Source organism: Mus caroli, unplaced genomic scaffold (assembly GCF_978045245.1).
Source record: "Mus caroli unplaced genomic scaffold, Mus_caroli_1 scaffold_10, whole genome shotgun sequence".
Lineage (NCBI taxonomy): Eukaryota > Metazoa > Chordata > Mammalia > Rodentia > Muridae > Mus > Mus caroli.
This window is the reverse complement of record NW_028227265.1, coordinates 102,831,087-102,901,754: the sequence shown is the minus strand read 5'-3', so window position 1 is coordinate 102,901,754 and position 70,668 is coordinate 102,831,087. Positions and strand designations below refer to the sequence as shown.

At 46.3% G+C, this 70,668-nt stretch overlaps 2 protein-coding genes and 1 long non-coding RNA gene across 4 annotated transcripts; all 3 read right to left on the bottom strand.

Moving 5' to 3' along the window:
• Positions 1 to 17,143: 17,143 nt before the first annotated feature.
• Positions 17,144 to 22,627, bottom strand: Got1l1 (glutamic-oxaloacetic transaminase 1 like 1). The gene is made up of 9 exons (XM_021170709.2): positions 22,459 to 22,627; positions 20,517 to 20,698; positions 20,037 to 20,148; positions 19,674 to 19,783; positions 19,350 to 19,442; positions 19,107 to 19,257; positions 18,067 to 18,232; positions 17,601 to 17,743; positions 17,144 to 17,354 (listed from the first exon to the last, which is right to left on the bottom strand). Exons 1-9 carry the CDS (start codon positions 22,571 to 22,573, stop codon positions 17,212 to 17,214), a joined length of 1,215 nt encoding a protein of 404 aa, XP_021026368.1. The 5' UTR covers positions 22,574 to 22,627; the 3' UTR covers positions 17,144 to 17,211.
• A 4,602-nt stretch (positions 22,628 to 27,229) lies between these two features.
• Positions 27,230 to 47,190, bottom strand: LOC147002476 (uncharacterized). The gene is made up of 3 exons (XR_015048735.1): positions 47,078 to 47,190; positions 27,468 to 27,587; positions 27,230 to 27,352 (listed from the first exon to the last, which is right to left on the bottom strand). It is a non-coding gene; the product is annotated as an uncharacterized LOC147002476 (long non-coding RNA).
• Positions 47,191 to 50,117: 2,927 nt separating this feature from the next.
• Positions 50,118 to 51,967, bottom strand: Adrb3 (adrenoceptor beta 3). Of its 2 annotated transcripts, XM_029480871.2 has the most exons (2): positions 50,666 to 51,967; positions 50,118 to 50,191 (listed from the first exon to the last, which is right to left on the bottom strand). In XM_029480871.2, exons 1-2 carry the CDS (start codon positions 51,826 to 51,828, stop codon positions 50,155 to 50,157), a joined length of 1,200 nt encoding a protein of 399 aa, XP_029336731.1. In that variant the 5' UTR covers positions 51,829 to 51,967; the 3' UTR covers positions 50,118 to 50,154. The 2 variants fall into 2 exon arrangements, with proteins under 2 accessions (XP_029336731.1, XP_085700448.1); XM_085844322.1 differs by lacking the exon at positions 50,118 to 50,191 and having other exon boundaries at positions 50,662 to 51,967.
• Positions 51,968 to 70,668: the final 18,701 nt, after the last annotated feature.

The following is a 70,668-nucleotide window of genomic DNA, read 5'->3' as shown; positions in this document are numbered from 1 at the left end:
CTATTTTATTTATATGAGTACACTGTAGCTGTTTCCAGACACACCAGAAGAGGGCATCAGATCCCTTTACAGGTGGTTGTGAGCCACCGTGTGGTTGCTAGGAATTGAACTCAAGACCTTTGGGAGAGCAGACAGTGCTCTTAACCACGAAGCCATCTCTCCAGCCCTGAGCAAATATTCTTTACTTCTCGTTGCAAGCCTCACTTGATTTCTCTGAAGCCATTTGTGGTATAGAGGGAAGGTAAGAGGTTTTTGCTCAAGAAGCTCAAGACCTGCAAGATCCACGAGGCCCGTTGCCAAGGTTATTCAAGCAGTAACTAGTTGCTGGGGAGAGTCCCGTGTGGAGCTCCTAGGCTGCAGCTGCCCTGAGAAGAGTGGGGTTTTTTTTTTTTTTTGTGATCTAGTTGCTTTTGAATCACTCCATACTCCACTAAGTGACCCCTGACCATGCTCCCGTAAGTGACAGCAATCAACTCATTGGTTCACAAAGCTGGGTTGGGCAGAGCCTTTCTTTGGTATTCTGGGGCTTAGACATGGCTCCCCTGGGACACAACATCCCCCAGAGTTTATGTGTTAAATCTTAGTCCCAGTGACGTGACACAACCTCTGATATACATACTGAGAGGCTGGAAGGGATAAAATCTCGCCCAGAGTCCCTGGAGTGAGCTCGGCACTAGTAATGCCCCGACTTGAAACCTCTAGAACACTGGGGAGAGAATAAATTTCTATGTTTTTAAGTTATCAAGCTTAGAGTATATTTTTATAGCAGCCAAAGAATTTTGGGAATATAATGACTACACCTCCTCCTATGACTGTTTTGGTGCATATACACAGATGAATACTCACACCCAGGAATGGAATTGCTAGGTCATGGGGTAAGTATAGGTTTGTCACCAAAAGCTATTACCAAACAGTTTCCCACGGAGTCTACGCCAATTCATACTCCTACCCATGTTTGAAAGACCCAGTTTTCCACTGTTGTGTCCACCTTTACTGTTGCTGTATTTGTAAGAAGCCTTTCCCTTCTCGGGGCTGAGCAGTAATTTAAATTTGTAATTACCCAACATCCAATGATCTTTCTTTTTCTGCCACACGGGCAAGGTCTTTGTGATGCCCTCCGGCATGTCTTTATATAATTTCCCCCCACCTCTGTCTTCTTAGTAATTTTTTTTTCTATCTTAGCTGACAGGAAGCTGAGGCAGGAGGATTAAAAGTTTGAGACAACTTGTACTACATAGTAAGTTCAAGGCCAACCTCAACAATGGAAGGAGTTCCTATTTAAAAGAAAAGCAAGGCAAGGCAAGGCAACATAGCATACACATCAGGACTTTGACCTGTCCCCTTTCCACTCAGTGGCATTGCTTATTGAAAGACAGCTCCTAAGTTTAATGCAATTGGATTTATCAGTCTTTTCTCACATAGTTAGTGTGTTATGGGATGTTTGCGTACCTTTCCTTTTCCCATTTAGATTAACAAACCACCTGGATGTTTTTCCCCTCAAATCATCTTCTTTTTTTTTCCTTCAGTTTGTAAACTTACATTAATGTCTACGCACATGTATGTGAACATGTATGTACAGAGGCATGCGTGTAGAAGTCAGAGGACAAAATGCAGGAGTCATTTCCCTCCTTGAGCCATGTGGGTCCCAGGTATCAAACTCAGGTCATCAGGCTTGGCAGCAAGCATCTCTGCCTGCTCAGCCTTCTCACTGGTCCTTGGCTACACTCTGTGCAGCTGAGGATGGCCTGACTGTCAGATCTCCTGCCTCTACCTCTGAAGGGCTGGGATCACAGGCTCATGCCACCAAGTCTGATTTATGATACTAGGGCTTTCGGCACACTACCACCTGAGCTGCAGTCTAGCCCTGGAATTAATTTTTGTGTATTGCTAATAGCTAATTCTTAGAATTGAGACTGGGAGTGTGCTTCAGAGCGCATGATCAGCACAGTCAAGACCTTGGGCATGCTCTCCAGCACCATAAGAAAGCAGACCCTAGGAGTTGCCAGATGGCTCCATGGTTTTATGTATATGACTGACAAGTACACTGTAGCTGTCTTCAGACACACCAGAAGAGGGCATCGGATCCCATTACAGATGGTTGTGAGCCACCATGTGGTTGCTGGGACTTGAACTCAGGACCTTTGGAAGGGCAGTCAGTGCTCTTAACTGCTGAGCCATCTCTCCAGCCCCAGATGGCTCCAGGGTAAAGGCACTGGAGGCACTCCAAGCCTGAGGATCTGAGTTCAATTCCCAAGACCCACATGGTGAAAGGAGAGAGCTGACTCTTACATACTGTCCTCTGAGCTCTCCAAGTGTGCATGGCAGACCTAGGTACATGTACACACAGATAATAAGTAAGTGTAAAGGTATTTAAAAGGAAAAAAAAAAAAAGAAAGCAGATGCTGGCTCCTAATTTTAATGTATGTATACTTATTTGAGGTGAGCATGTGTGGAGCTGATGAGAGGTGGGGGAGGGGGCTCTGAGGGATGTGGGTAATGAAGGAAATAGAACACATGTGGTTTGGACGAGGGAGAAGCATGCTCAGGAGACAGAGTTTAATGCTGTCAGGAAGCCTGCTACCTTCTGAGTTCATTAAAAAATTAAATTAAAAAAGATAAAGATGAAATGATGACTCTCCATCAGATATAAAATGGTCACTAAAATTTTATTTAAGTTATTAATAAGAGAAACTGGTAAGATGCTGTGACCTGTTCAGAGGTGAGCCCTCAGAAACATACACATTTATAGGTCAAAGATGTTTTAACGAATGGCAGATGGAAGCAGAACTGGTTTTTCCTCGGTGGAGCAGGGGCAGTGTCACAGCTAGACAATTGGCTTTCATGAATGTTGCATTGTTAGTGGTTGTCTATAGCTTACAGTGCTGCAAAATAGCTGCTATTGACTCTAAACCGGATGCCCCAGAGTGTGCTGCAGATAATGAAAGTTTCCACGGAAGCACAAACACTGCCCTGCCATATAATGTTACAGAGTCCGGAATCACTTTTTGTCATTTTGTTTTGTTTTGTTTTAGGATTGTTTCTCTGTATAGCCCTAGCTATCCTAGAATTTGTTCCGTAGACCAGGCTGGCCTCAAACTCAGAGATCAACCTGCCTCTGCCTGCCAAGTGCTGGGATTAAAGGTGTGTGCCACCACTGCCCTGCCAAGAATCACGTTTTAATGCATGAATATGCAGGACAGCCAGAGTTGTGGATTTCAGTCTCAGCCTTTGTCCATGAGCTTTTCAACCAATACCATGTTTCAGAACACTATTCTGTCCAGTGTGTGTGTTTTGTGTGTGTGATATGTGTATGTGTGTATATGTATGCATATATGTATGTATTATGTATGTATGTATTATGTATGCACATATGTATGCCACAGCTAGTGTATAGGGGTCATATGATGACATTATGGTGTCTGCTCTCTCTTTTCTCCTTAGCATAGATATCAGGGATCAAGCCTGGCAGTGGTGGTGCACGCTTTTAATACCAGCACTTGGGAGGCAGAGGCAGGTGGATTTCTGAGTTCGAGGCCAGCCTGGTCTACAGAGTGAGGGAAAGTACAACAGAACGAGTGCCCCCGTCACACCCACACACCCACACCCCCCCACACACCCCACATCCCCACAGACCCACAAGCTCTTGTCAAGGCCAACACGCGATTTATGGGGCTGATATGGACAAAAGCTGTTCTCTGTCAATCATCTGAAAGAAAAGCAGATTTTCAGAGACAGCAGAACCAAGGGGCTTGGGAATCTTGGCAAACAAGCACCGCGTTTTCGGTCTAGCCTTGGGAGAGGTATACATGAGAATCCTAAGACAGTCTCACTGACTTGAGGAAGGCGATTGCTTAGGAGAGGGACATGTGCAATAGAAAATAAAATGAAAGAAACAAGCAAGGCATAAAGGCATACGTAGACCAGTGGTTCTGTGCTATTTTATGTGTACATTTTGCTTGTTATCTCAGCCTCTCTCTCTCTCTCTCTCTCTCTCTCTCTCTCTCTCTCTCTGTGTGTGTGTGTGTGTGTGTGTGTGTGTATACATGTGACCAAAAAACTCAGGGACTTTCCCATACTAGGCAAGCACTCTACCCCTGAACCACTTCCTAATCCTCATAGTGTTCTTTTAGAAAAGTCATTTCCAGTGTTCTGGCTTTATGAATTTACAAGCTCTCTAGTCAGGGTTTGTGGAAGTTTCACAAGTCAATAACGGCACACCCATCCAGCCGTGTCCACCCACCCACCCACCCCCTGCAATCAGGAATCTCAGCAGCCTAAGGCTCAGACCAGGGAGGCTCTGCCATCTTGCTCTGGGAGGAGGGACTTCCTCCACCGGTTCTCTCATGATCTGACCACCCAAGGATGACGGTTTCTTACGTCATCTCGTGGTTCAGCCGGCATCAGGCATCTAGTCCTTTAGAGTTTTCTTTCTATTTATTTGTTCCCTGCCCTGTTCCCCAGAAGGATTCAAGGTCGTCTCCAGCCCACATCCATAAAGCTAAGCTGTAAAAACCAGAGGGGCCAGAGAAAGGCAAAATGGAAGCAAAGGAGGCAGAGGGGAGACCAGTGTGCTTGTGACCTCTGAGGGCTTCAGTGTCCTTGCTGCTTTATCACTTACTGGGGCTGTGAGACCAGCACTGTGTTTTCACTTCCCGGAGCCCTGTCTCCAATGGAAGCAAGGCCCAGGGAGACAGATGGATGGCTGACTCCAGGGGCTTAACATTCCTCTCATTTCAAGGCTTTGACCCTCATGCAGGTACCATGAGGCCACCTACTACTTGCTCATGCCTTCCGAACCTTTCTTTTCTCTGCTGAATAACAACAACAACTTGGAAATTAAAACGTTCATCTAAGGGGCCAGGCAGATAGCTCAGTGGGTAAAGGCACTTGCTGCCATGTCTAATTACGAGTTTAACCTCTGAGACTCACATGATGGTGGAAGGAGAGACCCAACTTCCAGGGGCTGTCCCCTACCTTCCAGTGCATGCTTTGGTACACACACGCCCCGCCCCAATAAATAAACAGGCTGGAGATGTGGATCATCAGTGAAAAGCCCTTGCTGCTCTTCCAGAGCACCTGTTTCATGTCTAGCACCCACATGGTACAGTTCACAATCACCTGTAACTTTAACTCTGGTGAATGCAATATTACATCCTGGCTACGAGGCTGCATGCATGACCAGTTCTCAAGTTCAAAGTTACTACCCGTAACTTCAACTCTAGGGAATCCAAAGCGCCTGTACCCATGTGCACAAGCCTACACACATATTCAAAAACAAGTAATAACCCTTTAAAAATAAATATAATTGCCAGGCAGTGGTGGCGCACGCCTTTAATCCCAGCACTTGGGAGGCAGAGGCAGGTGGATTTCTGAGTTCGAGACCTGCCTGGTCTACAGAATGAGTTCCACGACAGCCAGGGCTACACAGAGAAACCCTGTCTCGAAAAACGAAAACAAAAAAACAAAATGAATATAATTTAATTTTAAAATATGTCGAAGGTGGGGCTGAGGAGACACCTCAGTGATGATTAAGAGGGTTTTTTTTAGAGGATCCATTTTGGTTCCCAGCACACACTACACTGGCAACTCATTTCCTTCTCTTCTGTAACTCCACATCCAGGAGATCCAATGCCTTACTCGGGCCTCTAAAGGCAGCAGACACATGTGGCACACACACACACACACACACACACACCAGTCATATGTATAAGAAATATAAGTAAATTAGGGGCTGGTGAGATACAGGACCCACAAGATCGAAAGAGTGATTTCATGGTAGACGCATGAAACTGGCTTTTATAACTTGTTCTCATGCTCCCATACTCATGTGATACCACATATGAATCACACCCCCATGAAATAAACGTGTTTTAAAAATAAGAAATAGTTTTAATAAATATAAAACTAAGATATGTTTTACTGCAGAGTTCCAGCTCCCTCTGTTTTGTTTTGTTTTGTTTTTTGACAATTTTGAGGATCAAACCTAGGTCTTCCTCTGTGTAGCCTTGACTGTCCCAGAACTCTCTCGGTAGACCAGGCTGGCCTCTAACGCAGAGATTCACCTGCCTCTGTCTCCTGAGTGCTGGGATAAAGATGGACACCATCATCACCCATCCCAAACTCAGCTTTCTGAGGAAAGGTACCAAACTTAAAACCATGAGGAGCAGGCAGAAGGTGCTGTGTGCTGAGCAGAAGAAGTATGGAGATGCCTCTGAATTTCTTCACCTCTCCAGAAAGACTTCAAGTGGCCTCCACCCAGGACTTTAGCAGAACTGCATTCCAAAGGCCTTTGAAATCCGAACACACACACACTCAGATCCCAGCTGCATTCTGTCCTGTGACCCACTGAGGAGCTCTGCAAAGCTTATCGAGGAAGAAAAGTCCTTTGTCCAGCACTGTATTTTGTGGTAGTCATAAAAGGAGGTGGTTAGCAGGCTCTAGGTGACCAATTCCCATGTTCAAAGTTCAGGTTTCTTGCTAGTGCCCAAGTTTGCTGAACATCGCCACCTGCTGTCTCAAAACTTGATAACTTGATGACCAGGAAAAGCCTCTTAGACTAAGTTTGAGAATCAAAAAAAAAAAAAAAAAAAAGGCAGAGGGAAGGAAGACTGGACAAACCTGTGGGCCATTGTAACCCCCTCCAACAAAGCCCACCAATTTTCCATAACTCTGTGGTTCCTTTTACCAGCTGGACCACAGTTGGCCTCCCACTGTCAACTTCCTGCTGATTAAATAGCTCCCAGACCAAAATGCTGCCAGTGACTCCTGTAGTGATGGATCCTAAAAGATCCGGAGGCATTATTGTCTAGAAACGCCCCCCCCCCACTTCCTCCACTCTTTGAGACATGGCCTTCCGTAGCCTAGACTGGCCTCAAAGTTTTTGGGTAGCTGAGAAACGTTTTGATCCCTGGAGTGCTGGAATTATAAGGGATGTGTCCCTCCGCCTGTGGTTTTTGTTGTTGCTGGTTTTTGTTTTGTTTTGGTGTCAGGGATGGAGCCCAGGGCTTTGTGTCTGCTAGGCAAACACTGCCGACTACATCCCAATTTTTGGCTTGGGAACTTTTTTCAAAGTTATGGTAAACTCTTCCGGTGAGGTGGCTCAGCAGGTAAAGGTGCCTGCTGCCTAGCCTGATGATCTAAGTTTGAGCTCTAGGCCCCATATAACGGAAGGGGAGAACTGACTCTGGCACATTGTCCTCTGCCCTCTGCGCATCCACAATAATGTGAATGTAGACACAGACACCAGGAAGGAGGGAAGGAAGGAGGGAGGGAGGGAAGGAAGGAAGGAAGAAAGAAAGAAAGGAGAGGAGGGAGGAGGGAGGGAAGAAGGAAGGAAGAGAGAAAGGAAGAAAGGAAAGAAGGAAGGGAGGAAGGAAGGAAGGGAGGAAGGGAGGGAGGGAGGAAGGAAGGATAGATACTTTTGAGACAGGGTCTCTCTGTGTTGCCAACATTGTGGTAAAACACAAGGCCCCACATGCACATGCCTGCATCACAAGTCCTCTGGAGGTGTAGGCAATAGGACCTTGAGTTTGAGGTCAGCCTGGACACAGTGACTTCCAGTACGGCCTAGGTTACATAGTAAGACTGTCTCAAAGGGAAGTGTTCTACGTTAAGTCTCAAACCCTGAGATATGCCTATGGAGCATATCAAAGTAGACCTGACTCCCAGATTCTCCCAGCATCCTTCAGTCCCTACCTGTTACAGTGATGTGGCTGGCATACCCCACCCTTTAACCCTGAACCCTGCAGCCCAGGAACTGGGCTCTCCTCCCCCTAGATGCTCTTCTCTATAGAATGCAGCCATTTTGGTTACCCTCCCTTTTTTTTTTTAACCTTTTGCTCTCTTAGCTGTTGCACCTGGTTCCCCTCCCTCCCCCTCTCCCCTCATTGCTCAGGGCCATGTCCATTCTGGAGAATCCCAGATGTCCCTGCCTCTGGCTGTGCACTCCCTTTTGTCTACTGTCAACACTCCCACACACACACACCTAGGAACAGCCAGACCCTTTCCTTTTGTTTCTTTTTTTCCGTTCGTCTTGGTGAGATGCACATAAATTGTGCAGCTAGTCGTCAGAGCGCTTTCCGTGATAGTCCTAGAAACACGACAGGGCTACCTTCTCACTGCCAGATTCTCCAGCCAGGCCCACATTGCTGCCAGTGCTTTCTGATGGGGAATTTACTGAAACTGTAAAGCTTCTGGAAGCTCAGAGCCTCAGGGTTCCCAGCTTTGCCACTGCCTGAGGGCTGGGTTCAAGCTGTGGTTGATTGCCAGCTGCTTCTAGCCTTTCTTCCTTCAGGCAGTGGCTATTTCCTGGTATTGGTACCTCCTCAAGTGAAGGCAGAGGGGAGGGGAGTAGAGGGTTGTCTCCCTGTTGCTATGACTCTGGGGTGTCTGTCTGGGAAGGTACTGAAGATGGTATCTGTCCTGCCAGGGTCCCACAGACTCTGAGGAAATACCAGATGGAGCTCATGACGTCTGAGAGCTTCTGACATTGCACAGACTTATGTGTATGTCAGAATATGTTTTTCTAGGGTCATGGGCTCTTTCTTACCTTAGGTCCTGTACTGGCTGGGTTTGTGTCAACTTGACACAACCTGGAGTCATCAGAGAGAACCAGATGGAGCTCATGACGTCTGAGAGCTTCTGACATTGCACAGACTTATGTGTATGTCAGAATATGTTTTTCTAGGGTCATGGGCTCTTTCTTACCTTAGGTCCTGTACTGGCTGGGTTTGTGTCAACTTGACACAACCTGGAGTCATCAGAGAGAAAGGAAAGGCCTCCGTGAGATCCAGATGTAAGGCATTTTCTCAATTAGTGATCAATAGGGAAGGGCCCAGCCCATTGTGAGGAGTACCATCTCTGGGCTGGAGGTCCTGAGTTTGGCTATTACAAGTTCTATAAGCAAGCAGGCTGAGCAAGCCATGGGAAACAAGTCAGTAAGCAGCACCCTCCACGGCCTCTGCATCAGCTCCTGCCTCCAGGCTCCTGCCCTGTTGTGAGTTCCTGTTCTGAGTTCCTTCTATGATAAACGGTGTTGTGGAAGTGTAAGCCAAAGAAACCTTTTCTTCCCCAACTTGCTTTTTATTTGGGAGAGCAGGGCTATGGCATTTAGTCTCAGCAATAGACACCCTAGCTAAGACAGGCCAGAGAGCCTACGAGCCCCTAGCCCTCCTTGGAGATACACATCTGGGGTTTCTCTTTGTTTCATGCTTCTTTCTGAAGAATCCAAGGCTATGAGTGACATGGTGTCCTACAGAAGCCCTTGCTTTATGTGTGTCATGGTTATGAACTGACCGAGGAAATCCAAGAATATGAAGGACATCACTAAGATGAAACTTGAGCCAAGATCCCAGGAAGAGCGGTGGCACACAGCCAGAGTCTTAGCACCTGGCAGGCTGAGGGAGGAAGTTTATGAGTTCAAGGCTAGCCTGACTATGTAGCAAGATCCTATTTCACAAAATAAAAACAAAAAACAAAAACTGCAGACATTTGTTGGAAGTTGGAAAATGGGGAAGGCTATTCAGATGTCTTCTATAATGCATCCTGGCCCTGGTGTCTTCTTACATTCCTTCCTGGAGACGAGTGATGCTGGAATTTTCTAGAAGACTCCTGCTAAGTCATCAAGTACTTAGTACAAATCAGACTATCTAAGTGAATCCAAATGAGCTTCCCCTTGCACAAGGATTTCCTGAGATGCTAGAGGCTATTGTTTACTGGTGATAAGAAGCCACAAGTGTTTTGGGTTTTGCTTTAAAAAGATTTATTTATTTTATGTGTATCAGCATACTGTGTTCAGGCACACCAGAAGAGGGCATCGGATCCCATTACAGATGGTTGTGAGCCACCATGTGGTTGATGGGACTTGAACTCAGGACCTCTGGAAGAGCAGTCAGTGTTCTTAACCGCTGAGCCAGCCGGAAACCATAAGTTTTTACTCCCCTAAATAAGTCTGTTTGACTCGACTGTGCTATGCCTGATCAGGTGTAGGCAGGAGGTATGTAGGTAGAAAATACATCAGGATGTATACACTTGGTGCCTGATTGAATGTAGGCAGGAGGTACACAGGTAGGAAGTACAACGGGATATTTGCTTTGCCCTGTTTGGAACTGATGGGAAATATGGTGGCCTTATAGTTTTGCCCTTTTAGGACTCTGAAAAATGTCACTTGTCTTCATTTCTTAGGAATATACCTTGAGATTTTCCTGGCCAGAGTCCATCACCCTCATTAGTATTTTATTAAAGCTTGCTTAAATTGGGCTCAAAAATTGTGTAACTGGTCTTTCTCTTGGGCATCTCAAGTAACAATGCTTCAGTCATTCTAACCTGGTGCTAAAGGCCTGGAAAATCCCTGGAGAGCCACTGGTCTTCAGTTCTCTTTGGAAAGCCAAAGAAGCTGGATTTCCTTGTCAGTGAAGAGTGGGGGCAGCAGCTGCAGCAGCAAGGTAGACATAGTCACCGGCAAGGAGAACAGCCAGCAGGCAAAAATAACATTCTTTCCCCTTCAAACAATATTATGGCTGGGCTTCCACAAGAAGGTGCTTGTCTTAGTTAAGGTTTTACTGCCATGAACAGATACCATGACCAAGACAACTCTTATAAGGAGAGAATTTAATTGGTGCTGGCTTACAGATTCAGAGGTTCAGTCCATTATCATCAAGGCAGGAACATGGCAACATCCAGGCAGGCATGGTGCAGGAGGAGCTAAGAGTTCTACAGCTTCATCTGAAGGCTGCTAGCAGAATACTGACTTCCAGGCAGTTAGGACAAGGGTCTTAAAGCCACACCCACAGTGATGCACCTACTCCAACAAGGCCACACTTCCAAATAGTGCCACTCCCTGGGCCAAGCATATACAATCCATCACAGTTCTGCTCACCTAACCCTTGTGCAAAATATCTTTAAAGGACAGATCCAGTCAACTATAGGACTGCGGGGGCCTTCAGGAGGCTTGAGAGCTTATAAATAATCCAGGAGGGGAGGAAATTGCTACAATCTTAGCCATCTAGGGACACTGGGGGAAAGGACAGTGGGCATCATAAGGGTTACTAAGTATGCTGTGAGGAGTAAATTGACTTCTCTGTGGCCTGGGTCAGATTTGAAGGGACTCAGGGATGTGCTGCCTTGTCTGGCAGAGAAGACCTGACAGAACCCAGGTTGCTTACAGAGGGCCCACCACCCACCCCTCATTTTTTGGCATCTACTTGTCTCCTTAGGGCCAAAACCTGGGAATGGGCCGGGCGTGGTGGCGCACACCTTTAATCCCAGCACTCAGGAGGCAGAGGCAGAGGCAGGCGGATTTCTGAGTTTGAGGCCAGCCTGGTCTATAAAGTGAGTTCCAGGACAGCCAGGGCTACACAGAGAAACCCTGTCTCGAAAAAACAAAAAAACAAAAAACAAAACAAAACAACCTGGGAATGGTGGTAAACAGGTGTTGCTGGGCAGAAGTAAAGTGAGGGCTAAAATTATAAGTGGGGAAGGGGGATTAGAAAGGCTAAAGTTAAATTTAAATTGCTGTGCCTCTAACTTGTAAGCCCTCCTTGCCCAAGTACTGATAGCTTTCTAAAATGCTGTTGTTCATGTCAGGAAACAAGCTTCATGCATTCACTTCTGTAAACAGGTTTGGTTGCCCTAACTGCACAGGATGCGTTTGATTGCAGGTAGGTGAGAGGCACATAAGCAGGAAGTACATCAGGGTGTGTGCTGCCCCCTACTGGACAAAGGCAGGAAGTATGTAGCCTCATGGGATTTGCCTTTCTAAGCCTCTGCCTAATGTAATTTTGCCATTCTCCAGGAATCCTGGGTATGGACCTGGTCGGTGCCCATCGTCCTGGCCAATATTTTTTAAAAGCTGCCTCAAAAATGGCTCAAAAATGGTGGAAGTGATCTTATTGTCACCCTGTGGGATTAATAGTAGCTCACTTAGGATCTGAAGGGACTGGTGAGAGACTGTAGTCTGGGCAAAGGCAGCCCTTGAGAGCTGAGAGAGGTTCGCCTACACGATGACAGGCTCTGCAGGACACCTAGGTGTCCATCCCCATCTATCTCAGCGTGACCCTAGGGTGACAGCCTCAGGACAGATGGGTCCTTTCAGATCATATTCATCTGAAGACCAACATCTAGCTGGCCATGGGGGCAACACACACCTGCAATCTGAGGACTTTGGAGGTTAGGGTGACATGATCAGGATGCCAGCCTGGGTTGCATGACAAGACCATTATTCGCAATGGAATGAAGAGGAGGAGGGAGGGCTGGTGGCTGGCATCCAGGCATTGCTGCATCTTTGACTACTTCTTTCTCAGTGGTCCACTTACTCTTACCCTAAGGCCATCCTGGAGAGCATAGACATCCGTCAGTGTCCCTTGGACGTATGGTTGTCACCAGGAAAGCAGAGACAAGTTGAAACCACCTCCAGCTCAGGCCATTGAATTTGACATTTCTGTAACCACTGGGCATGACTGTCTCCTAAGTTCAGGTGGCAGGCAAGCCATTTTGCATAGGTTTCGGTTCTGTGGAATGTTGCGGCGTCCATTCCCATTCTGCTATGTTCACATTCTGTTAACCCTGATAGGTAGGATGCAGCTCATCGCCAGTTAGGTGTCTACAAGGCAGTAGGGATAGCTGGCTCAGAGCATGGAGTCCCTGAGAGCTGTGGGGTGCCTGCTTGAACTCCTGCAAGAACCCAGAGGTTGAATATGAGAGGGTAATGATGTGGGAAGTAACTGGGTTGGTGTATTAGTTAGGGTTCTCTAAAAGAACAGAAATGATATATACGATATATTTAATATATTAAATGGTATACAATATCATATATTATTTATTAAAAATAAATGCAATTATATATATATATATATATATATATATATTTCTGTTCCTTTAGAATTAGAGTCCTGCATTTTTCATTGTATGGATGTAAAGTGTGGGACCCTGATCGAGCAGGATGTTAAGATGACAATAATAACAGTAAGAATTCATCACAGTGAGTTATTAGAGCATTAAATGAAATGGACTCAAACCTCTTAGAACAGTGCAGCTCTACAGCACAGTAACTTCTACAGCACAGTAAGCACTAGTGATTGCTACGTCCTTCGGGGATTTATTGACAATCTATGACACTTAAGGCTGTCTGTCTCTAGTGTCTTATGCTGGGCTGCTCCTGAAGACTGTCAATTATTCTCAGAAGTGAAAAATGTTTCCTTTCCCATTTTAGCAGTTGAAACAGTAACATTGCTCACTTGCAGACATTTCTAGCAAGTCGCTTACTTTGAGTCCTTTCATGTCATCTGGGACTTATGTGCATGCACTTTGACATTATCATTATTGTATTGTTATTTTTGAGACAAGGTGTGATGGTTAATCTCAAATGTCAACTTGGTGAGACCTAGAATTACGTGGGAAATGGGCCTCTGGGCATTCAAGGAGGGATTAGGAGGGATTAGGTTAACTGAATTAGGAAATTTCACTAGCTGTGGGTGGTTCCAATTCCATGGGCTGGGATTCTGTATAAAAAGGAGGAAATGATCTAAGAATAAGAATTGTTATGGGGGCTGAAGAGATGGCTCAGTGGTTAAGAGCACTGACTGCTCTTCCGAAAGTCCTGAGTTCAAATACCAGCAACCACATGGTGGCTCACAACCATCTGTAAAGGGGATCCGATGCCTTCTTCTGGTGTGTCTGAAGACAGTGACAGTGTACTCATATAAATAAAATAAATAAATCTCTTTAAAAAAAAAAAAACAATTGTTACCACTGTCTATTCCTTGGCCTGGGAAACAATGTGTCCAGTAGGAAAATCATCTTTGAAACATGCAGCTACAGTAGGACCTGTGTTTAAGGAGTGAACCAATAGCCCCACCTTAACATATTTCTCCCTCCCCTCCACCTAGTCACCAACCCACACGCCTATAGGCTAGTCATTAGCCTTATGGATGAATGCTCCACCCGAAGTGTTTATCTCACAGCTGACAGCCTTCACCTCCTGTGGCTTTAACAGGATCTGTACCACTGGCCTCTTACCTGTCCACTCTATCATCCTTTTATGTAAGTTCATATAAACAGGTTTTATTATGTATATATGGACACCTTTTCATAAATATATGTATATTCTCTTGCAAAAGGGTCATGTGTACTTTCTGTAAATGAATCATGTAGCTTTTGAAAATAAACTTTTAAAAGTAGCAGTATTTCTCTATTCCCAGCTAACTCTCACATAAATGAGACAAATCTCTCTCTCTCTCTCTCTCTCTCTCTCTCTCTCTCTCTCTCTCTCTCTCTCTCTCTCTCTCTCTCTCTGTGCGTGTGTGTGTATTTTATTTAATGTGTGTAAGTACACTGTCACTATCTTCAGACACACCAGAAGAGGGCATCAGATCCTATTGCAGGTGGTTGTGAGTCATCATGTGGTTTGCTGGGAATTGAACTCAAACTAAGGACCTCTGAAAGTGCTCTTAACCACTGAGCCATCTCTTCAGCCTGAAATTACTGTATTTATTTAAGCAAGCTTCACCTGGGCTTCACAATCACGATACCTGGGCAGTTATTGATCTATTCTAATCCTCTAAGCTAGTCTGGCTCCTTCCCAGCCACAATCTCCGAGATACTTGCATTTTAGTGTTAGTCTGGCTCTCTGAGCCTCAGGTGTGTTTTCTCATGACATCTCCAGGACCCCTTCCTTTTGGCAAATCAACATTCTTTCCCTTGGCTGGTGGAAGCCTAGCCCTTTTCTCTCTTCTGCCTAGCCATTGGCTGATAAATTTTTATTGACAAGTCAGAGGACAAATGGGGAGCGACAGTTACACAAACTTGAAACAAGAGATACTTGGTATAAGCATTACAGAGCCATATCTGGATTGCAGCTAGATATGGGAACAGAGAAATCAACATTTGAATAATCCAAGGGTAATCTTTGCACAGTGCATAAAAACATTGTGCCCGCTAGCTAGCTTTGAACTTGCAATCTTCCTCCCTCAGCCTTCCAAGTGCTAGGATTACAGAGATACACCATCATACTTGACACAAGCTGAGGTAAAGTTTGACAAGCAATAACCTGCCCATGTTTAAAGCCTGAGATTGGATGAGTTTTGATGTATGTGTGCATCTGTGGGGCATTTACCACCACCCAGTTAGTGAACATTTTCTGTCCCTTCTCTCCAAAGCTTCCTTGTGTCTACTGGTGATCTCTTCCTGTTCCCTGCACCAACCCCCCCCCCCACCATCCAAGAAAACCAATCTTTGGCTCATTTAAAAGTGCAATATTATACAGGGTGTGGTGGCGCACGCCTTTAATCCCAGCACTCGGGAGGCAGAGGCAGGTGGATTTCTGAGTTCGAGGCCAGCCTGGTCTACAAAGTGAGTTCCAGGACAGCCAGAGCTATACAGAGAAACCCTGTCTCGAAAAACCAAAAACAAACAAACAAAAAAAAAAACCCAACAAACAAACAAACAAAAAGTGCAATATTATACTGGGTGTGGTGGTGCATGCTTTTAATCCTAGCACTTGGGAGACAAAGATAGGATGATCTCTGAGAGTTTGAGGCCAGCCTGGTCTACATAGCAGTTCCGTGCCAGCCAATGCTACAGAACAAACAAACAAAGAAACAAAATGCATTTTTGGAAAAAAAAAAGTCATGTTCATTTTGTTATTGCTGAGTTCAGTTATTAACATATTCTGAAGCTGGGCGTGGTGGCACTTGCCTTTAATCCTAGATTTTGGGAGGCTAAGGTAGGTGGATTTCTGAGTTCAAGGCCAGCCTTGTCTACAAAGTGAGATCCAAGACAGCCAGGGCTACACAGAAAAACCCTGTCTCGAAAACAAAACAAAACAAACAAAAAAAAGATAACATATTCTGAATACAAGGCCATTATCAAGTATCTAATTTGCAAATATTCCTTGTATTCTTTGGCTTTTCCTTTCTTTTAATAATGACTTCAAAAAAACAATAAACAATAAACAAAACAAAAACAAAAACCCCAACCCTCTGGGATCCAAAGAGCTGACTCAGCAGTCCAAAGAGCTGACTCAGCAGTTATTCTCATGTGCTGCTCTTGCAGAGGGCCCCAGCTGAGTTCCCAGCACCCACTTTGTGTGGCGTATGATCATGTGTAACTGTAGCTCCAGGGAGCCTCTCTCTGCTACATCCCCATTCCATTTGCAAGAGTCCTCTTTAGCTCTTTGCCTTCCCTTGATCCCTTCAAATCTGATTTTTGTAGCATAATCCGTTGTATTGTTCCTGTATCTATGTAAGAAGTCTGTTATTCATAAACTGAAATGATTATTTTTGGACACTGTTCTGTTTCATTGTTTTTCACAAGACGTTGATTATTGTCACTTATAGCACTTGGAGTTAGGTAGCATTGGCCATTGTGATTTGCATTGGGATCTGAGTGAGAATATCTCCCAGAGTTAATGATTTGGTTCTCAGTTGGTGGACTATTTAGGAAGGATCAGAGCAGATGGTCTTGTTGGAGGTGTGTCACTGGGCATGGGCTTTGCCATGCCAGCCCCTCTTTCTCTGTCTTTTTCTCTTGTCTGTGGATCAGGATGTAAGCTCTCAGCTACTGCTCCAGCCCCATGCCTGCCTGCCTGCCTGCTGCCGTGCTCCCCTCCATGATGGCCATGGGCTCAGCCTCTGAAACTGTAAGCAGGCCCCCAATTAAATGCTTTCTTTTATAAGTTGCCTTGGTCCTGGTGTCTCTTCACAGCCATAGAGCAGTAACTAAGACAGCACTTTAACTTTGATCTCTTTCTAATTTATTCTGGCAAAGTAATTTTAGGTGTGTTTACACATGAATTTTAGGCCAACTTTTTGATCTCTCAAGCATGACTGACATATTAGGGAACGACTCCAGCACAACGTAGCTCCTGTTTTTAGAAGAAACAGCAGATGAATGTTTCAACTGCACACACACGCACCACTAAATATCTACCAACTTCTGTTTGCTTAGTTACTAGCCACTTGGCTAGGAACTAAACCATGTCCTGTGAAGGTAATTGTTCTTACGCTCCCCTCCATCGAACCCCAATCTCCTGGGGTTGGAATTTAGGGCTCTATGTATGCTCAGCATGAGTTGCACTGAAGTCCCCTGACCTACTGAGGCCAGCACATTGCACAGAAAAGGAGAACATAGCAATGAATAGTTCCTCCAGGATTTTTATTTTCAAAGACAACGTAAAGCTTTCGTTCCAGTCAGGAGCAGTTTTGAGAAGACACCCTCTCAGCCCTCTGTTAGCATCACGGCCTCATGGATGCTCTGAGTGATGTAGTCTATATTCCTGGCATTGATGCAGGTGAAGTTGATCCGGCTAGTCTTGGGCAAGTAGATATGTTTCTTCTTGACCAGAAACTCCACCTGTTGATCTGTGACAGTCACAGAACTCAGAATTCCTCTCAAGACCATGGGGGAAGAAATACATAGGATAAGAAATGTCAGCATATGGGGGGAGGGATCCTATAAAGGTCTCTGAAAGCGGCCCCACTTCTACAAGGATGTCAAGAGGAAATCCTGCAGCAAAGCTGGGGGCTGCTCAACTACTCCATGCAGCTCAGTGTGAAGACACAGAGCTGAGGTCAGGAAGGGGAGAGTCTCCCCGTTCTGAAACTTACAGTTGAGTCCCAGATAACCATGGGTCCCGCTCTGTCGGGTGATGTGATCCCACGACCCAGGGGTCCCTAGGAGCCGGAGCTTCTCCTTCACTTTCTCCTTGATCAGCATCATGTTCTCCACCACACCCTTGAGACTCTGCTTCCTACCAAGGAAAGAGCAGGAAACTGGACTGCAAAGGCCTACTTGCCTTCCAGCTTGTCTCCCCCGCCTTCCCATCTTTCCACAACAGGACCCGTGTCAGGAAACACAGGGCCGGAACCTGGTTTCTGTGGTGCCTGGGGTGGGAAGGAGGTTTGATTCTGCCGCCCTTTGGGTCTTAAACATCTCTGAAAGGCCTGTGTGTTAAAGGCTGACTCACTATTGGATGTCTGAGAGAGTTAGGTCATTGGGGACTATAAGAAATCCCATTCCTAATAATTACACGCCCTTGCCACCCATTCCCACCCAGACCCTCTCTCCCTTTACCATTCTCCAAACAGAGCGGGGTTGCAGAGGATGGAGGTGATTATCCGAGCGCCCGTGGCAGGAGGGTTTCCCCACAGGGCCTGGACATAATCCATCAGCTGGGAGAGGACACACAGCAGGTGCTGGTTGTTGAGGGCAGCCACGACTAGGATCCCCACTCCTTCATCTGCAGCATGAAGAAGACAGCCTGGCCCTCAGTCTCCTCCTGTGCAGAATCTCACTTACACCCTTCCCTCTGACCTTGAAGAGAAAGGGTTAAACTACGGAGCCACCAGCTCAGCCCTCGGAAGGTGGTATTTGGCCCCAAAAGTTATCTGGACCTCCTCTTGTAGAAAGAGTATCCATAGGCAAGGGTGTGTGGAAGGGAGGAAGGGCTTAAAGAAGGTCAAGTATCTCCTCTTCGGCGGCGTTCGGCCAAGGGGCAGAGGCTGGAGAGGGTGGAATTTTAAGTAGGACAGGTGTGGGTAAGTAACTGGGTTTAGTCACAGAGACCAACTAACTCCTAGTTCACTGCTGTTCTTTTTTTTTTTTTTTTTTTGTTTTTACGAGACAGGGTTTCTCTGTATAGCCCTGGCTGTCCTGGAGCTCACTTTGTAGACCAGGCTGGCCTCGAACTCAGAAATCCGCCTGCCTCTGCCTCCCGAGTGCGTGCGCCACCACGCCCGGCCCACTGCTGTTCTTTACTGCCTCCTGTGTGATTTCTCTGGAGTACTAGGCTCCTTACAGAGGGTAAGTGATGTCAAAAATATTTATCTTTTGGAGGAGGGATATGGGAAGGCAACAGGGAAAAATATGAGGAAGTACAGTGTCCGGGGTGTGTATGTGTGTGTGTGTCTGTGTAAGAGGTAAGAGGGGATGGAGAGAGAGAGAGAGAGAGAGAGAGAGAGAGAGAGCGAGTGAGAGAGAGAGAGAGAACAGAGAACATTATAAGAAACCCATTGTTTTGTAAGCTTACTAAAAACAAACCAAACATTGCTTGCATGATAAATATGGCTTCAATTCTGCTCCCTATTTCTCCCGTCCTTCTGCCCATAACATACCATAAATGCCAAAATTCTTGGACAGAGATTGGCTGCAGAAGAACTCCAAGCCCAGGGACACAAAGTACTGTAAGATTTTGCTATCTTCCTCGAGGTCACCAGTGGATAAACCTTGACAGGGAATGTCAAAGAATGGGAATATCTGCTTGCTCTGAAAGAGAAGGGAGAGATGAAAAAGGCTGAGGCCCATGGGGGTGAAGCAGATGGGGAAAGAGGGGGCCGGTGGCCAGAAGCTGTGTTCACCTTAATGACAGACATCAGTTTCGTCCACTGATTCTGTGTGAACTTGCAATCAGTGATGTTCCCAATCACAAGGATGCTGCCGACCGGAATATGCTGCAGGAAGACATTAGTCGTCTTAGCAAGGTACCCACCGCTACCATGCAGAGGTAACACCGGGCATTTAGAGTGGAGACAATCTCTTGGGTTTGTTCTCACTAAAAAGCCTGACAAATCTAAACCCAGCAGGGGTCCTGAGTGGGGGCAGGCGGGGGGGGGGGGGAGGGAGATGAGGTCATAAATCAGGTCTGGGAGGAGATTCTGAGTAAGGGGTTATGAAGGGTCTACCTGGAGTACTTCCACGAACATGCTGGGGTCTGAGCAGAGATCACTGGCGTTCCAGATAGAGTACTCATAAACTATAAAGCCCATGTCCTGGAAGATGAGTCCACACTGTTCTGTGGGGACACAGACCCCCACCAGCTGGGGTCCGTAAAAGTGGAGCAACGGAGGCAGGGATACCAGAGAGTGGGGAGGGGATTATTGACAGACAGAAAGACAATAACAAGAAAAGGTTGGACGTAGCTTCGAATAGCCACCATTTTTCTCTTGGTAGAAAATGAGGGTAGGAGTAGAGATTATGCGTGGGACAGGAATTGGGAACAACAGGGTGTGGGATCTTCTCCTGTCCTTGGCCTGGGTAACACTTACCTTTTTGACATGAGACGATACAAACGATTTTCACATTCTTACGCCACGTCTTGAGGAACTGAGCCCCAAGCTGGAAGGCTCCACTCTCACCAACGATGTGCACACCCCCAACCTGTCAGCAAGCAACACGGGGAGAGAATGTTTGAAAGAAGCAGCACACCCCAGACTAGAATTTTCTTATTTTTGGTGCTGGGGTTGAACTGAGGGTCTTATACATTTGGACCATTCCAGCCAGTCCTCTTCTCCCCCCCCCCCCTTTTATACTGAAATGCTCTATTTATAGTTTCCAAATCAGCAGCGTGCATGAGTGGATGCAACTTAGTGACAGAACGAGGACTTGAGTTTAGATCCCAGCTTTGCCCCTCAGTACAAAAGGCTTTCAGAGTCTCGGGAATTGCCTCTGTCAAGGTGGAGGCCCCTGCATGGTCCCTTGTGGGCTTTAAGGTCACGAAACCCTGTCTCTATCTCTCTGTGTCTCACCCTTTTCTCTGCAATGGCTTGGCTGTGCTTTCCAAAGAGCAGTTCCAGAGAGGACTGGATGAATGATTTCAGGCCCACCAGGGGCAGGTACTCATAGTTCAGAGAGGGGTCCTCTGCAATCTGCAGGCGGGTCTTGTGCACCACAAGAGAAACCCAGGGATGGCCTTCTTCGGTCATGCAGACTGTGGAGAAACTTCAAAGGGAGCTCTGTATACCCCGCCTGGGGCAGCCCACAAACCACAAGTTTGGCCTGTGTTTCTTGGTGATTTTCTAAAGCAGCCCGTGAAAGTTGACTTTTTTTTCCCCCTCCCCTCTTTGCTGATTCATTCTTTTCAGAAGACAGGGAGCTGTTAGTGACTGTGTTTCGAAACAAAACAACACAACCACCAACAAAACCCACAGCTAAGTCAAGGCCCATACTTGTCACCCCTGCACTGGGTGGGGGTGAGGTGGAGGCAGGAGGAGCAGTTTTAGGCAAGCCTGGTACAGACTGAGTTTCAGGTTTATCCAGAGATGTAAGCAAGATAAAAACAAAACAAAACAAAACAAAACAAACAAAAACAAAAACAAAAAAAACCAAAAAACCCCATAAACAAAACAAAACAACAACAAAGCCAGCGGAAACTGTTTCGTTTGATTTTTTTTTTTAACTTTATGTATATGAGTACACTGTAGCTGTACAGATGGTTGTGAGCCTTCATGTGGTTGTTGGGAATTGAATTTAGGACCTCTGCTCGCTCCAGTTGGCCCTACTTTCTCAGTCCCTGACTCGCTCCAGTCCAGTTTTATAAGCAAGTACACTGTAGCTGTCTTCAGAAGCACCAGAAGAGGGCGCCAGATCTCATTACAGGTGGTTGTGAACCACCATGTGGTTGCTGGGATTTGAACTCAGGACCTTTGGAAGAGCAGTCAGTGCTCTTACCCGCTGAGCCATCTCTCCAGCCCTCGTTTGAATTTTAAAGGTTAGGATTTACATACAAAATGAATCAGGCATTTCATGATGTCAAGGCCTGATTTCCATATATGAAGGTCTCTGTCTCTGTCTGTTTGTCTCTCTCTGCATGTCTCTTCTTTGTCACCTTCTCTGGCCCTCTAGAATCAAGCACCCCTGGCTGGCCTTGAACTTGCTATGTAGCTGAGAGCACCCTTGAACATCTGATCATCCACCTCTCAGTGGCTGAGAGTTCAGGCATGCGCCATGCCTGGTTTATTTGATAGGGAATTGGGTGCAGGGGCTTCAGGAAGACTATGCAAGCCGGTGTGTGTGTGTGGTGGTCCAGTGGTTAAGAGCACACACTGCTCTTGGAGAGAACTCAGCATTTTCCATTCTCAGCATTTTCATCAGGCAGCTCAAAACCATGTGTAAATCCAGCTCTGGAGAGAAATCAAGGCCTCCTGGCTACTGTCTCAAACCCTTGCATGAATGTACACACGTATACTCTCTTTCTCTCATACACATACCTACAATTAAAAAAAAAACAAACTCAAACAAAACAAAACAAACACACAAACAGAAACCTATGAAAGAAGGAGAGAGAAGCAAGGTATGTTGGTGCCTCCAGTCCTTGGGAGGTAGAGGCAGGACCAGAATCTACCCAAGATCATTTGCAGCTATTTTGTGAGTTCAAGGCTAGTCTAATTTACATGGGACTGTAAACAAAACAAAGGAACACCATAGAGAACTGGGAGGAACTAGAGGGGATGAAAAAAAAAGGAGGGGGTGAGAAGGAAGAAAACTTGATTCCTCCCAAAAGTCCCCAGACAGGGCATGAGGTGACTTGGGCTATTCACTGATCTCTGCTCTGGGCAGTTCCCTTAATAAATGAAAGCCTTTCCAGCAGCAGAGACATGAGTTATTCTTCAACCCTCCACTAGGGACACTGCCCACATACAGCCAGTTGAAAGGTAGACAATCTTAAACCCCGAAATGACTGGCTCCTACCTTTGTAGGCCAGGAACAACTTGCTAGGATAGCCATCTTGCCTGTAGATCTTTAGTAAGCTGCCTTCTAGCTTCTGGGCTGTGGGTACATCCCTGAACACAGAAAGACTGGTCATAGTTGAGCACGTGCGGCTCCAATAATTTCAGGCCTCTTTCTTCCAGAACCTTGGCAGTGCTGATGCACAAGGCTATGGGGCAGTGAGTTGTCAGAGCAACAGAACCTCAGGACTCCCAGTCTCCAGGGTAGCAATGTTCAGGACGTACAGGAACATTCCATGGCCCTGGAGGTAAGTGCCCAGGGAGAGCAAGCAACAGGGAAGAGTAAACAAGCCCATGGGATTCCCAGGCACTTTCTCCCAACTCATTGCTGGCTATAGCTCCCGAGCCATTCACCTGAAATAACAAGTCAGTCTCTAGAAAACCGGACAAAGCTGTCAGCCAGTGAGCTAGACAGGGCTGCCCCAACAGAAGCAAACACCCCACGGCACACAGCAGCGTCAATCAAGGGTTATCTTTAACTTCCATTTTGCACAGGGTTAGAGCAAAGAGCTCAAGTCACACTCTGATGCAAGTGTTCTCTTTTTTTCTTCCATTTTGTTTTCATTTTTTTAGGGAGCAAACTCTGAGTTTATCAAGAAACAGTTTTTAATATACATTTAAGGTGGGTGTGAAGGGAGGGCAGGCAGCAGGGACTGCAGAGACGGGATTGGTCAATGTATTAGGACTAAGTGACCGTTTTAATATTCGGATTTAAATGGACCATTTGTATCATCCACTCCAAAGCTCAACGGGGAACAGCATAGAAATTATGGAAAGAATGTAAGAGCTAGAAGAAGGGACAGGGACAGTTGAGATGAGAGGACAGGTGTGACATGGTCATTGCACTCTCAAACTCCCAACAACTGTAATTACCTGCACAAGGTAGGACTTTATGCTGGTTTGTTTTTCGTCAAGTTGATACAAGTCCTCCAGGAAGAGGGAAGTGCTTGAGAAAAGGCCTCCATGAGGCCAGCCCGTAATGTAATTAGGGTTGTAAGCAGGGCTGTGTGGCATTTTCTTGATAATGACTGATGTGGGAGGGGGCAGCCCACTTTTGGAGGTGCCATTACTGGGCCAGTGGCCCTGGATTGTGTAAGAAAGCAGAACTTTGGGGCTGGAGAGGTGGCTCCGAGGATAAGGCCACTGACCGCTCTTCCGAAGGTCCTGAGTTCAAATCCCAGTAACCACATGGTGGCTCACAACCATCCATAATGAGATCTGATGCCCTCTTCTGGGGTGTCTGAAGACAGCTACAGTGTACTTAGATATAATAATAAATAAATCTTTGGGCTGGAGTGAGTAGAGTTGACTGGAGTGGGCAGAGGTACTGAATTCAATTCCCAACAACATGACGGCTCACAACCATCTGTACAGCTACAGTGTACTCATATACATAAAGTAAGTAAATAAATCAGTCTTTAAAAGCAAGCAAGCTTTTTGTTTTCTTCAGTTCCTGCCTTCAGGTTTCTGCCTTGCTTGAGCTTCAGTGATGGACTGTGATCTGGATATGTGCGCCAAAAAAACCCTTTCCTCCCCAGGTTCCTTTTGCTCATGGTCTTTATCACAGCAATAGGAACCAAATCACTAGCCACATGGTGTTGGCCTATAACTTTTATCCCAGGACACATGTAAATCGCATAATATTTTCTTCACTTAACATTTTAGCTGTGAGAGCCTTAAAAGGTTCACCAATAAAATGTGTAAGTGATGGGGACTAGAGAGATAGCTCAGCAGTTAAGAGCACCTGTTGCTCTTAGAGATGACCGAGGTTTGATTCCCAGCACCCATATGGTGTGGTCTACCATCATCCATGACTCCTGTGATTTGACACCTTATTCTGACATCTGTGGGTACTGTGCATGCATGTAAGTGCACATACATGAGAGCAGGCAAAACACTTATATACATAAAACTAGATATTTTAGGAAATCTCGAATGAGCTTAAGGGGGTGACTGAAAGGGAAAGAAAACCGTTGAGCACTGATTGCTCTTCTGGAGGTCATGAGTTCAAATCCCAGCAACCACATTGTGGCTCACAACCATCTGTAATGAGAAACAAATTAAAAAAAAAAAAAAAAAAAAACCTATGGGCTGGAGAGAATGGGCCTGGAGCTAGTTAGGGCCAGAGCAAGTGGGGCCGGAGCAAGAGGGAGAAGGGAGGGACACAAAAAAAATGAGAAGAAGAAGAAGAAGAAGAAGAAGAAGAAGAAGAAGAAGAAGAAGAAGAAGAAGAAGAAGAAGAAGAAGAAGAAGAGGAAGAAGACTAAACCGTTCCATACCAGACAGGCCAGGGTGTGTCTGACTCTAGCTGCAGCTTTTACTAGGTCCCTACTTTATTTTCTGTGGTTCTCTTGGGTATGCAGTCCTGGGTAAATCAGCTCTGGGACCGAGAGCAGAACCAAACACGGAGCATGTACACACATTTTTGGGATCTACACTGCAGCTTTATCTGCAGCACCAACATAAAACTGAATGCCAATGGTAGTGACATGTTTCTATGAATAGCAAATAGCTATACGATGGAGTTCTACGCCAGCTGATATGGGCAGACCTAAATGTACTGAGGTGGGAAAACCCTAAGACACATTAAGTAAAAACTAGGGAAATACTTGATGTGTTTATAAAAAGATAGAGAAGGGAATATGTTCTATGGGGGTGTGGTGAGGTATGGGGAAGGGGATGTCTCAGCGGGCCCATACTGAGGCATCCCTTCCCCCTGAGGGACCAGCCACTATAGAATAGTATAGCATTCTATACTATTCTGTAGTACAGAATAGAGTTTATTCAGGGCATGAGGAGGGCAATTAAAAGGGTAGTAGAGGCAGAAAAAGGCAGAGAGAGGGAGAGAGTAGAGAAGTAGAGGCCTGCCTTGAGAACGTGGAGAGAGGGGGAAGGGAGGGGGGAAGGGAAGAGCTCAAGTGGACAAGAGAAAAGCAAGAGAACGAGAGAGAGAGAGAGAGAGAGAGAGAGAGAGAGAGAGAGAGAGAGAGAGAGAGAGAGAGAGAGAGAGAGAGAGAAACAGCCCCTTTTATAGTGGGTCAGGCCTACCTGGCTGTTGCCAGGTAACTGTGGGGAGGAGCATATCTGGCTGTTGCCAGGTAACTGTGGGGGTGGAGTTAGGCAGAATGCTAACATTACTGAATACAGAGAAAAGTAAGGGGGCATTTTGGGATGGGGGAGAAAAGACATATTACATACGTGTGGATTTGTTTGGAGTATACACAAGGAGCCTCTGCAGAGAAAGTAGAAATGGATGTCTGGTGGAAAGAGCAAGACGCTGACTTCCGCTGACTTCCTTTTATTATGCATTAGTTGGTATTTGGTTTTCTCCTCACAGTATTGGGTCACAGTCCTTTATTACTGAGCTAACCTCTCCAGCACTTTTTATTCTGAGAAGGCTAGGTTGACTCCATGACAGGCTTCACATTGGCAGTTTAGAAGAATAGACCTAAGAACTGGGCAAGTCTGGGCAAGTCTGGGCAAGCCTGGGCAAGCCTGGGCAAGTCAGTTACTAGAAAAAAAAATCCCCCAGGCTTCAGGTAGCTAGTCAGATACTGTCCTGCCTGCAGAAGCAGCCCCACTAGCTGCTCTGTGTCAAGGACAATGGGTCTGGAGCAGTTTCTAGCCCTCATACCCCAGTATTAGAATGTCCCTAGAGATAAAGGTCTCCTACCCCAAAACCCCCTAATGTGTTTTAAATCAGGCCTGTGAGCTCACTTAGTTGTCTATCTTGGTTCTGGAAGACCTCAGCGTGCTGGGCTTCTGCAGAATAAGACACTCTTTGTGTTTTCATACGATTTGAGTCTGGGGGTCAATCTTCGGTGAATCATGGATCCTTACAATTCTATTTTGAGACAGGGGTCTTGCTAAGTTACCCAAGCTGGCCTCAAACTTTCATCCTCCTGCCTCAGTCTTTTTGGATAGGTGGGATTGAAAGACCCACAACGTGAGGACTCCCCCACGTTCTGACTCAGGAGAGGCGACACCCCAAAATCACCCACAAGAAACGGTCTTGCTGCAAACTGCAAGAGGATTTTTATTCAAGAGCGCTTTTGGGCCCACGGTCATACACCACGCAGGGGTAGAGGACAGTGGCGCCCTGAGTAGCTGAGTAAGGGGGTATTTAAAGGGAGAAACCACAACTCAAGGAAGTGGGGAGGGCGTTGTTGGAAAATACCAAAGATACCAGTTAAGAGTCACAAGGAAGTGCTAAGTCACAAGTGTCACAAGGAATACCTGGTAATTGTTCAGGTTATCTCTCAAGACAGTTTCTAAGAGCCCCTAACAATAACACATTTTTTGAATTAACACTCTTTGAACCCAGGAAGGGGGTGGGTGGAGGAATGTTGCTATCTGTTTTATGACCAGCACACCTCGGAGCACTGAGCCACAAAGGCCACACTCCCAAGCCTGGGCCCAAAGGCCTAGAATTTTGTTTTTACGTTGTACTTCTTCAGGATTACAGATGTTTACCACCATGGCCAGCTCCACCTTTATTTTAAGATTTTTTTTTTTTTTTTTTCTTCTTCTGGAACTGGAGTTATAGAAGGTTGTAGGGCTGCCATGTGAGTGTTGGGATTCAAATCAGGGTCCTCTGGGGGAAGAGCCAGCATTCTTTTTTTTTTTTGTTTTGTTTTGTTTTTTTTGTTTTTTCGAGACAGGGTTTCTCTATAGCCCTGGCTGTCCTGGAACTCACTTTGTAGACCAGGCTGGCCTCGAACTCAGAAATCCACCTGCCTCTGCCTCCCGAGTGCTGGGATTAAAGGCGTGCGCCACCACGCCCTGCTCAAGAGCCAGCATTCTTAACCGTGGTGACATCTCTCCAGGTCTCCAGCTGGAATGTTAGGTGGACGAATCTAAATGTTGAAGAATGTTAAGTCATGAGAGTTGTAAATAAAAATAAGTGAATTTCTGGCAGAGGAGCTCACATATTCAGAAAGAAACACCATTGACCATGAAGAGATGACTTACCTGTCAGGGGGTTCAAGATATATGAAGGTACCTAGGGTCCTCCAAAGTCATGTGAGGAATTCTGTTCTATTACATTCGGGCTTCATCTGGGAAGACACACAGTGGAGTAGTGTGGCCTGACTGTTGGAAAAAAACCGTAAACAAACTCTTTCAGACCCTGACCAGTAAAATTTCCATTCCCCTAAGGCTTGCTGAAATCCCCTGTGCCTACGTGGAAACTCCAGCCCCTACCCCTCACTGCCATTGCCAAATGCAGGTACCCTCCATCACCTGCATCCTGATATTGGGAAAGACATTTTCTAAAGATAAAACAGCCTTGTTTGGACAAATAAGTGCAGAGGGAGAAACTGCAGGCAGGCACACAGCCCCAGCATTTTGCAGTTAACTTTCCATTCCCCATACTTCTCATATAAGTTCCAAGTATCCCCTTCCTGCAGAAGAGTGTCTCTCCCTTGCTATTTTGAGATAAACAGTCCTGCCTGCTCCGGTCAGACTGGTCTCTATCCGCCTTCTGTCTTTCTACTCTGCCTCAGACATCTAACACCAACAGCTCATTTCGCAAACCATCTGGAAGCCTGTTCTCTAGTATTTCTTTGGAAGCTGAATCTCCAGTGGCAGACACAGGTGCAGGTACAGGCATAGGTGCAGGTGCAGGTGTAGATGCAGGAGGGAGAGGACATGGGAACATCCTGGCTCAGTGAATAAATGCTAGAGGGAGGCCTTCTTCCTATGGCCTTGGCAGGGCTACCTGGCACAGTAAATACTAATACAGGAACACCACTGTCACAATTATCTTAGTTGGTTATCTTAACCTTTGAAATATTTATGAGAATTCAGGAAACAAAGCCTTGCTTTCTCAGTGGGAGGACAGATGGTAAGCTTCAAAAAATTTCTTTCCTAATCTTCGTTTCTTTTTGCATTTTAAGACCAGATATTGCTATGTGTTTCATGCTGTCAATTCTCCTGCCTCCATCTCACCAGTGCTGGTATGTATTGACATGCCTGCTCTGGAGGGGAATTTTTGTCTAAACCAGAGCTTTTATATATATATAATTTTTATTAATGCTCAAATGGCCTCTTATTTACCACACTATGTATTTAGAACCTGTGTGAATATTAAAGGATAAACAAAATCTGATAATTCGGGTGCCATCACCGTGGTATAGCAAAACAAAATGTTTCATTTCATATCAGAAGTCTGAGCATACTAATACCAATATATTAAAAATGTGGGTTGGATTGGGCATAGTGGCCTAAGCCTGTGATTGGGTTAGAAGAGAATTTGTCTCAAAAGAAATAAATTAGAAGTATAGGCAGCCGGGTGTGGTGGCGCACGCCTTTAATCCCAGCACTCGGGAGGCATAGGCAGGTGGATTTCTGAGTTTGAGGCCAGCCTGGTCTACAAAGTGAATGCCAGGACAGCCAGGGCTACACAGAGAAACCCTGTCTCGAAAAAACCAAAAACAAACAAACAAACAAACAAACAAATAAATTAGAAGTATAGGCCTGAGTATGTAGTTTAGTGATGGAGTCCTTGCCTAGTATGCATGAAGTTCAAATTCTAAGTACTGCGTGAACCAGGCACGATGGCAAACACGTTATTCTAGCTCTCTGGAGGTGGAAGTAGAAGAATTTTAAAAGATTCTGGTCGTTCTCTGCTGCATAGACTTAGATGCTGGGTTTTTTTTTTTTCTTTTTTTTTTTTTTGGTGTTTTGTTTTGTTTTGTTTTTCGAGACAGGGTTTCTCTGTGTAGCCCTGGCTGGCCTGAAACTCACTTAGTAGACCAGGCTGGCCTCGAACTCAGAAACCTGCCTGCCTCTGCCTCCGGAGTGCTGGGATTAAAGGCGTGCGCCACCACGCCCGACTAGATGCTGTTTTAATAATACAAAACAACAGCTCTTGCTCCTTGAAATGCAAATAAATAAATAAATAAATGAGATGAGGACGAGGATTTCCTATATTACAATGTGAAGGAAGAGAAGACATCGAGCCCTGTTCAGTGAGGTGCAAGTGGCTGCACATTCAGAACACGCTTTGTGCTCCAACTTAACATTTTTCTTTTCTTTTTCTTTTTCTTTCCTTTCCTTTCCTCTCCTCTCCTCTCCTCTCCTCTCCTCTCCTCTCCTCTCCTTTCCTTCTTTCCTTTCCTCCTCCCCTCCCCTCCCCTCCCCTCCCCTCCCCTCCCCTCCCCTCCCTTTCCTTTCCTTCCTTCCTTCCTAAACCAGAGCCTTAGTATGTGGCTGGGCTGGCTTGGAACTTGCTATGCAAACCAGGTTGGCCTCAAACTCACAAAGCTATTGCTTCTGCCTTCCCAGTGCTTTGTGGGGTCTTTTCTTTCTTTTCTTTTTCCTTCCTCCCTCTCTCCCTCCCTCCCTTCCTGTATTTGGGCGTTTTTACCTGTATCTATTTGTGTATACCTCGTGCTGGTGCCTGGGGCAGCCAGAAGAGGAGGTGGATAATTGAGAGCTTCCACGGGAATTCTGAAACTCGAACCCAGGACCTCTGGAAGTGGAGCGTCTTACTCATCTCTTCACACCCACTCCTCCCCACCCCCTCCGCTTGTGCCCCTCCCCGTCACCCGCTTCCCGCCACAACCTTTTATATACTGTACACAAAGACCACGGGGAGGTCCGCGGAGTAGGGGCTGGCCGTTCACTCCCTCCACAAACCTCAGCTGAGCCACGGCCAGCTCAGGCTGAGAGTGCCCTTGTTGGTGAAGAGAGGAACCTGCGGTTCCCCAAAGCTCCGCTGCGGAGTCACGGCATCTGCTGGGCTCGCAGGCTGGGTCGGCTGTGAGCTTTGCAGCCCTCAGCAGTCTAGACACGCCTGACGCAGCTGGGGACACAGGTGACTTGAGTGGACGGGGCAGAGGCAGGCCCGGCTGCCACTCTTGGTAGCAGCTTTCGGCGGAGGTCGTAGGGATGCTACCGAAAGCCCACCTTCCTCAATCCACCACTGTCCTCTCTGCGGCGCCCCTTCCGCTCTCCTGAGGCTTGAATTTAGGGAAAAGCCCTGGGGGTGGGGTGGGGGGTGGGAAGGAGTGGGAGAAAGGGAAATTTGTGGCTGGCAACATCTCGCAAATAGGACCGATTCCAGGCTTGGAGTGCCCCGCATAGCATCTGCAAAATCTGTTTTGGACTTTAAAAAACCTCATTCAAATAATAGACTGTATCTTGTTGGTTATTTAGGAACAAGACACAAGAGGGCGCCAGAGAGCCTACAATAAGAAGCATCAGCTCTAGGGCGAGGGGTGGGATAGTTTCTAATAGGGCGTTTCTGGAGCTAACAGTTCCTTTTAATTTATCCTCTCGTCCCCAGCAGTCACTCCGAGGACTTTGCACATTGTACTGGCTAGTTTTGTGTCAACTTGACACAGCTGGAGTTATCACAGAGAAAGGAGCTTCAGTTGAGGAAATGCCTCCATGAGATCCAACTGTAAGGCATTTTCTCAATTAGTGATCAAGGGAGAAAGGCCCCTTGTTGGTGGGACCATCTCTGGGCTGGTAGTCTTGGGTTCTATAAGAGAGCAGGCTGAGCAAGCCAGTGAAAGCAAGCCAGTAAAGAACATCCCTCCATGGCCTCTGCATCAGCTCCTGCTTCCTGACCTGCTTGAGTTCCAGTCCTGACTTCTTTCAGTGATCAACAGCAATGTGGAAATGTAAGCTGAATAAACCCTTTCCTCCCCAACTTGTTTCTTGGTCATGATGTTTGTGCAGGAATAGAAACCCTGACTAAGACACACATTTCTCCAACACTATCCCCCCCTCCCCCTGCCTGCCCCCAGGCTCCCTTGTGACCCTTGGAAATGGCAAGGAGCATAGGTGGAGAAAAGTTATTTCTTCAGATAGCTTCAGAGTTTGGCTCCAGTGCCTGGGAGGAGTGGACATCAGAACTCTAGGTGAAGCTCAGGTGGCCACACCTATGATGGGAGAGGAATCAGAACACCCGGGGGGGGGGGGGTGGAGACAAGGGCTGCACTGAGAGAACTCTTATCTTACTGGGCAGCTACTAGCACCTCGCATTTCTCTGTGTCCCAAATTTCAAAAATTAAAGAATGAGGAAATTTGCTTTTACAGTAGGATAGGGTAGGGTGACAGTGATTCCAGCAGAGATCCCGAGAGACCTTGCCTCGAAAGGCCCCCAAACAGTAGAATACACACAACAAACTTTACTATCGTAACATTTTATTAGCATGCAATTGTACAAAGTAATGGGTTACATATGGCTTTTCTTACGTGTACATGGGTCGCACGTGTACATTGGGTCATATCTACTGTTAGTTTCATGTCTTCCCTCCCACTGGCTCCTTCTGTTTTCCCCATTGTCCCCTTCTTTTTAATGTCTGATTTTAAATTTACTTACTTATGGGTATGGGTGTTTTGCCTGCATGTATGCCTGTGTACCACATGCATGCCTGGTGCTGGAGAAGGGACTGCTAGAAGAGGGACTTGGATCCCCCAAACTAGAGTTAAAGATAGCTGTGAGCTGCTGTGTGGGTGCTGGAAATCAAGCTGGGGTCCCCTGGAAGAGCAGCCAGTGCTCCGAACCACCGAGCTATCTCGGTTGAAAATTTTAACCTAGAACCTAGATTCCGCATATGGAAGAGAACATGCAATGTTTGTCTTTCAGAGTTTAGAGTGGAGTCTCCACTTCTCCCCATTTCTCTACAAATGATTCCGTTCTCCTTTATGGCTGAATAAAACTCCATTGGGTATATTTTTAAAAAATCTTGTATGCATATATCTATGGTGTTGCTGTGTACCCCAAAATAGCCTGAAACTCACCATGTAGCTCAGGCTTGCCTCTGCCTCTCAAATAGAGCCAGCACATCTGACTCATATGCATGTGTGTGTGTGTGTGTAATGGCTGCAGGTTTCCAGGCATTACATCCTTACTGTTCTGAAGAAGAGCGTCCTGTTTCTTCTTCAGGAATTTTCCTTCTCTGAAGCCCGTGACCTCCCTAGGTGCTCTTGGGATACTCTGTCAGTTTAAATCAGCAACTTGTGCTGCGGGCAGTGTCTGTCAGTCCCTTCCAAGCTGCCCAGCTGAGGATTTCCCAAATGACATTTTCAGGAGGGATGGTGGGAAAAGAACTCAGCAAACACTGACTAGATCACCCATCCCCAACTCCTGAAAACCATTCTGTCCTGTGCTAGAGATGGAACCGGGGATCTGTATTCGCTAAGCCTGTGTTCTACCCCTGAGGCATGTCAGCAAAAGCACTTGTTCTGGCTGGTTATGTGTGTCAACGTGATACAAGCTAGAATTATCACAGAGAAAGGAGCCTCAGTTGAGGAAAGGCCTCCATGAGAGCCAGCCATAAGGCATTTTCTCAATTAGTGATCAAGGGGGGAGGGCCCAGCCCATTGTGGGTGGTGCCATCCCTAGGCTTCCCCCTCCAGGTTCCAGCCCTACCTGAGTTCCTGTCTTCCTCCAATGATAGACTATAATCTAGAAGTCTAAGCTAAATAAACTGTTTCCTCTCCAACTGGCTTTCTGGTCATGGTGCATGGTGTATCTCGTTGAAACAATTAAAAATCCTAACTAAGACACAACTTTTGTTGCTATTTTGTAGTGATTTTTCCCCCTTGTATTACAAACAGCAGTGGAAAGCAGAGGTTTCTCTGGACTACCCCAGGCTACAGAGTGTGCAGGGGGTGGCTGGGGAGTGATGCTGAGGAGATGTGAAGAGGAATTGATGCAAAAATACCCCAAACCAAACACACACACACACACACACACACAGAGAGAGAGAGAGAGAGAGAGAGAGAGAGAGAGAGAGAGAAAACAGAACAAAAACCACATCTCTTTACTTCAAAGGGAATAAGAGGTCACGGGGCTGGAGAGATGGCTCAGCAGTTAAGAGCACTGACTGCTCTTCCGAAGGTTCTGAGTTCAAATCCCAGCAACCACATGGTGGCTCACAACCATCCGTAATGAGATCTGACTCCCTCTCCTGGTGTGTCTAAAGACAGCTACAGTGTACTTACAAATAAAATAAATAATAAATAAAATCTTTTAAAAAAAAAGGTCATTTTTTAAAATTAATTAATTTATTTATTTTGGTTTTTCGAGACAGGGTTTCTCTGTATAGCACTGGCTGGCCTGGAACTCACTTTGTAGACCAGGCTGGCCTCGAACTCAGAAATCCGCCTGCCTCTGCCTCCCAAGTGCTGGGATTAAAGGTGTGCGCCACTATCGCCCAGCAAGAGGTCATTTATTCTGGAGCCAAGTTTGAGTGACCAACACTTGGGAAACACAGGGCTACATTAGCCCAGGTTCCATGGTCCTCCGTGGAAATAGTTCATGAAGTTTTATAGTAACAGAACAAAAGATGCCACCATCCAGGCAACTTAATCATACCTTCTTGGGTACACCAGAGACGCTGTTATTGCCGGATGCAGGGAAAGTTATCCTATGGGCCACAGAGGCTATATCTGATGAAAGTTTTAGCTTTTGGGTTGGCAGAAGCTACTGGCATACTGGGTTAATAGATTCTAAACAGTCTTTATCTATTAGTCACAGAATGTTAGTTCCAACACAGAGGTTGGCAAAGAGTGACTATTTAGGGGCTAAAACTAGTCCAAGATAAAGTCATTAGGCTCTGGATCTGCCTGTTCACCTCACTGCATGTTAATCAGTAAGCCAGTCTTCACAGACAAAGATGTTCCCAGGAGTCCTCATCCAGGGAGGGGAAGCTGGCTGTGTCAGGGACTGCAGTTGGTACTTGGTTGACCAGTAATCATGGATGGTGCACTTGGAACTGTCATTTTTTTCTGTTGCTGTGACAAAACACCAAGGCAACTTACTGCTGCGGACCAGCCTCAATACCAGGTACTGAGGACAGCAGAAATGAGGGCTAAAGTGGCTTAGTTTGGTAATATTTACCTTTCTTAACACTTGGCTATTTTGTGGTCAAAAGTCACTGACTTCTGGTGATTAACACTTGCTGTTAGCAGCAGGAGATTAAGAAAAGAAGTTAATTATTTGGGCTTCTCCTCTTAGCTGATTAGTTAAAAGGCTCAGAGAAAAACAAAAAAGAAAATAAGGCACGCAGAAAAAAAACTCACTCACTCGGGATGAAGTAGAAAACAAGGCTCAACCTTACCTTGATTTCTGTTCTCAGTATTTATACTTTCTCTTAAGAATTACCTCCTATAACTACCAGGTAGAGCTGTTACCGCAGGATAGTTGGTTACATGATTTTCTAAATACTTTTACATTCCAATAAGTTTATAGTAAGTCTAAGGCAGTAACTAATGTCGTAGATTGATAAGGTTTAAAGAGCTGCAGCAGAGTTGTTTACATGTCTTTCCATTCAGAGACTCTAAACTCACTAAACATTTATTATGTGTTGCTAGCCCTCAGAAGATCATTTTAAGCTTAAAGCAATATTTTCTTATTTATTTTTACTTTTTTTTTTTTTCGAGTCAGGGTATCTCTGTGTAGCCCTGGCTGTCCTGGAACTCACGTTGTAGACCAGGCTGGCCTCGAACCCAGAAATCTGCCTGCTTCTGCCTGCCAAGTAAAGCAATATTTTTATGTCACAAGTTAGCAAGGTTTTGTCTAAAGACAATCATCTGCCGTGTGTCTGATTATTTTAAAGTTGTGTAGTGATAAACTAGTCAATATTTTATTTTCTGTCATTGCATCTACAATAAATCGTACACCCATTTTATGACCCTTAGTTACCAGATAACGGTTTCACAGCTAACCTAACAGGAAGGTTTTCCCTGGTGGTAAATTTGTTCCAAGTCTGCTTTCTTTTTCTAGCTTAATTAGCCCGTGACACATGAAGATTTGCAGAGCTCTGTTGTAGCTATTATTCATTCTATAAGGGGCTTGAAATTAGTTGTATAAATTTAGGAATTCTATAAAATTACTATCAGGAACTGTGAAATCATCAATTTGTCTACACAGCATTACCACATGAGAGTACATCTTCATGTTGATCTGTAGAAAATCTGCCCAGATTGGGCAATAGGTTGGGCAGAAGCCCAGGAATCCTTAAGCTATGCAATAGTGACAGGAAAGGCATATCAGTAGCAAGAAGTAATCCTGGAATGAAGAATTTTGGGATCTTGCCTCTTAGAGCTCACCCATCAAAGTTATGCAAAAAGATGGGCCATGCCTTAGTCTTTCCTAGATGGCTTCTGACAAGTCATAAAGAAAAGCATTTAATGGGGCTCATGGCTTTAGGGAGTGAGAGTCCATGATGGTAGAGCAAAGGCATGTTGGCACCAACAGCTGAGAGCTCACATCTTGATCCAGAAGCCCAAGACAGATAGAGAGAACTAACTGAGAATGGCAGGGGTTTTTGAAACCTCAAAGCCTACCTTCAGCGACGCACTTCCTCCAACAATGCCACACCTCTTAATCCTTCCCAAACCATTCCACCAATTAAGAATGGCATTCAAACTTATGAGCCTACGGAGGACCATTCTCATTCAAATAATGACAGAGTCCTAAGTTCCATCTCTGGCAGACAGACTACAAATATGGTTGTATTATGGAGAATAATCTGTTCCTAATAGTTCAGAGCTGTTGGTTCCTATTAGTCTTCTAATAGTATAACTAGTCATGGTTCTCTAGAGTAACTGAACTTATAGAATGAATCACTGTCTCTCTGTCTCTGTCTGTCTCTCTGTGTGTGTCTCTGTCTCTGTCTCTCTCTCTCTCTCTCTGTGTCTTTGTCTCTCTGTCTCTCTGTGTGTGTATATCAAGTACAGGGTGTGGTCCAGATTAAAGGTGTGTCTTCCTGTCTCAATATTTGGATTAAAGGGGGTGTACCTTCCCCAAGATCAGAAGCCTGTGTCTTCCTGCTTTAAGATCCAGAGGTATGAGTCTTCCTACCTCAAATGGTCCAGACTAGATGTGGATTTATCTACTTTCAAACCAAGCAGAAAATCTTTCACAGGTGTGCCCTCCATACGTGAACTGTAGTGCACTCCAGATATAGTCTAATTGACAACCAGGAATTGCATTGGTCCTACAGTTGTACATTGTTCATACATTGGCCTTGTACAAAGGTCATACATTGTTCTTGCGTCCATCTTTCCAAGGTCCCTAGAAGCATCACTCTTTGCCTGTGAGCAGCCAGCCCATGCTAATGTTCCTCTGCTTCTTCTGTGGCTTGTGGTAGAAGAACTGGAGGGGAACCAGAGTTCAGCAAGGAGGGCGGGTGGAGTCTGGGTTAATTCAGTTAAGAAGTGAGGAAAGCCTGAGCTAGGGCAGCGGCTGATGGATAAAATTGCCAGATGTCCTCCATAAAAATACCAGGCACCAGGCCAAGCTGGGGGAGGGTGTTGGTAGACAGTAGTGGTATTGAAAATATTTCCTTAACTCAAGCAATATCTACTATGCCAAGGCAATCCACTTGTTTTGTTCAACATCTATTCCTCTTCTTACATTTTTTTCCTTTTATTCCTTTTCATACAACAGATCCTGATTATAGTCTCTCAACTCCTCCCAGTTCCTCCCGCCCTCCCCTCCCCACTGGACCCATTCCCTCTCTGTCTCTCACTAGAAAAGGCTTCTAAGAGAAAACAACCAAGCATGACAAAATAAAATATAATAGGATAAAGCCAAACCCATCACATTGAGGCTGGACAAGGCAACCTAACACAAGGAGAAGAATCCCAAGAGCAGACACAAGACTCAGAGACCCACTTGTTCACACACTCAAGAGTCCCATAAAAAAAAATACTAAGCTGAGAGCTACAATATATATGCAGAAGACCCGGTACAGACCAGTGTACAAAGCTTCTTTGTGTAAGGTCAGACCCTCCAGTAGCAGATACCCAAGGTCAATACTAAATACTCAGGAGCTCTACCAGAGCATGGGCAGGAGAGTGGCTTAAAGAGGAATGCTGAATGTTGGGGTTTTTTGGGGGGGAGGGGGAGGGTGTTTGAGACAGGGTTTCTCTGTATAGCCCTGGCTGTCCTGGAACTCACTCTGTAGACCAGGAAGGCCTCAAACTCAGAAATCCACCTGCCTCTACCTCTCAAGTGCTGGGATTAAAGGCGTGTCCCACTACTGCCCGACTTTTAATTTTTTTTAAAAAAAGATTTATTTGTTTTATATATGTGAGTACACTGTAGCTGTCTTCAGACACACCAGAAGAGAACATCAGACCCCAATAGAGATGGTTGTGAGTCACCATGTGGTTGCTGGGAACTGAACTCAGGACCTCTGGAAGAGCAGTCAGTGCTCTTAACTGCTGAGCCATCTCTCCAGCCTCCCCGGCTTTTAATTTTTATATTAGACTTATCCTTTTTATTTCACGTGTGACCGTCTTGCCTGCATGTGTGTATGTGTAGCACATGTGTGCCTGGTGCCTACGGAGACCAGAAGAAAGCATCAGATATCATGGAACTGGAGTTATGGGTGATTGTGAACCCCCACTACCACATAGATACTGGGGATTGAACCTGGGTCCTCTACAAGGGCAGCAACTGAGGCATCTCTCTAGCCCCTGTACTGAGGTTTTTAAGGGGTTTGTTGTGTGTTGCTGGGGATGGCACCCAGGGCCTCACAAATGCTGCCCATGCTCTTCCATACTTCCACAGAGCGCCGCCTCAGCCTTGAGCTGGAGTCTGGAGGGAGAAGGAACAGTGACTCATTGTGCTTCATCCACATCAGAATGGTAGGAGGGATTTCCCCATGGGGGTTAGGGGGCGTAGCTCTCTATGCTTTCCTTACTTTCCTGATGGTTCTGAGAGAGCATTCCAGCATGAGGTCCAGACTTGGACTCTGAGAGGAAGGTCTCCACACAGGAGCCCACTACCGGAAGAGCAACCAGAGAGGTGAGAATGGCAGTGAGCAGGTGAAAGTTACCCATTCCCATTTTTTTCTCTCTCCCTCTGGGAAGAAGTCACCCAGTGTTCTAAGAACACTAATAGCAGAAGCAACACTTCACCCTGTCTTTGCTAAGGAGACACAGTGTACTATGTCTGCTGTGTTTTGTGTTATGAAATGTGGCTGACACACACTGGGCAAGGCCCTACTGTGAGTTGCACCTCAAGTCATAATATATTATTTTTTAAATATAAATATGTGTATGTGGACCCCTAGTTCCTGAAATAAAGCATTTGAGGGCCAAGGAATCATGGGATGACTTTCCAAGCCCATTGGTCCATTGTTTTGGTTCTGATGGGTCACCAAGCACTGCCTGGAGCTAGATAGATGGTTCAGGGGTTAAGAGCACTTGCTGTTCTTTCTTGGGTCCAAGGACACATAGTTCAGGTGGCTCAAGACCACTTTTAACTCTAGCTCCAGTGGGGAATGTAGTGCCCTCTCAGGCTTCTTCTAGCTCCCTCATAAGAGTGGCATACATCCATACAGACACACACACACACACACACATAAATGAAAATAAAAACAAGTCTTGAAAAAAAATAAGCAGCCGGGCGGTGGTGGCGCACGCCTTTAATCCCAGCACTTGGGAGGCAGAGACAGGTGGATTTCTGAGTTCGAGGCCAGCCTGGTCTACAAAGTGAGTTAGTTCCAGGACAGCCAGGGCTATGCAGAGAAACCCTGTCTCGAAAAACCAAAGGAAAAAAAAAAAGAAAAAAATAAGCCACTGAGTTTGGAGTGGTAAAGTATTCAGTTCTCATTAAACCATGCTTAAAAATGCTGCAAGAGAAGGGTCACTTTTAAGGGTCACAGGGAGTCTGTGCTTATTTTTTGTTGTGGGTAATTAGAGGCCGGAAGTGATGCAGAGGCCATGGAGGAGTGCTGCTAACTGGCTTGCTCCCTTGGCTTGCTCAGCACGCATTATAATAGAATTCAGGACCATCAGCCCAGGGATGGTACAAAGGACCAGGCCCTCTTCCATCAATAACTGATTAGGAAAATGTCCTACTGGCTTGCCTACAGCCTGATCTTACACAGACATTTTTCCAATTGAGGTTCCCTCCTCGCAGATGACTCTAGCTTGTGGCGAGTTGACATTTAATTAGCCAGCACGAGTACAGTTAGAGATCTTGATATTATCCTATATTAGGATTTGTCCCTAATTCAATGAGAGGTGTTTTTATAAAAAAATCAAAGGAGAAGACATACGGGGACATACGGGAAGCCATGGGAAGACCAAGGTAGGCATTTGAGTGACACAGCACAAAACAATTACAGGGATGTCAAGCACTGCCCAGGTCCTCAGAAGTGAGGGAGGCAGGGAGGAGGCTCTCCCTAAAGGTCTCCAATAAGATCCAGCTCTGTTAGTCTCTGTTCCAGCTTTCTGGCCTTCAGCATTGTAGGGGATGTTACTGCTCTTTCAATCCCCTAAGGTAATAATAATGTTTTGGTTTTGTTTGTTTTTAAAACAAAGTTTTTCTGTGCAACAGCCCTAGCTGTTCTGGAACTCTTTGTAGACCAGGCTGGCCTCTAATTTCCAGAAACCCACCTGCCTTTGCCTCCTGAGTGCCGGGATCAAAGGCAATTTTTACTATTACTTTTTAAACAGGGTCTTTCTGTATTGGCCATGCTGGTCTGGAACGTACTGTGTAGCCTGGGTCGGCTTCAAATCCAGCAGTCCTCCTGAGTTAGCCTCTCAGATTCTGGGAAGGTCATGGGAATTTGTTTTGCAGCCTCAGGAAACTAATATAGTCATAATTTCTCCCTAAGAACATCTGCAAAGGAACAGGAGTTTGTCGTTGCTAGGACAACAAGAACTCGGATGTCGGTTCCTGAGTAGCGGAAGTGGTACAAGACGATCTAAAGCAGTGGCTCTTGCCCCTTAAAATGATGCTGTCTCCATTTCATGACTGTAATTTTGCTACTGTTATGAATCACAGTGCGAGTAGCTGCTATGCATGCTATCTGATGTGGGCCTCCAAAGGGGTCGTACCCTACAGGTTGAGAACCACCCGTTGTTAAAGCAAGGCTGTTTATGGCTAGAGCAACACAATGCTATAATCATAGAACTCAGAGGGATGTCTGTGGACCTCTCTAAAGAAGGTCTAAACTATACATCCTGTGGCCCTCTTTACCCTCCCCGTACCATTATTTTTTGTTTGGGTCAAATAAATAAGGTTATGATAATTGTGGCTTAAAGAGTATAGGCATTTTTCTGTCACTTAAAAGCCTAAATTGCAAGTAGTCTGGAGCTGAAATGGGGCTCTCCCTCTGGGGGCTCTTTTTTTTTTTTTTTTCCTTTTTTTGGTTTTTTGAGACAGGGTTTCTCTGTTTAGCCCTGGCTGTCCTGGAACTCACTTTGTAGACCAGGCTGGCCTCGAACTCAGAAATCTGCCTGCCTCTGCCTCCTGAGTGCTGGGATTAAAGGCGTGTGCCGCCAATGCCTGGCATTCTGGGATCTCTTAATACTGGGTGCCCTGGTTCTGTCTGTCTGGTTCTGCCATCTATCATGACTGGCAACTCTTCTATGACTCAAGATGGCTACTTCTGGTCTGACTATCACACTCGAATCCCAGCCAGTTGGAAGTTACTGTAATGGCAGAGCTAGAAGTGGTGTGCTTCCATTGGCTAGAACACTGTTGCTTAGCATGCCTGTCTGACTGAGGCTGTAAAACGCTCTTTGTCAGGATGCCCTTTTTCTTGGTAAAACCCGGTGATTCTGTCAATAAAGGAAGTGTGGAGAGTGGATAACACTACTGGACACAGGTGAGCAACAGATATAAGCCCTGACTACTTCAGTGGCTTCTTAGATTGGAGTCCACGAGATGGGCAGACAAAGCCCAGAAGTGGAAATCTTGGAAACAGATAACAGCTCCACCCCTTTAGCTAGTGATAAGAGAAAATGAAACCTGCATGCTTTGGGTTTGAAGCAACAGAAACACTTACAGGAAGTGTGGAACTGTCAGAAGGCCAATAGTAACATCCTCCCTCCCTCTGTTACAGGTTGAATTGTGCCCTCCTGAAACATGCATTGAAGACATAATCTTGGAATGTTTGAAGGCACCCTAATTATGAAATGAGGCCTTTGCATATATACTCAAGTTAAAATGAGATCATACAAGGTGTCCCAACCCAATGACTGATGTCCTTATAAGAGATACTTGGGTAGAGATGGACAAAGGGAGAAGGCTGTGTAAAGACAGAAGTTTAAGTTAGAAAGACCCGTTTATAAGTCCAACAATACCAATGACTGCCGACAACCACCAGCAGCTAGAGAGGCAAAGAAGGACCCTGTCCACAGCCTCCAGAGAACGTGTGACCTGGCCAGCACCTTGATTTTGGACTTCAAGCTTCCAGAATTGTGGGAGAACATATTTTTATTGTGTCGTGATACTTTGCTGCAGCCATCCTAACTAATTTATTCTCTCTCTTTTATTTTTTTTCTCTTTCGGATCCCCTTGTGTGCAATCTCATTAACAGTCACTGTCATGGACCATCAGGTCCTGATATTCAGAAGTGCTTTCTGGTCTCTCTCTGCCTTCTCCCTATCCCTATCATTTACCTTATCGGCAACGCTGCATGCAATGACAGGCAATCCTACCATGACCAAATGCCTGGCCAAGGCCAGACCAGAGTGTCAAAAGAGCCAAAGATCTGCTCACTAGCAGCAGATCTACAAAGTCAAGGGAATGAGTCTGAGATGGGTCCACCTCTCAGAAGAAAAGACCAGGCATGGCATCCAGTAATGACCAAAGACAAGCCCTACAATGTAAGCAGGGTTATAGGGACCTAATCCTGTAGGCCAAGAGCTTGACCAAGATCCAGTGTCCTTCCTCTGCTTTATGCTGGAGCATCCCCTTCTGTTTCCAAACTGCTTCCCTATCCAGGATCTCGTCTGTTCTTCTGAACTAATCTGTATGGGCTGAACACAACACTAACATCTCCATTCTAATCATACTTAAGGCAATGGTGGAAGAGGCTGGTTAACTTGCTCAGTGTTACTGAAAACATTCTTGGCAGTATACGTAGGGAAGATAAAGGGAACTCTTGTGTTGGTCAAGGAGGTCCCAAAGGTTCCTCCAAACAACGCAGGCTATTATTGCCATTGCTTGGTTTGCTCACTACATACTTTCATTGCAGGGTGTAGAGAAGTTGACCTGGGACTAGGCTGGAAGTGTCCTTCCTGCTGTCTATCTTTCCTGGTACCAGAAGGTGCTATGCAGGCTGATGGGAGAGAGAAGCCATTAACAGAGATGGCTTAGCGGGTAAGAGCACTGACTGCTCTTCTGAAGGTCCTGAGTTCAAATCCCAGCAGCCACATGGTGGCTCACAACCACCCGTAATGAGATCTGACACCCTCTTCTGGTGTGTCAGAAGACAGCTACAGTGTACTTATATATAATAAATAAATAAATAAATAAATAAATAAATAAATAAATAAATACTATTTACTTAGACAAGCCGAGATGCTGAGAGTCATTCTCAGACAAGCCAACCTACAAAGGTCATGAGACCAGAACTGCTTGTCTGGAAGAAACAGAATCTAGTGGAAGAGATATAGACCAACTCAGTTACTTGGAAAGGACACTCTCCAAGCTGTGGAGCTGCCTGCAGGATGTGTCGTGTATTCTGCGTTTTCAGGTTTTGCGAGCTGTCACCCATGCTGGCATGGGCTTGGTGATGTAATGGTCTTTGAGTCATTTCTGTTCCTGGAAGTAATGGCCTCGCCTGTCTTCCTGTAAGTAACCCCAATAAAAGCCAAGTTGGAGTTTGGTGGTGTCTGTACTTTGGTCTGTCATAGGTTTCTTGTCTGAGTAGATGTGTATGTTTGTCACCCATAAGCGTGGTGACAGGCAGGCAGACATGGCACTGGAGTAACAGTTGAGAGCTTATATCCTGATCTGCAGGCAAGAGGCAGAAAGAGAGTGAGGCTGGGCCTAATGTCGGCTTCTGAAACCTCGACGTGTACCCCCAGTAACACATATTCTCTAACAAGACCACTCCTACTAATCCTTCCGAAATACTCCACCAACTGGGAAAGAAACATTCAAATATATGAGCCTTTGGGGACCATTCTCAGTCAAGCCACCATAACCCCAGAGGTGGAAGGTAAGTCCCTATTGATGAGGTCACCATGCACTTCAGAAACAGGGCCAAGATATCCCCGAGCTGGAACTCACCTGAATGCCCCTTCCCTGGAAACCAGCTTTCGTGGTATCAGATGCTGCTGCTATGCAAGCTTCCAAAGGAGAGACACACCCAACAGTCTTACCCAGCTATTGCACCTATGAACCACATCAAATGAGTAGATGAGCATGATAATACTACAGGTGTAGTAGTGGCACACACACCTTGGTGATAACTGTCTTAGTTGGGGTTTTACTGCTGTGAACAGATGCCATGACCAAGACAAGTCTTATGAAGGACAACATTTAATGGCTGGCTTACAGGTTCAGAGAGTCAGTCTATTATCATTAAGGCAAGAGCATGGCAGTGTCCAGGCAGGCATGGCACAGGAGGAGCTGAGAATTCTACATCTTCATATGAAGGCTGCTAGCAGAATACTGACTTCCAGGCAACTAGGATGAGGGTCTTAACACCCATGCCACCAGTGACACACTTCCTTCAACAAGACTGCACCTACTCCAACAAGGCCATACCTCCTCATAGTGCCACTCCCTGAGCCAAGCAGATTTAAACCAGTACAATAACTAACAGTTCTCTAATTGGACTGAAGACCCGCTCAACAAGAAGGGATACCATATCTGGTACTGGAAACCCAGCTATTCAGTTCTACTACTCAGCTCTGGTGAAGCCTTGGTTATTGGAGAAGAATCTACAACCAGTAATTTGCTAAACCTGGATAGTCCCTAACAATGATCCTTTAACATTTTGTTATACTCAGAGATAAGTGTAGTCTTCACTTTTCATCAAGGAGATAAATTTCTTTTTGCAACAGCAGGAGACCACTACAGAAAACCACACTAATCAATAGACAGAGTTGTCGAGCCCAGTCCCAGCTGACACATCTACATAACACTGCCCCATCTAAGGCTCAGGGAACATTGTGGAAAATGAAGTAAGTGGTAAGATTACAAGAGTCAGAGGATCAGGGAGTTTGCAGAGAGAGTTCGTCTGCTAGTAACATCAGACTTAACATCTGTTAAGTCTCACTAACATGACTGCCCACATCTGAGCTGAACAAAGATGACACCAACAAACGTGTAAAACCAGATAGGGAAAAGCATATGAGGCCTCAACCCTACACAAAGAACTACAAGCCGCCGAGGAAAGCTAGGAATTGGAGAGGTAGCTTTCTCCAGGGAAGAGCACACCGATTGGTTCTCCAGTGCCAAGTGGTCGACCCTGAAAACATATGTACAAGTACCATTATACAGACTGAACAAGTATTATTTGGAGGGAGGAAAAGGAAGGAAAAATGTTGTAATTAAATTATAATATCAAAATCCACCAAAAATGAAAAGGATCCCATCATGGAGGGAGGAGGGGCTCACGAGGCCCCACCCTCTTAGAGGAGGGGCTCACGAGGTTCCACCCTCTCTGAAGAATGACAGGCAGTTAATGTTCCTGGGTGAGGCTCGGTGATATAGCTGCTGCTGATTTGCCCATGTAAACAGCTTCCCATCCATGATCATTCATTCAAGGAACTGATTTAAATTCAGTGAGTCACAAATCCCCCCACATTCAACAAAGAAAACAAATAACAAAAGAACTAAAAGTAAAAGGGAGACTTTGTGGATGAGTGAGAGCACTGAGAGGTGAGAAGGGACAAAGTACATCGTTTACATGGACGGCATTTTCAAAGAGTGAAAACGTTCTAGCCTCCAAACATATAAGAAGAAAAATGGCTGATTTAATGCGGGAGCGGGGACAAACTTTCTGTAGCATCAGTCCCAGCCACTATGTGGCTCCTGTGGGGCTGTACTTCTGTTTTACATCTTCTGTCATTTGATAGCGTAGCACGCGAAGTGTATCTTTACTACTTGTTTCTGGTTCGGAAACTTTTGACTGAAGAAAATTGGCTCATTCCTCTAGGATATATATAATGCATGAAGAACCCGAGTTCTGTTTAGCACAGGGGATGTCACTCTGTTGTCAGATACTTTCCTAGTTTGCATGAAACCACAGGTTCGATTCCCTGAACCACAAAAACTGTAAATGGTGATGCATATCTGTAATTCCTCTAGAATATATACAGTATATTCCTCTAGAATATATATAATTATAATATATAATATGTAACATAGAATGTATACTGTATACTATATAATTATATAGATTATATTATATAATAGTATATATACATTATGCTAGTATACTACATACTATACCCCACTATATATTATATGTATTATATAATAGTATACAGTATATACTATATACACGTGCTATGAAGTATATAATACATAATAAATTATAATATAATATGCATATATATAACTATACACACACACACACACATATATGTTTTGAGGCAGGGTTTTATGTATCCTAGGCTGGTCTCCAACTCATTATGTATCAGAAGATGACTTTGAACTCCCGATCTTCCTGCCTCTACCTCCTCAGTGCTTACAGGCATGCATCACCATTTACAGTTTTTGTGGTGCAGTGAATCAAACCTGGGGTTTCATGCAAGCTAGGAAAGCATCGAGCAACAGAGCGACATCCCCTGTGCTAAAACAGAATTCAGGTACTTGATGTATTTTTAATCAAAGGATTGAACTAAATTATTTCTCCTCCATTTTTCAGATGATTTATTGCTGCAACAAACGCTGGGCTGGAACGTGATCCCTTTGGGGTGCTGAGATTACAGGCCATGACATCTAGTTGGATTGCTATTTATATGGAGTCTTTCAGCTGTGCTAGCTATTAACTAGACAGCTCAACATTCCACTCCTGTTGTATCTCATATAGCCACCAGGAGGCGCCTAACACTTCTAATGTCCTGGCAAGAAGACTAAGGTTTAATAAAAGGCTTGGAATGTCATCCTAACACGGCTATGGTTGGTGCACACCTCTAGGCCCTGGACTAAGGTGGCTAGGACTGGAAGCTGATGAGTTCCAGAACAGCTTGATGGACTACAGAACTAGGCCCTCAAAGAAAGGGGATTCTAGACAGCCCTACTTCCCCCTTACATGCGTTTACTTTCTTAGGCAGGGGTGGCTGGTTGGTGACTGGGGGTGTCTGTCTTAGAGTTTCCATTGCTGTGAAGAGACACCATGACCAAGGCAACTCTTCATGAGAAGGCTAGGCTGATTCCATGACAGGCTTCAAATTTGCAGTTAGGAGATTAGACCTAAATCTGTGTTTCCAAGAACTGGACAAGTCCAGGCAAATCCAACCCTCAGAAGCTGCCCTGCTCCCTGGCCTGAGGCAAGGACAGTGGGTCAGCAGCAGTTTCCAGACTTCCTCTGCTACTTCCTCTATAACAGTTTCCAGGCCTCCCAGCAAGTTTCCAGCCCCTACACCCTGGTAATGGAATGTTCACCTAGGTGGACCCAACAGATTACCATGGAGGTCCCCTATTCTGGAATCCTCTAACTGCTTTAAATCAGACCTTTGAGTTCACTTGCTCGTCTCTCTATCTTGGTAACGGGGAGACCCCAGCATGCTGGACTTCTGCAAAATAAAACACTCTTTGTTTACATACTATTTGAGCCTGGGGTGTCATTCTTCGGTGAATCATGAATCCTTACATTATAAAGGACAACATTTAATTGGGGCTAGCTTACAGGTTCAGAGTTTCGGTCCACTATCATCGAGGGAAGCACGGCAGTATCCAGGCAGGCATGGCGCTGGAAAAGGAGCTGAGAGTTCTACATCTTGTTTCAAAGGGAACCAAAACACTAGCATCCTCAGGCAGCTAGGAGTAAGCTCTCAAAGCCCACCCCAAAAGTGACGCACTTCCTCCAAGAAGGCCACACCTACTCTAAGAAGGCCACACCTACTCCCTGGACCAAGCATATTCAAACCGCTACAGGGGAGTCGACTCTATTTAGCAGGTTTGAGGAATGAAGTTCGAATAGAATTAGTCTAGTAAGTGCCTATGAGGACCCCGGCCTCCGCTTACCCATCACCAGCTTGAAGAGTCTATCATGGAACGAGTTCGAGAAAAGCTTATTCCCAACATCCTCTTTTCTCTAATTCAGCTTGTTCCTTTGTAGTTTCACCCGCAAGGTCACCTGTCCAACTCAAATCCCCTATTCTTTGTCATTTCTGCCCCACATTCTCTCTTACTCCCAGACTCTTGAAAGACAGAGCTTCTAAAACCCTCTGGTTCTCCCCGGTCTGTGAATCTTCATATCTTTTGCTTCCTAGCCTGGCTGTTTGTCTTCACCGATTCCAGGGCTAAGGCTTCATGCTGGCAAAAGCAGTTCGCCTTGCCTTCAAGGATGTAAATCTCCTTCGGTTTGACACCTGGCTGGAGGAAGGACTAGAGAGGCTGTCTCTTCAGCTGTCAGATTCCCTGGTGACAATCTGCAGATGGAATCCACAGCCCCAGGTCAAGTCTAAACACTTCAAAGGAGGCTGACAGTCGGCACATGGATTAAAATGTACAGCGAGGCCCGAGTAGTATGGGTTCCTGGACAGTCTTCAAGGACAATTCTATAAACCAAAAGTCCTTCCTCCAAAGGCATCCTCTCCTCTCTTCTCTCTGGGCAACTTTCCCCAGAGATGTTAGGAAAATATCCAGAGATGGGGAGAGCATGCCCTCTTATCCCCAGGCTCAACCGAAACTTCCTTCTGTACTAAGGCCCATAGTTCATAAAATGGGATCTCTGCCAAGAAACCGTCTACATTTAGACACCAGAGATCACACACTGCATTGGGTTGGAAAGGAGAATGTCATCTTTGGTATGCAAACATCCCGAGACATAAAACCTGAGATCCAGGAGCACAGGCAACTGCATAGGCTAGGTCCAGTCCACAGGGAACACCCGTATGTGGAAACTCATGTAGTTTATCCTGTGTGAGGTTGTGTGTATCTCTAGGACCCCCAGACACAGCCAGTGCCCTGCATGCTATGCCACAGGCAGGCTAAACCTTTGGTGAGCAACTGCCTGTGCTGGATGGAAATCAGCCTGATCATGGATGGTCTTTGCTCTTGGAGTTAAAAAAAAGAGCCAGTGCAATACTCTTCCATAAAACACTTCCATAGAACCTCCCCACCCCCCACCCGAACCCCCATGAGAAACATGTCAGATAAGAACTGTAAAAACTGAAGCAAGGGGAAGAATAGTATAAAGAGACAGTTGTGACTTCAGCTTTGCTTCTAGAGGAAAATGGAGATTTCTACAACCCAGGAAGGAAATGGGAAGGGAGAGGGTACAGAAATATGTACATATGTGTGTGTGTGTGTGTGTTGTATACACACATCTATTCATATAACACAAGACATATTGCCCCTTCTCAAACCAGTGCCCTGAACCTTTACATACACAGGCACACAAAACAGAGAAGCAAAGCCTTTGCTGATGTCAGTGAGACCTTATTAAGCCATGCTAGTTTGCGGTATGAGAGATTCCTGAGCCTGGACACAGCAGGCCCCATCCTCCAGGAAGACAGAGAAGTAATGCAGGACCACACTCCTTCTTGCAACTAGATCTCAGAAGTTTCAGAAAGGGTAGGGAGGAAGGCGAAGCAAAGACTCGACTGTCTCATTTACACAGACAGACTTTCTGGTTTTGTCTGATGAGGATTAGGAAGAAGGAGGCAAGAATTACTCCTAATTTACTGCCCTTGTCAAAACGCAGCTCGGACCAAGGAAGCCAGCAAGCGGGCCATGAAAAGAAAACAAACCCAGAGAAAAGGCGAGCAGGGGACAAACCACATTCAATAATATTTATTAATTTGATTTTAAGTGGAAAAAGGACCCATTCCAATAGCTTGACTTCTTCCTATAAACCCTGGAATTCCCCCCCCCCCAAACCTTGAAGTCCTAACTGTGAGGTAGATTAGAGCTGTTTTGTGCCTATTGTGAGAGATGGTCCAAGATGGTGCTTAGAGAGTCATAGTGAGGAGACAGGGATGAAACCTCAAACTTTTTTTTTTTTTTTCCTGGCTTCCTGCTCTCAAACTAACCAGAGACACAGAGCCTGGAGACAGAGTGATTTGTGGAGGAACATGTCGATCATCAGGGTTAGGAAAGCAGTAGGAAGAAAGGGAGAGAGGGGTGCTCTCTTTTCCCTAAGCATACAGCACAAACATAGGCAGGGTGACTGGCAGGCCTCCAAAGCCATAGGGCTCCTCTCAGGGCCGTCAAGCACAGGTGGCCTGACGTCCCAGCTGCTGAGGTAGTAGTGAAGTTCAAGGTGGGTCTTAGACAACTTCTCTCAGAAAGAGAGGAGGATGGTGAAACCCATTTGGTAAGATTTCCCTTACACCTTGTGGTCTAGTCATCGGTTCTGGAGCGTTGGAGAGTTGAGGTTCCAGGGGACTCACTCTGAGTAGAAATCAAAGGCATTATAAAAATGTTGCATCCATGGTCGTTGCTTGTCTTTCTGGAAAAAAGAAATCCCCAAAAGTCCTGCAAAAACGGAAACAATATTTCTTGGGGCAACCAGTCAAGAAGATGGGGATCAAGCACTGGAAGGAAGAGAAAAGTGATTCAGGAACCCTGAAAAGCATATTCACTTTTCAAAGATATAGGGACCATTCCCGAATCCTCCTACCCACCCCCAAATCCCATAGGGACCATCCTGCACCCTCCCTCCCCCCAAATCCCACCCTACAGTTCTAATCCAGTCCCTGAGGGAGGAAAGCAACTCCAAGTCAACTCACAGCTTCCTTGCTGGATCTCCACGGCCCTTCACGGGAACGGACGCGCACCTTCATAGCCATCAAACCTTTGAGAGAGAGCGGGACTGAGGCAGAGGACTTGGTAAGTCCATTGCTGTCTATGGATATCCCAGACAGGTATAGATAGAGATGCCTGGGTTCCCGAAGAACGGAACTAAAAAAAAAAAAAAAAAAAAAAAAAAAAAAAACCCAAACTAGAGGCGACCAGAGAGGTCAGAAACCTGCCGGCAGAGTAGCAATTACCTGTGGGGGTCACCTGGTCCTAAGGTGCGCAATTATCCCCTTCCTCCCTTTTGCTTCAGACCCAGGGATTGGATCCGAGAAGAGAAAGGGCCCCAGATCCCGTTTTAGTTCCTACCTCTTTTCTGTCCTCTCAAGACAAAGGCCATTCTCCCCCCCCCCCCCCACACACACACACCCCTCCCTCGTCTACACCTTTCCCTCCCCCAACCTCCAAACTCAAAAATAGAGACAGAGATGTCCCCACCCAGAGACTCCGGTTCCCCGCTTGTGTCCCCTACCTGTTGAGCGGTGGGCTCTGCCTGGATTCAACTGGGCTGGCTGGGAAGGTGACTGCGCGTGGCTCCTCCGGTCCACGGCCACCGTAGCTGCATAGAAGACGACGGAAGGCGTCGCGAAAGTCCGGGCTGCGGCAGTAGATGAGCGGGTTGAAGGCGGAGTTGGCATAGCCCAGCCAGTTCAGGGCGATGAAAACTCCGCTGGGAACTAGAGAAGGCCCGGCGAGTGCGCGTAGCACGTTGGCCAGGAAGAAGGGCAGCCAGCACAGAGAGAAGATGCCCATAATGAGACCCAAGGTGCGCAGGGCGCGGTGTTCCCGGAGCGGCAGGAGGCGCGCAGGCCGCCGGCCGCAGGAGGGCACTCCATCCGGTGCCGCGGGTGTTCTGCCTGTGGCAGGGGGCGGAAAGCGCGACGGAGGCGGCGGAGACTCCTCGGGCGGGAAGCGGCCCAGTTCCCGGCGCAGCAAACGCCGTTGGCGCTTAGCCACGACGAACACTCGAGCGTAGACGAAGAGCATCACAAGGAGGGGAAGGTAGAAGGAGACGGAGGAGGAGAGCAGCGCATAGGGCATGTTGGAGGCAAAGGAACAGCAGCGCGGATTGGAGTGGCACTCCTGTGCCTCGGCATCTGCCCCTACACGCCACCACTGACTCATGATGGGCGCAAAGGACACGGCAGCGGACACGATCCACACCAGGACAACTGCCGCCCGGGCGCGGCGCTTGGTAACCAGCGTGCCGTAACGCAAAGGGTTGGTGACAGCTAGGTAGCGGTCCACAGCCAGGGCGCACAAGGTCTCGATGCTGGCAGTTACACAGAGCACGTCCACTGACGTCCACAGTTCGCAACCAGTTTCGCCCAAGGGCCAGTGGCCAGTCAGCGCCAATGTGGCCCCTGGTGGCATTACGAGGAGTCCCACTACCAAGTCAGCTGCGGCCAGCGAAGTCACGAACACGTTGGTTATGGTCTGTAGTCTCGGCGTGCGGGCGATGGCTATGATTACCAGCAGGTTGCCTCCCACCGTGGCCAGCGCCAGCAATGCCCCAGCCAATGCCGCTGCCCATGGTACTCCTGGCAACCCACTGGTGTTGGCTGCACTGGGGTCCAGGGTGGGGGCGTCCGACCACAAAGTCAGAGAGCCGTTTCTGTGAGGCCACGGAGCCATCTCGTGTGGCGCCTGGGGTGGGAAGGTTCCCCCTCCGTCCCCCAGACCCGCTGGCTTAGGGAAGGGGACGACAGTAGGGCTTGGGAGCGACTCTTCCAGCCTGGGCCATCTTCCCTAATTGCTGGGGTAAGTCTGTCAGCTTCCCTCCATCTCACCCCCCATGTACACCCTAGTTGCCGGGAGGAGTGGCTGCTTTTAAAGGAACAGCGTCCAATAGTCACAAGAGAGGCCTCGGGTGGGAATTGGAGGGTGGAGAGGGGCGTCCTGCCTTGACACTCCCTCAGCACCGGTTTCCTGGAGCTCAGCAGCTCCTTCCTGGCAGAACCTGAGGCAACCTTGCAAAGAAGAGAAAACCCCCAACCCTATCCTTTACCCAACAAGAACGGCAACCATCCAGAAACAAACCAAAACAAAAACGAACAACCCAAACCATTCAAGATAGCCCCTCTTCTGCTTGGATGCTCTCCCTAAGGTATCTTATTGTTTGAGATAATCTTTCTATTGTTGCCCAGAATGGTCTGGAGCTCCAGATCCTTCTGCTTCAACCTCCCCAGTGCTGGGATTACAGATCTGTGTGCTACTATTCCCAACTCTAAGACTCTTTTTGTGAAGCCACCAGAGGTGGCTGTCTGCTGTTTCAGTTCTTTTTCTTTTCAGTTACTGGAGACACCCGCTTGTTTCAGGAGTCACTCTAGTTTGACATGGCATCGTGTAGCTTGGGATGCTGAGGGCTTCTGGTTTCCATCTTCCTCCTCCACTGTCCCGTCCACACACATTTCTCCTAGAAAATTTCTAGAAAAATCCCTTCAAATTCTGAAGTGATAGACACATTAAAATGAGAGAATGGCCGGGCATGGTGGCGCACGCCTTTAATCCCAGCACTCCGGAGGCAGAGGCAGGTGGATTTCTGAGTTCGAGGCCAGCCTGGTCTACAGAGTGAGTTCCAGGATCAGCCAGGGCTACACAGAGAAACCCTGTCTCGAAAAACCAAAAAAAAAAAAAAAAAAAAAAAAAAAGAGAGAGAGAATGGAGTTTTGGAGAGGGAGGGGTGTATCTCTGTGGTAGAGTGCATACTTAGCATGCTTGAGGTGCAGCACACAGAGAGAGAGAGAGAGAGAGAGAGAGAGAGACAGAGAGAGACAGAGAGAGACAGAGAGACAGAGACAGAGACAGAGAGAGAAAGGATGCATTTGAGGCTGTCTAGCACAGTGGTTCTCAACCCTCGGCTTGCAGTCCCCACTGTGTTCACATAACAGATATCCTGCATATCAGATATTTACATCACGATTCAGAATAATAGTAAAATTACAATTATGGAGTAGCAACTAAAATAATGTTATGATTGGGGTCACTGCAACATGAGGAGCTGTATTAAAGGGTCGCAGCATGAGGAAGGGTCAGGTCACATCCAACTCTTTACTTGGGTGCTGGGGATTTGAACTCAGTTCCCCTTGCTTGCAGAACAAACACTCTTACTTACTGTGCCATCTCCCAGGGCCCTCGTACTGCATATCTGGAGTGCATAAAAGGATAAGCCTGGTATTTTAATGCCTTCTTATACAGTAAGATCAGCGCCTCTGAGCTCCCTTCCTTCACCCAGACTTATAGGGCCTGACCCTGTCATCCAATCTCCCAGTCAAAATTTTTCCAAATTGGGTGTGGAGATGAAAGGCTTAGAATTAAGCCTCTGGGAGTTAGGGAGATGGCTAAAGGAGTGAAGTGCTTGCCTTGCAAGCAGAAGGACCTGAGTTTGATGATTCCTGGGATGCGAATAAAGAAGCCTGAAGCGATGGCCTTCACATGTAATCTCAGGGTTAGGGTCGCCTGTCAAGACTGCTCCATGAGTTGTCTCATTTCCTCCCCGAAACAATGGGGCAAAAGAGAGAAAAAACAAACATAGTGGAAAATGCCTCCAGGGTACCCCCTGGCATGTTCTTTTGAGCAGCTCTATATTTCAAAAGTGTACTCTATAGTCACTGGTCTAGGCAATCCCCGTGGGAGGCTGAACCAGGGGTTGGGAGTCAGAAAGGTTGGAAGGGGAAGAGAGAACCTAAAATTATCCCTGAGGAAAAAGGGCCAGCTGGGCTCCCAGGGACTCAGCAGCTCACTCACACATGAGCAAGACTGTCAGGGGCTCTCAAGCAAAGGCTTTCCCTGTCCCATGGATGCAGCCTTTAGAGCTCCCTTCTGGTGCCTCTGCCCCTGCCCTTGTCCCAGCCATGCCAGGGTGGTGTGCAGGCTGCCTTTGGCTGTGGCTTCTTGCTGGTCATCAGGGTGGTTGCACCCAAGTCAGGGTTTTGCAACACTCCAGAGCGCTGCCAGTTATCGCAAAGGGGTGTCATAAGATTCTCAGCAAGCAATCTCTAAAACAAATACAGGCCATTTGGCTCCCCCCCCCCGCCCCCAGGACATCAGAATAGGTTGGGGAAAGATATCTCCCCCAAAACATACTCAAGGGCCGTCTCTGCTTTAGTCAAGGACCAAGCCCTGTTACTTGAAGAAAATGTGCAAAAATGTTTATAGTTTTGAAAAAGAACAAGAGTCCCCAGTTGTAAGAACATACCGGTATGTGGCAAATGATTAGTCCTGTAACCAAATATTGTGAGAATCAATGTGCCAGACCCTTGTTCCCAAATGTGCCTCCCCTGTTCCTGGGAGGCAGCAGAGCCATGCTCAAGTACTCTGCCTCCTTCCTCGCCTGGCATTTTCTTCCCCTCTTGAGCCTCAGGCCGCTCCCATTGTTTTGCTGTTTTGGTTTTTGAGATTATTCATTCTCTCTCTCTCTTTTGTAATTTTATTGTAAGTTTTTAACAGACAATGTAGTCATCTTGTTCAACCATCACAATATAGAAAATAGAAAGCGACTTTCATCCGGAGGTTCAATTCCTCAACAAGTAACTGCTATCGGATCTTATTAATCTTTCCAATAACATTTTATTGAGAGATAACTCAGGATGTAAAAGCATACTCTTTTTTTTCCTTTATTTTCCACATGAATGCATCTCAGCCTGCACTTTTAAGTCTTTTTTTTTTGTTTGTTTGTTTGTTTTTTTCGAGACAGGGTTTCTCTGATAGCCCTGGCTGTCCTGGAACTCACTTTGTAGACCAGGCTTGCCTCGAACTCAGAAATCCGCCTGCCTCTGCCTCCCGAGTGCTGGGATTAAAGGCGTGCGCCACCACGCCCGGCCACTTTTAAGTCTTAACATAACTATATGACCCTACTAGATGAACACACAAAAGATACCCATTTTTAGTATGAATGGACATAAAACTAGTCATCTACAAGTGGACACCTGATTTCCTGTCTTTATCCATAGATGATGTTGCAGTGTATATTTAATACCCTAGTCCTTTCATTCTTTTGCAGATGTATTTGTTTCTATGAACAGAATTGTTATAAATAAGGCATACATACACTTGTACGTTTAGAAGTCATTGCTCCATTTTTCTCCCCAGACAATATGTCTGTTTCTAACCTCACTATCACTTTTGGTGGCCAGCTGGGGGTTGCAAGCCAGTGGCCTGATGCCTCTGGGAAGCCATCCTAATGGCTAGGCCTCCGGGAATTAGCATTGCCTGTTCTGTAGAGGTCGTCCAACTCTGGATAGACACATACATTGCCCAGAGAGAGCTTGCTCAGGCCCAATCCCCCGTGACCTTTGTTTTATGCCCTTGGAGGCAATCATAGTGAGTGTGGGCCCCTAAGATGCTGATGGTGGACCCCCAGGTTAGAAGCCCCAAGGATGTGTCTGGAAGAATAGCAATCTGTGGTGAGCAGAGGCAGCAGCCACTTGGTGGACAGAAGTTCTTAAAGCAGGAAGTTCTGTCCTGGAGAGAAGGCAGAAGCTGTGGTTCCCTGGACATTGACACGGGGTGCTTGTGTATGTGTTTACATGACACGGCAGTAAGAAACCCAGGAAGGCTTATGTGATTGTGGCCTGGTACCTTGTCTAAGACCACGTATGTTAAAGGTGCGTGTATATAGTACATATATGTGTGTTTTCTATTTTTTTGGTGCTTGGGCTTGAACCCAAGGTTTCACTTCACTAAGCATACTGAAGTGGCTTATGAATAACAGCTAGGACTCTAGTCACAAAGCTCTGGGTTTCATCAAGCATTTCATAAACTGGACAGGGCAGCACAGGTTCCAAGATCCCAGCAACCAAGAGCTAAAAGTAACAGATCTGAAGCTTAGAATATTCTTGACAAGACACCATGTTTGATGCTGGTCTGGGATATTTGAGGCTTAGTATTTAAAAAATCTGGGGGTGGGGAGAGAACTCTTTAAATGGGGTTCCCTTCTCCTTTCTAATGGTGCTGGCGATTTATACATGCTGGGCAAGGCTTCTACCTCTAGGTTAGCCCCAGCTCTTGTTTTGCCCTTTTGTTTTACACAGGTCTCACTAAGTGACCAAGGTTTGGCCTTGGAATCAATCACTTTGCAACCTTGGCAGGGCTTGAGTTTATCATCTTCCTGACGAGATCTCATTAGTAGCTGAGATTACCGGGTATCACACTCGCCTCTCAAACAGTCATTAAAGATCAAATCCATTAGCAACACCTTATAGAGTTATATACTGAGGTCCAGGGAAGAAAGCCAGGCACGTTCACAAGTTGCAAAAGCTAATTAACAGGTATTAGCACACAGACAGAGGAGGCATGGGCTCTTTTGCCAGCATATGTCCTCATTCCCAGCCAGACTGTGCCAGCAACACCTCTGTTCTGTCCTGGTTGGGACAACAATGGGCCACCATCTCCCTGGAGTCAGGGAAGTCAACCAAAGCTGCAAAGAAGCCCTAATGGAAGACATTTTGTTTCCTTTAACACATGGCAAAGCTAACTCTATACACATCTGCATAAAGGTGAGAGGTTCTAATCTCAGGGAATATAAGATTCAGGTCTAAGAGATGGGTTGGGACAAGGGCTTTCAACAAGAAATGGGTTGACAGAGCATTCAACTAGTGCCTTATGTTTTATTTCTAATTTGACTTAATTTTGTATGCTGGGGGTGGAACCCAGGGCCTCATGAGAATGCTAAAGCAGGAAGCCCACTACCCAGCTACACCTCAGCCCTGGTTTTTCCTTTTCAGTTCTTGATCATCCATGGAAGAAGGGATCAAGAATTGACCTTCTAGGGCTAGAGAGAGAGAGAGAGAGAGAGAGAGAGAGTTCAGAGGTTAAAGGCACTTGTTCCTCTTCCAAGGGACATGAGTTCAGTTCCCAGCACCCATACCAGTTAGCTCACAGCTACAAGTAATTTCATTGCCAGGGATCCATCTGGCCTCCATGCATACACACACACACACACACACACACACACACACACATAATAGACATACAAATAATAAAATAAAAATGAGCTAGTCCTTCAATTCCTAAGTGGGGAGAAAAATCCTCACTTTCATCTCTAAAGAATCACTAAACCCAATGACTGTCAGAGAAGTTCTTCCTAAGGCCAGAGGAAGGTCACAGCCATGGCTAAATCCCAGGCAGGAATTGTCCAATAAGCAACCTCTCCTCAAAGGCAAGAGGGAAGCAAGCCAGCGTGGAAAAGAGCGCATGGAGGGGATCCTGTCTCCGGCAGAGAAATGTTTGATCACCCTTTTAGCTATGGCTTGGCTGGTAGGAAGTGGAGACAGCAGGGGACAGGGCAGATCAGTCAGTCAGTCGTCATGCTGTTTGGGTCTCTTGTCCAGACTCTCCTTCTTCCTTAGGAGGGAAGACTCAAACAAGGCCAGAACCTCTCTGGTGAAAAAGAAGCTGGAACCACAGAAGGAAGTAGTTTGGCTCTGATTAGACTGCATCTCCCTCCTTTCCCATGGAGCCTGTGTTAGGGAAAGGAGATGAGCTGAGATCAGAGGGGCAAAGGGCAACATAATGAGGAAGGTCTCTCCTCCAGTTAAGTCAGGATGAACCTTCCTGAGTAACAAAAGCTCATCAGAAAAGATGCTGAACATCCAGAGTGTCGGCAGAAGATGCTAGGTCAGAGGGAGGGAGGGAGAGATAGAGAGAGGAGGGAGGGAGGGAGGGAGGGAGGGAGGGGTAGAGCTTTAGCCTGGGGTTTGCAAAGTCCAAGATCAAGCCTCCAGCACCCCAAGACAAAATAAAACAATAGAACCAAACCAAACACAAAGACTGGGAGAAGGAAAGTAAGAGAGTTGTGGCAAAATGAGAGAGGACTAGGCTTCCCCAGAGCATCATGGGAGGGGGCTTTGCTCATAGCAGCAGTCTGTCTGCTAGAGCAAATGGGTGGTCCTTGAAGGGGTGGGGAGCAGGGAGACAAAGAGGAAGGGAATGCAAACCATGCCCGGAATGTCAATTCTGTCCTGAGATGTGGGACTGTGGGGAGGCAACTCCGGCTTTCTCAAGAGAGCTTCACATTTTGCTAGCTAGACCTTGTAATAGTTTCCAAATGATGTCATTTGGAAGGCCAAGGGCTCCCGTGGCTCCCAGGAGCCTGGTTGATACAACAGAGTACCAAGATGAAATGGGATCAACAAGGAGAAAGGTCCTAGCATGGGCTCTGAGGCCTTCCTCCACTCTCTCACCCTCTCACAGGATGGAGAAGGAAGAGATAACAAGCCATTGGAATCTGTTTCATGCGGTGGCAATGTTAAGATTTGGGGACAAGACGAAGCCATTGTTCTAAGGAACCCAAAGAGGGCTGATGACATTCTTTGGATGGCCATACATTTAGCAGAGGTAGGTACCCAGTGAGGCAGAAGCATCCATGAGAATGCTCCCCCATTCAAGCACACATAGAGATAAGCATAACTCATGTGCCCAGAGCACAGACACTGCTCATATAAATATCATACCAGAGGTACACACACTCTAGGACATATGTACATGCTCTTGAAAACTTAGATGTGTGTTCTAACAGACTCACTGTTACCATAGCAGAATCACAGCCATGTACACCCAAACCAAGCACACACAATCACAGGTGTAAGCCTACATCCCATTGCGAAAAGGCCGGAGACTGCTGTCCCCTACATGGGCATGCCTTATCCACTGAGCGAGCTGGGAACAAAATGCCAAAGCTCAGGGCTGCAAAAATCTCCAACCCCGTGTAGAAGCAGGAGGAGGTCAGGGGCCGGCACACTTGGCTGCATCTCTCACCACTCATCTCTCCGTAGCTGTGCTGACTACACAGGACTTCAGGTCTTGAGTCTGTCATGGGAAAGTCCTTTTAAGACATGAAAAGCAGAGCCTAAATTAAACCCAGCATGGGTACTGCTTGCTCAGAGGGAACAAGTCACTGCCTGGCTCTACTCTGCTGCTATTCATCCCAGGGAAACTCTGCAAACAAATGTCTTTTCTTTTCCTCTCTGTCTCTCTGTCTCTGTCTCTGTCTCTCTGTCTCTCTCTGAGTATGGCCTAGAGCTGAACAGTGGGTCCATGCTTTAACCTCAATCTCAGCACTCAGGAGACAGAGACAGAGGCAGGCAGATCTCTGAGTTTGAGGCCAGCCTGGTCTGCAGAGCAAGTTCTGGATAGCCAGGGCTACAGAAAAATCCTGACCTGAACCCTGCTCCACAGATGGGAAGCAACCATGGGCTGGGCATCAAGGGGACACTTGAGATGCTGAGAGGTACCAGACTGTAGAAGATGAAGGAAGCTAGTTCCTACAGCACAAGGGCAGAGAAGAAAGTTGAGTATCCACAGGGGCTGATTTCCAGTGAAGGGGAAATCACTGATTCAATAAATGTCACCGAGAAGAGACCTGCGTACGAAGGTTAATAGATGATAAGAGTTGTAAGGCCACAGGAAAGAGAAATGGCATTCTAGGTAGTGGGAGTGTCACAGACAGTGTGTAAGGTTACAGGTTGCTGTAGATCCTGTAAGCTGCCTTATGTAACCTCGGGAAGGACACCCACTGACAGTGAGCACTCTCAGTGATGGTGATACAGGCCTTACCTCCACCCATTTAGTATTCTTTATGCTTAAATGCAGATGTAAGGCTTGTGCCTTGGTACTCACTCCTCCTGCTGAGTCTAACAAAAGTAATGGCTTGGGGGCTGCGGATGGTCCAGGTGGGTGAGAATGAGGACCAGAATTCGAATCCTCAGCATCCATGTGAATACAAGGGTGAGGCTGCTCTCCTGTCATCCCAGTGCTAGGAAGGTGGAGACAGGGGATCCGAAGAACAAGATGGCTAACTAGATTAGTGAAATTGTTGAGCTCTGAATTCAAGCGAGAGATCCTGCCTTGATATATACATATCTCACACAAAGCAATCCTGACATCAACCTCTGGTCTCCACATTCATGTATAAGTATGTGTAGCTATATAGGTTGAACATATGTACAGGTATACATACCATGCATACATACACACAACAAAAAGTAATGTCTTTCCTCGAGTTTTTTCCTCTGTCTTTCTGTCTCTCTGTCTCTTTTTCCAAATGTTTGTTTTGTCTGGTCTGGAAGTTTGATGTGATCTTCCTTCCTTTCTCCTGAGTGAGGGAGTCATCATTGGATTATATAATCTCCTTCTTGAAGGGTATTATGAGACCATGGCCCTTCCCCTCTCTCTCTGCTTCATGGTCATGAGGCAGGCAGTTTTGCATCCCTACTGTGATGTGTCACCTCACCAGGTGATTAATAAACTATGGGTTGAAATCTCCAAAATCATAAGTCCAAATAAACCTTCCTTTCTATTTATCAATCGATTGTCTCTGGTATCTGCCGCGCTACAGAAACTGAACACAGTAGGTGTCTTAGTAAGGGTCTTATCGTTGTGAAGAGACAACATGGCCAAGGCAATTCTTATAAAGGGAAACATTTAGTTGGGGCTGGTTTATAGTTTCAGAGGTTTAGTCCAGCATCATCATGGCAGGAATTCATGTCAGCATTCAAGGCCAACATGGTGCTAGAGGTCTGAGACAAGAGTTCTACATCTTGCTCTAAAGGCAGCAGTAGGGGACTGCCTTCCAAAGGCAGTCAGCAGGAGGTTCTGATTCCACACTGGGCAGAGCCTGAGCATAGGAGACTCAAAGCCCCACCTACACAAAGACACACTTCCTCCAACAAGGCCACTTCTCCTCCAATGAGGCCACATGTCCTAATAGTGCCACTTAAAGCTGAGAGTCCTGAAAGCTAGCTGGTCGGTTACAGCTGTGGTTTCAGTTTAGGTTGAAATGATAGGCCTCTGCAGAATGGTGTGCAACTCTAGTAGGCATGTGTGTGTATAGAGGGGGGTTCTCTGTGTGTAGCCCTAGATGTCCTGAAACTCCCTTTGTAGACTAGGCTGGCCTTGAACTCAAAGATCCACCTGCCTCTGCCTCCCAGGTGCTGGGATTAAAGGTGTGTACCACCACATCTTCAGACAAATAGAAACAGTAGAACTCATAGTAATTTATTGATAATATAGTACCAAAAAGAATGTATAAACTATTATATATAGTGTACATTGTATGCTACATATGAAAGAAGGGAGAGAGAGACACACACATACCTAGAAATTCATAATAAGGGTTAGTTGATATAATTATGGAGGCCAAAAAATCTCATCACCTCCTATCTTAAAGCTGGTGTGGTATAGTTTAGGCTAATTCTGAAGAACCTGAAAACCAGAAGTTCCAGTATTTGAGGTCAGAAGAAAGTGATGTCCCTGCTCAAGAGAGATAAAATTCGACTCTTCTGTGTCCTTTTGGTTTATTGTGGGTCTCAATAGATTAGATGATCCTCCTGCTACTACATCGATGAGGGCAGATTTTCTTCACTCAATCTACTTATCAAATGCTAATATCTATCTGAAACTGCCTCCCTATTCAGAGGAAATGTTTTACCAGATATCTTGTCACTTTTCTATTTCTGTGACAAAACATGGCCAAGACAACTTATCAAAGAGAGTGTTTAATTTGCGGGCTCATGGTTCCAGTGCATGACCATCATGGTGGGGAACATGGCATCTGGAAGGCAGGCATGGTAGACATGGCAGACATGGTACTTGAACAGTAGCTGAGAGCTTACATCTGCTCTACATGCAGGAGGGAGGAAGAGATGAAGATGAGGAGAAGGAGGAGAAGAAGAAAAAGAAGAAGAGAGAGAACAGTAACAGTAACTAGGAATGGTATAAACTTTTGCAACCTCAAAGTCCTCTCCCAAGTGACACACCTCTTTCAACAATGCCACCCCTTCTAATCCTTCCCAAACAGTCCCATCAAGTGAGGACCAAGTATTTAAATATATGAGCCATTCTCATACCACATTTGGGCCTCCCTTAGCCGAGTTACATAATAGTGACACATAAAATTAGTCATCTCAATAAGCAGTCTTTTATAGCTTTTGTGTGTTGAAGCTTAGAGGAGCTACTGACCAGTCATAAACCTAATGGTGTACACTGACCTCCCAGTCTTGGCTTTCAGTTAGGTTCCTTCCTACTATACTGAGCTTTGGGACCGGAAAAGTAGGCTTCATCTCAGAACACCTGTATCCACTGAACTGTTTTTAAGGGCTGGTGAGATGGCTCAGTGGGTAAGAGCACCCGACTGCTCTTCCAAAGGTCCAGAGTTCAAATCCCAGCAACCACATGGTGGTTCACAACCATCCGTAACGAGATTTGACTCCCTCTTCTGGAGTGTCTGAAGACAGCTACAGTGTACTTACATATAATTAAAAAAAAAAAAACAAAAACAAAAAAACAAAAAAACAAAGAGTACAGGGTAGGAACTGTTTTTAAAATCACTAGTGGGCTGGTGAGATGGCTCAGTGGGTAAGAGCACCCGACTGCTCTTCCGAAGGTCCGGAGTTCAAATCCCAGCAACCACATGGTGGCTCACAACCACCCATAATGAGATCTGATGCCCTCTTCTGGTGTGTCTGAAGACAGCTATAGTGTACTTACATATAATAAATAAATAAATAAATCTTAAAAAAAAAAAAATCACTAGTATCCTTCCTTGAAAGAATGGACATAAAGGATGATCTTCAAGGGGACAAGGACTTGAATAGGTACCTATCCAAAGATGTATAAATGACCAACCCCAGTGTGAAGACTTGCTAAGTACCATGAGTTACCAGGGAAAGGGAAATAAAACAGAGACTGAGGCCTGACTTGATGCTTAGTAGGATGACTAAAATTAAACATGGAGAGAACAAGTATTGAAAAAGGCCATCGAGCTGGAGAGATGGCTCGGCGGTTAAGAGCACTGACTGCTCTTCCAGAGGTCCTGAGTTCAGTTCCCAGCAATCATATGGTGGCTCACAACCCACCATGCAATGGTGGGTCTGATGCCCTCTTCTGGGGTGTCTGAAGAGAGCAATGGTGGATACATTAAATAAATAAATAAATCTTTTGAAAAAAAAAAAAAAAAAAGCCGGGCGGTGGTGGCACACGCCTTTAGTCCCAGCACTTGGGAGGCAGAGGCAGGCGGATTTCTGAGTTCAAGGCCAGCCTGGTCTACAAAGTGAGTTCCAGGACAGCCAGAACTAAACAGAGAAACCCTGTCTCGAAAAACCAAAAAAAAAAGAAAAAAAAGAAAAAGGCCATCGAGGGAAGGGGACCCTCGTGCAATTGCTGGCAGGGCTGTAACTGTAAGTAAAAAAAATGCTTTGTTTCACAGGAAGTTAAAGACTGACCTCACAATACCATGAGAAGTGGAAAGAGGGACCCAAGCAGAAATCTATACACCATGTTGATTGCAGTCAACAAAATAGCACAAAGCTTGGGGAATGTCTACAAAGGGTTTTTTAGCTCTGAAATGAATTGATCCTGAAAACATTAAGTTAGGCAAAATAAGTCAGACATGAATAGACAAATACTGCCTGAGTACACTGACATGAAGTATTTAGAATAGGCAAACTCACAGAGACAGAAAGTAGGTAAGAGTTAACCAGGGGCTGAAGGGAGGGAGAGGGGGAAAGTATTGCCTAACCCTAATGGGAGCAGAATTTCTATTTGGGGTCATGAAAAACATTTAAAAATAAATAGTAACAATGATTACACAATATTGTGTTTGTAATTAATGCCCCTGAGTTGTACGTTTAAAAATTGTTGAAACAGCCACTGTGGCAGCTGATGCCTGCAATCCTGTCTTGGGAAGTCGAGGTGGAAGGGCCATGAGTTCCCAATTAGCCTGGGATACATAGTGAAGCTCCGCCTCAAAAAATATTTAAAATAAAAATGTCATTGCTTAATAAATAAACAGAATAAACTGGCTAAGATGAAATTACGTTTGCCACAATTAAAGAATCTTTAATGCAAGTGGGATAGAAAGGGAAGGAGAAATAATGAGACGAGAAGGGTTAAGTGTGGAGAGAAATGGGAGGCCAGGGTAGAGGAGTGAGTGTGGGGAGGAGTGTGGGGAGGAGTGTGGGGAAGGAGTGTGGGGAGGAGTGTGGAGAGGAGTGTGTGTGTGTGGGGGGAGGAGTGTGGGGGAGGAGTGTGGGGGAGGAGTGTGTGTGTGTGGGAGGAGTGTGGGGGAGGAGCGTGGGGAAGGAGTGTGGGGAGGAGTGTGTGTGTGTGTAGGAGTGTGGGGGAGGAGTGTGTGTGGGGGGAAGAGTGTGGGGAGGAGTGTGGGGAGGAGTGTGTGTGTGTGGGGGGAGAAGTGTGGGGGAGAAGTGTGGGGGAGGAGTGTGGGGAGGAGTGTGTGTGTGTGGGGAGGAGTATGTGTGTGGGGGGAGGAGTGTGGGGGAGGAGTGTGTGTGTAGGGGGGAGGAGTGTGGGGGAGGAGTGTGTGTGTGTGGGGAGGAGTGTGGGGGAGGAGTGTGTGTGTGGGGGGAGGAGTGTGGGGGAGGAGTGTGTGTGTGTGTGGGGGGAGGAGTATGGGGGAGGAGTGTGTGTGTGGGGGGGAGGAGTGTGGGGAAGGAGTGTGGGGAGGAGTGTGTGTGTGTGGGGGGGGGAGGAGTGTGGGGGAGGAGTGTGTGTGTGTTTGTGGAGGAGTGTGGGAGAGGAGTGTGGGGAGGAGTGTGTGTGTGTGGGGAGGGGTGTGGGGGAGGAGTGTGTGTGTGTGTGTGGGTATAGCTAACAGACACTGTGGCCATGGCAACTCTTATAAGGGAAAACATTTAATTGGGACTGACTTACAGTTCAGATGTTTTGTCTGTAGGAAACATGATGGCATGTAGGCAGATGTGCTGCTGGAGAGGCAGCTGAGAGCTCTACATCTGGACTGGCAGCAGGAAGAGAGTGTGATTCTGGGGCTGGCTTGAGCATTTGAAACCTTAGAGCCCACCTCCAGTGACTTACTTCCTCCAACCAAGCCTCACCTATTCCAACAAGGTCGTACTTCCTAATAGTGCCACTCTCCGTGAGCCAAGGGAGCAGTTTTTACTCTTATTCAGTTTATTCAATCCTGAAGAAGGAACACAATAGATTAACTTGCAATGACAATGGCTATAAGCAGGCCCAAACCAGGTTTGTTTTGTTTTGTTTTGTTTTGTTTTGTTTTGTTTTGTTTTGTTTTTACATGCCTTTTTATGTGGGCTGTGAATTGAAGGTAATGGTCACTTTTAGAATGGGCCTTCCTGTTTGTAGTGGTTTGAATGAGAATGGCCCCCAAAGGCTGGTATATTTGAATGCTTAGTCACCTGGGAGTGGAATTGTTTGAGAAGAATTAGAAAGATTAGGGGGAAGTGGGTCATAGGCTCGGAGGTTTCCAAAGCCTGTGATAGGCTCAGGATCTCTTTCTCTGCCTGCTTCCTGGGGATCGGGATATAAAACTTTGAGTTACTTCTGCAGCATCTTGCCTATTTTCCACCCAGATGATCTCGGGCCAGCCCTCTCGAGCGGTTGGTAAGCAGATCCGTAATCAAATGCTTCCTCTTACAAGTTGCTTTGGACTTAGTGTGTACTTAGCAATCTAAGTTTGTTTGTTTAGTTTTGTTTTCTGTGTGGCCTTGGCTGTCCTGGAACTAACTCATTCTGTAGACCAGGCTGACCTTGAACTCTGCCCCTGCCTCCCAAGGGCTGAGATTAAAGGCATGTATCACCACCATCAGGCTCTGATACTGTTGAAAACAACCTATTCAAGAAAATTCCTGCCCAGAGGCTGATGTTTTAGTAGATTCCAGATGGTCAAACTGACAGCCAGGATTAACGACCACAAATCCCAAACACTTACTGGTTGAATTTAAAGCCTGCTCTTCCAGAAGGAACTCAAGCCTGGCTCTACTTCCCAGGACCAAAGCCCTGTGGGTCATAGGGGTCATGGGCCCTTGGAAAGAACTGACTGCTATAATTTTAGTAGACGGACACGGCATTAAACCAACTTCTAGTGATTTATACTCACAGATTAGGACAGCTCTTAGCCCTCATCGGAGAAGTTTCTTTTGCCATAGATGGTGATTACCATAGACCCACAACTAGCCCATGTGCAGAGAATAAGAGACTGGAGAATGCTTAGCTCTAAATGTGCATCATCTGCCCTTCTCCCCCAGCCCAGGGATCACTACAGAAGAGGGGATAACAATATAAGGACCAGAAGTGGTGGGTGACTTAGTGGGAGACACTGTTTCCTGGATGATGGTTGAGACAGTGCATAAGATCTATGCAACACCAAGCCAGACAAGATCCCAGCCCGGGGTAGGGAAGGGGTCATGAGGCCCCACCCCTAGCCAAGGAAAATAATTAGCAATGGATGACTCCTGAGAGAGGGAGGATCAATTTTCTTTCTGGATGTGGCACATAAGAAGCTATTCATACTCCAGTAGATGGATCTAAGCCCATGTACTTACAGGCAGCGTTAAATGGACTCAATGGGTTTAAAAAAACAAACAAACAAATAGCAAGACACCCACGGTGGTGCACACCTTTGATCCCAGGACTCAAGAGGCAGAAGCAGGCAGGTCTCTGTGAGTTCAGCACCAACCTCATCTACATAGTGAGTTCCAGGCACGCCCAGGCTACAGAGTGAGACCCTGTCTCAAAAAAACAAAACAAGGTTAAAAACAAAAGCAAGCAAATAAAGAGAAAACCAGAGCACCTGAGCTTGGGAGGGAAAAGTGGCATTGGGACAGGGAGGAACTTTTGGAGGAGTACTAGGGGTGGATTTAATCCAAACATATCCTATGCATGTTTGAAGTTCTCAAACAATAGAGACCCACCCTGCAAAATTATTACAAGGCAAGCCAGGAACACTGATTTATATTAAAATGGTTTAAAGAGTCAGCGCAGGGCTAAAGAGTTGTCTCAATGGTTAGCTGCTCTTTCAGAGGATTCAGGTTCGATTCCCAGCATCCATAGGGTGGGTAGCTTACAGGGGAGCTAATGTCCCACCCCTCTGAGCTGTAACTGCACTAGGGGCACTTATGATGTACACAAGTAGCCAAAAGTAAAATACCCAAACAAAAATAAAATAAAATAGCAGGTTGTGTTTGGGTGGTATTGGACAGCAAACCCAAGCTCCATACACTAAGCAAGCATTACCACGGAGATAGATCTCTGCCCTGGACTGATATATCAGGGGTGATGTTATTGAGTATATATATTGGTTTTTCCAGACAGGGTTTCTCTGTGTAGCCCTAGCTGTCCTGGAACTCACTCTGTAGACCAGGCTGGCCTCGAACTCAGAAATCTGCCTGCCTCTCCCTCCCAAGTGCTGGGACTAAAGGCGTGCGCCACCATGCCCGGTGAGTTTATATTTTTAATGATCTTTTAGTGATAGAGTCTGTGTACCTATAGAATGGTGAGCTCGCTGAGATCCCACTTAAAACAATACAGTGGTAGAATGAGGTTGTCCATTGGTCACTATGGGAACTGGTTAAGGGCCATGGGAAGAGAACTACTATCTGTCCTCTCTGCTTTGGTTTGTGTCGGAGATAGTTCATAATAAAAAGTGAGAGCGAGATTTCCACCGTTAACATTGTTGCAACTAAGTGAGAAAGAGGAGACACCTTTACTTAGAGCCCCACAGCTTTCTGTATGAATAGCAAGGTGTGGGTGGTACAAGAACAGCCACCAGCTCCCTCCACCCCACCCCCATTCCACCCCAGCCTGGATGGGTAGAAAGAAGGATTCCTGCGAGCCAGGAAAAAGAGCAAGAGCTGGGTACAAAGATGGGTGAAGGCGATCTTAATGGTGTAAATATAGAGGTGAGTGTGCAGCTTGCTGTCAATATTCCTGCAAGGCTTGACTGCTCCTAAGACAGATCTGAGCCCTCCGGGTGTCCCAGGGGCTAGCCCTTTTAAGTTCATTTTGATGTTTGTTGATAGCTCGACTTTGTGTAGACCAGTGGGTAGCTTGTCTGGGATCGCTATGGTTTGGAAGTGAAATGTTCCCCCTAAGCCAGTGTGTTAAGAGCTTGGTCCTCAGCCTGTGGAACTACCTGGATGTTCTTGAACTTTAAAGAAAGGGGGACTAGCTGGAAGCAGCTAGGTCACTGGGTGTAAACCCTTGATGGGCGTATTAGGACCCTGGCTCCTTCATGTTTCTTTTAGCTTCATGGATACCATGAGGTAAATAGGTGCCCCCTACCACATACTTCTTTTTTTTTTTTTTTTTTTTTTTGGTTTTTCGAGACAGGGTTTCTCTGTGTAGCCTTGGCTGTCCTGGCACTCACTTTGTAGACCAGGCTGGCCTCGAACTCAGAAATCCGCCTGCCTCTGCCTCCCACATACTTCTACCATGATATACTGCCTCGCTACAGGGCTAAAGCAATATGGCCCCGTAACGATGATTGAATCCTCTGAAACACTAAGAGAAATTCAACTTCCCACCCTCATGAGTTTGCTTCTCTTTCCTCGTCACAGCCACTAAAAACTAGCACGGGGGCTCACTTTTCCCTGCGGGGAAAACTCAGGCTGATGTTGGGGGCTTCTTGGGGAGTCCTTGGTTTCTCATGTGGTGAATCAGGTGCACCCCACTTACCAGGAGCTCCACATGGAGTGCATGTGGAGCTCTGAGGCAGTGTCGGACATCTCTACCTTTTGCCACTGGGTACAGATAAGAATGAATCTAACCTCAGTAATGTTGCAATGTAAGTGGGCAATTTATGTCTCTTGGCTTGCTTCCGAGAATCCCTCAGGTCTACATCCTTCCCATGTCCTACTCCCCAGTGGGGGATGGGAGAGAGAGGGAGGGGAAGACACACACACACAGACAAAGAGATAGACAGAGACACATACACACACATATACAGACAGACAGACAGACAGACAATCTTCCTCCAATGCCTGTCCCAACCTTTCCCCATATTTCTTCATGCCAGCAGACCATTGTGTCCAACTGTTCTTCTACCAGAAGAGATCTTCCCCAGGGACCACTGTCTTTTCTGCTCTCAGGCCTGAGCATGACAAGGTTGTGGTAAACCAGAGCCTGGCATCTGGGAGAGGTCAGCTGGGGGATGCAGACTTCAGCTGCCTAATGTTAGCAACTGCTTTCATGTTTGTCAGGAGCTTTTTCTAGTCTGTCCAAGGACGGGGAGTGTGTGTAGATACTGTGGAGGGATAGCTTGGGGATCCTGCAGAGTGTCTTAGTTAGGGTTTTACTGCTGTGAACAGACACCATGACCAAGGCAAGTCTTTTTTTTTTTTTTTTTTTTTTTTTTTTGTGGTTTTTCGAGACAGGGTTTCTCTGTGTAGCTCTGGCTGTCCTGGAACTCACTTTGTAGACCAGGTTGGCCTTGAACTCAGAAATCTGCCTGCCTCTGCCTCCCGAGTGCTGGGATTAAAGGCGTGCGCCACCACGCCCGGCAGGCAAGTCTTATAAAGGACGTTTTATTGGGGCTGGCTTACAGGTTCAGAGGTTCAGTCCATTATCATTAAGGTGGGAGTATGGCAGCATCCAGGAAGGCATGGCACAGAAGTTGCTAAGATTTCTTCATTTTCATCTGAAGGTGACTAGCAGAATACTGACTTCCAGGCAGCTAGGGTGAGGGTCTTAAAGGCCATGCCCACAGTGACACATCTACTGCAAGAAGGCCACACCTCCTAATAGTGCCACTCCCTTGGCCAAGCATATTCAAACCATGACACAGAGCAATTGGTAGTGTACTGGCTAGTTTTGAGTCAGCTTGACACAGCTGGAGTTATCACAGAGAAAGGAGGAGATGCCTCCATGAGATCCAGCTGCAAGGCATTTTCTCAGTTAGTGATCAAGGGGGAAAGGCCCATTGTGGGTGGTGCCATCCCTGGGCTGGTAGTCTTGGGTTCTATAAGAGAGCAGGCTGAGCAAGCCAGGGGAAGCAAGCCAGTAAAGAACATGGCCTCTGCATCAGCTCCTGCTTTCTGACCTGCTTGAGTTCCAGTCCTGACTTCCTTTGGTGATGAACAGCAGTATGGAAGCGTAAGCCGAATAAACCCTTTCCTCCCCAACTTGCTTCTTGGTCATGATGTTTGTGCAGGAATAGAAACCCTGACTAAGACAGGGAGTATTCACAAAAAACACCAACAAAGAGAAGACCTGTGATGAGATGACCCACTCAGCTGCTATGCTGTGCTGTTTCCAAGGCAGCCACTGCTTCTGTGGGGGTTTTCCTGACCAATCACTGATCACTTAGGGCTATTATTATTATTATTTTGGCTTGACTTGGCTTGCTTCCTTTTCTCTTAGCATACATCAACCTCCAGATTAGAAATCAGTGCCATCGCAGCCATGCCACTGGAGACCAGTGCAGTGTCTTGTGGCACGGAGTTTGGCTACTCTGCTTTATGTTCCAAATACAGGTCACACTCCTCCCACTGCTCACCCAGCAGCTCCCTGGATCCGTGAATAGAAAACACACATTAGCTTATTTTTAATATGCTGCCCTGTGGCTGAGCAGTTCTAATCCTCAGCCAGCTACCCTAGGCCCAATCAGGGAGGTGACCAGTGGCCACTTACCTGAATTTTTACATGGCTTGTTAGCTTTTTCTCTTACAGCTCTAAATCTGATCAGTCTCCTACCACATCATGGCG

Bases quoted from the DNA above. Each gene is read 5' to 3' on its own strand.
- Got1l1 (XM_021170709.2), bottom strand. From the start codon at position 22,573: ATGACCAGTCTTTCTGTGTTCAGGGATGTACCCACAGCCCAGAAGCTA. The intron at 20,149-20,516 runs GTGAGACACAGA...GCTTGCTGACAG, and splicing joins AAGCCATTGCAGAGAAAAGG to GTTGGGGGTGTGCACATCGT. The intron at 19,443-19,673 runs GTAGACCCTTCA...GTCTTCCTGCAG, and splicing joins TGTTCGTGGAAGTACTCCAG to CATATTCCGGTCGGCAGCAT.
- Adrb3 (XM_029480871.2), bottom strand. From the start codon at position 51,828: ATGGCTCCGTGGCCTCACAGAAACGGCTCTCTGACTTTGTGGTCGGAC. The intron at 50,192-50,665 runs GTAGGGGACACA...TCTCTCTCAAAG, and splicing joins CAGAGCCCACCGCTCAACAG to GTTTGATGGCTATGAAGGTG.